Below are 72,089 nucleotides of genomic sequence, written 5' to 3'. Positions count from 1 at the left end.
GCTGCCGCTTTAAAACCTCAGCGTAACTAAGAGGCGCGGCGACAGGGTGCTGCTGAAAGGGCACCGGCGTGGCCTCGGAAATCTGTTCCTGAATGACGTGTCGAAGCACGGGAGCCAACGGGATTGGTTGCTGCAGTTGCTGCTGCTGTGGGAGCTCCTGACGCTGAGCAAATGGCATGAGAGACAACTGACGGGCCAACTCTTCACGCACAAAGTCTTTCATTTGTGTGAGAAGGTATGACTGGTCAGGCATGACGTCCAGTGTAGCGAGTGGTTGGTTGTACGTCTGAGATGAACGTCGGGTGAGAGCTCGCTGCCTTCTCAATTCGTCATAGCTGTGACACAGGGTTACCACTTCAGGCACAGTGCCAGGAGACTTCGCAAGAAGCACTTGAAAGACATCGTCGTCGACACCCTTCATAATGTGCTGTATTTTGGCACTTTCGCTTATTGATCGAGGCATCGACGCGCCTGCAGAGATCGATTATGTCCTCAATATAGGCGGTAAAAGTTTCATTAGGTTCCTGTGCCCGTGTGCTCAACCGTTGTTCGGCGCGTAACTTCTGCACGGCAGGGCGACCGAAAACGGCAGATATTGCCTCCCTGAAAGCAGACCAGTTCTCAAATTCAGATTCGTGGTTCGTATACCACAGCTTCGCCACGCCAGCCAGATAAAAGTTCGCGGTACTCAACTTAGCAGCGTCATCCCACTTGTTGGGTCCACTAACTTCTTCGTAGGACGACAGCCAGTCCTCGACGTCCTGGTCTTCCGTACCCGAAAATACCGGGGGGTCTCGCTGGCGAACCGGGCCGGGGCAAACGGCGGCCGGGAGAGGTGGCGGCGGTTGGGTAGCGTCAGCTGGCATGGTCGAGTGCAACGTGCGGGATCGGAGTTCCAGGGTGCCGGCGATCGGCACCTTTCTGCTATTTCTGAAGAATAAATACCGAGCAAGTTTGTCGATGCCTAAAACTGACGCGCAGGACTTGCAGACGCAAAGCCGCATTAAAGCACGGCAGTGTCAAGTCGACAATACGCAAGCGGCAGTCCAGCAAATTCAACACTTCAGGCATGATGTCCCAGCCCTGCAAAAGTGGGAGGCCGTGCACGCTGCTTGACAGAAGCCCGGGTGGCCAGCTGGCGCTGGTTCGTCGGGCACGGGATGTGGCAGCTATCCGTTCTAAGGCTTAAATAAATTAAAAAAAATTGGAGGACGGTTAAGCTTCGCCTTATAAGAGTCGAACGCAATAGCATTCAAAGGTCTCGGACTGTTTGTCAGGCTTCCCGGCAACTGCAGCTTTCTTTTTTCTGTGCCTTCGCCTAGGCGCGCCGCTGGCGTAAAGCCCCTCTATATAAAAAGTAGCGCCATTCTTAGATCTTGCCGCCACCGCGCTATAGTGAACTAGAATTCTAGTACACTGTAACCGCGCTCACCTCGGCGTTTCCTCCTTGCCGCCTCCTTTCGCCCCAGCCGCCTCCGCTCCCCCATTGGCCAATGCGTGTCACGTGGAAGCCCGCGTTGCGCTTTTGTATATTTTTTTTCTTTCCAGTGCGCTCCGACCGCCATTCTCGGGCCTGTGCGACGAAAATGCTGTACGCACAAACGGATGAAACGTGTTAGGGACAAGAACTTCGTTGTGATGGCATGCTGCTGCGCCTTAAGTTGCCGCAACCGACAAGGCGAGGGTGAAAGGCTTTTTTTTTTGTTTACCATCCGGCGAGCGCAAACGCTTGCTGCACACTTGGCATTTGCGCCGTCTCGCATGGCGTCGCGTTACTACTTCCAAAACGGCATTATTAAGGCCATTTACTGACTGAGGAAGCAAAATCGCGCCTGAAAAACTGCACCGCAAGGCGCGATCGAAGTTTTCCGCGGATTTCCTCTGGTAGCGCGTTAGCCATCGTCTGCTACGGCAGGGTCGACATGAGCGGCGCCACTGTCGAGATCGCGCCTCGATCGCGCTGGCCGCGCCGAGCGCGACAGTGGAACGGAGGAGGAGACAAGTGGTTGGCGCTATTTTTTATATAGAGGGGTTTTACGGATGGATGGATGAGGTGCCGAGGAGGCGAGCGCCATCTGGATGTTTTTTTTTTTTTTGCAAGGAACATCGACCGGGCGCGCCGCTGTATGAATGGTAGAAATGCTGGAAAAGGGGTTTGTGTTTGTGTTTCCGCGTAACAGAATTATGTTTTCTCGTATATTCAAATTACAAACCGACGCTATCATACCTGTAGGTTGGGGTTAAGTCGTACTTTACGATTTTTCTGACGCATTTTACTTTGAGAAATTCAGTTCACCAGCGCCTCTGCGCCACGCGGAGGGCCTGTGGGGTTGGGGTGGTTCGGAATGATTTTAAATCCGACGCTATCATATCTGTAGGTTGTGGTTAAGTCGTACTTCAGGATTTTAGGGGCGAAGCACCTTAGGGCCGAGCCTTGTCTCTCGTCATCCTCCGGTGTCCGTAGCTCTGGTTTGCATGGAGACAGCTAGGGGCGCTGTGGTGCGCAAAGGCTGTACGCATGACTATGTTAATAGTCATGGCTAGGTGGCGTATGCCACCGCCCGATTTAAAGGGTTCAGCCTCATCCATCCATCCATCCATCCATCCATCCATCCATCCATCCATCCGTCCGTCCGTCCGTATATATATATATATATATATATATATATATATATATATATATATATATATATATATATATATATATATATATATATATATATATATACGGCGCCTCCCTCAGCGTCGACGCTGAGCGGCGCCGGGTGACGAAACGCCAGGAAACGCCGGGAAAGCGCCGAATGTGGTCGGGCCTTAATGCAGCGAGCCCAAGTTCCCGGCGAAACATGCACGACGTACATCGAGGAAGTGCTGAAATTGTGCAAGGCCCTGGACCCTCAGATGACAGAAGAGGACAAAGTTGGTCATATATATATATATATATATATATATATATATATGACCAACTTTGTCCTCTTCTGTCATCTGAGGGTCCAGGGCCTTGCACAATTTCAGCACTTCCTCGATGTACGTCGTGCATGTTTCGCCGGGAACTTGGGCTCGCTGCATTAAGGCCCGACCACATTCGGCGCTTTCCCGGCGTTTCCTGGCGTTTCGTCACCCGGCGCCGCTCAGCGTCGACGCTGAGGGAGGCGCCAAGCCGAAACGTCGTACTCAAGGCACACCAGAAATCTCGGCGCCGGCGCCGCCGCCGGAAGCGGCTCGATGAACGCCGACGTGGCGCCGACCAATCAGCGCGTGGCCGCGGCCGCGCTGCTGGCAACTTTTGCAAGCGACTTCCGCAGCAACCATTTCGCTTGCGTGCCACCATGTGGCGCCAGTGTCTCGTCGGCGAGGCGGCGCCGTCTGAGAAAGCAGCCGCTCGTACCTTCGAGCGCGCTGCCGTGAATGTTTTTGTGTGTGTGTGCCGCAGAACTATAAACAGGGCTTAAAAACCTTAATCGGGAACATTACTCATAGTTCACTTGAATGACAATTGCACACTGCTTCTGGTTAAATCTGTCTGGTCGCATTGTGCGACGCTGGACTGGCGCTGTTTGCGTGCGTCTCATGTGGCTGGGTGACTTCTCCGGCGCCGTTAATGCAACGACGCCGAGAGACTCAACGGCAGGAAACGCCGGTGAAAACGCTGAATGTGGGCCGGGCTTAGGGTTTGTTCTGCACGCTTCTTTTTAGCTGCCGGATCTCCGAAGCACTTCTTGATTTCATCTACGAACCGTTCCCACGTCGTCATGCTTTCTTCGTGGTTTTCAAACCACACTGACGCGGTTCCCTCGAGGAAGAAGGCAACGTTGTTAAGCTGGGTGGTGGCATTCCAACCATTGAACCTACTTGCGCGTTGGTAAAAGCTGAGCCATCCGTCCACGTCTTCCTCGGCTTTTCCGGCGAAGGTTCGTGGTTCGATGTAGGGCTGCCATTGGGAGCTGGAAGAAGGCGGCGGGTTGTCACCGTCGGAAGCCATCTCTGGTGGCAGACCGGCAATTCGGCGACTTCGGCGAAGCTCCACGGATTGCGCTCCTGCGGGCGGTTCGTCGTCGTTGCTCGGGGACGCCGTTGTTCTACCCAGCACCTCCACCAAAACTGTTACGATGGGGTGTGTTTATTTAACAGATGAATTGATGAAAAGGGGCCGCGCCGACACCGAGCCGCTACCAAGACAAGTGCACTTCGTTCTCCACTTCTTCAGTCCTTTTCGTAGCTTTAGCGTAACACTATATATATATATATATATATATATATATATATATATATATATATATATATATAAATCTTCCGGAAGCCGGCTTTCGGAGAACGCTTCCGGCGTTTTGCCGCCGCTTCCCGCGCTCTCGCCGCCTCTGGGTCCGCTTGCCGGCGTCGCCGTGCTGCTGCACTGATCACAAGGCAGTCTTAATGAAGGAAAAACGAAGTCCGCACCTCAATACCATGTACGTCCAATAAAACAACATTCTATATACTGTACACATGTGTTGTCACTCATTTGCATGTTCGAGTGGGCAATGTACGGGGGATTCACGGTTACCCGAATGATCCCCCGGTGCTTCGCCCACTCATCATCATTCACTTCGTGGATAGGTGGTGTTTTTTCTGACGCATTTTACTTTGAGAAATTCAGTCAGTTCACTAGCGCCTCTGCGCCACGCGGAGGGCCTGTGGGGTTGGGGTGGTTCGGAATGATTTTCTTTGCCGCGGGCGCCGACGCTGAGACCGACGCCGGATTTTCTGCGACACGGGGCCCTTATAACGCTGTCGCGTTAAAAGATGTCTCTCTCTCAGCCATGATGCGACCTGCCGTGTGAGGCAATGACAGTGCTAACGTTCCCGCAGGCTATGGACAATGGCGCACAACAACGCCTCGAGCAAACACGTTTCGCTGTACCCTCTGTGTACTCTACGTAGAGAAACGCGGTAAAATTTAACGCCACATCACGACTGTCGTATGTCGTCAAAATCGCCGTCAAATATCGCCAATTAGCACAGACAGCACAGAAAGCTTCGCTTACATCGATTCCCAGTAGTGTGTGGGACCTTCATATATTTTTTTTAATTTTCTCACGGCTCTTGCACGGCACCCTACGTACCGCCGCTGGCCTTTTTCTTCTTTGTATGACCAAAGAACGCGTGCAATGACGTATCAGGCCTCTTGTTGCACGCCTGATATGCCAGCGTTTATAAATGCTTATACGATGCCGTACGTTGTTTGAAAAGCATATTCAGGAACTTCATCCGATGCCGTGCCACACTTCGCACACGTTTTGAAATGGTCACATTAAAAGATTACGTAACAATTTGTCGTGGTCTAGGGAAATCGAGGCTTCATGATTATACTGCAGGTCGACAACAGCCTTTAAGATAAAAACGAGAGAAAGAAGTATGTTTTGGTACTTAATAAAACTTGTCGTTGGACTAGTTGATACATGCTTCATACAACGAAAAAGACGCAGGAACACCAAGGAAAAGACAAGCGACGCCCTTTCCTTTCGCCTGTGTTTTCCTTGGTGTTTTGGGTCTTTTTCGTTGTATTAAGTCGGTACTTAAGCTTTCTTGCCGTGGCGCGCCGCGCTGGTGACACGCGATCGTGGCCCTTGTGTGCTACCGCCGTTTTCTCTTACGTATTTCGCCGTGTGCAATGTGCAAAACCTTCGCTTGTCAGCGAATCTGCTGCGTTCTCCTCGTCCTTCGTCAGTTGTCTGTGCGCGACATATGTAATCTGCCTTCTGTAGATTTCTACTGTTCTGATGATTGAGGATCTTAACTGAGAAAGTGTAAGAGTGGGGTTGAATATTATTATGCAGAAGACAAAGATAATGTTCAATAGCCTGGCAAGGGAACGAGAATTCAGCATCGCCAGTCAGCCTCTAGAGTCTGTAAAGGAGTACGTTTATCTAGGTCAATTACTTCATAGGGACCCTGATAATGAGAAAGAAATTTATAGAAGAATAAAATTGGGTTGGAGTGCATACGGCAGGCATTGCCAAATCCTGACTGGGAGATTACCACTGTCGTTGAAAAGAAAAGTGTACAATCATTGCATTCTACCGGTGCTAACATATGGGGCAGAAACTTGGAGGTTAACAAAGAAGCTCGAGAACAAGTTAAGGACCGCACAAAGAGCGACGGAACGAAAAATGTTCGGCCTAATGTTAAGAGACAGGAAGAGAGCGGTGTGGATCAGAGAACAAACGGGGATAGCTGATATTCTAGTTGACATTAAGCGGAAAAAGTGGAGCTGGGCAGGCCATGTAATGCGTAGGATGGATAACCGGTGGACCATTAGGGTTACTGAATGGATACCAAGAGAAGGGAAGCGCAGTCGAGGACGGCAGAAAACTAGGTGGAGTGATGAAGTTAGGAAATTCGCAGGCGCAAGTTGTAATCAGCTAGTGCAAGACAGGGGTAATTGGAGATTGCAGGGAGAGGCCTTCGTCCTACAGGGGGCATAAATATAGGCTGATGATGATGATGAAGGGAAAGTGAAATTCAGCAATAATGAAATATAGATCACTTTGGGGCGACAATAAATACGAGGTGGTGTGAGGAATTTGCAAAAGTCTAATGGTGCCAGCGCTAACGTTCACAAATTCAATTTTGTGTTATAAATCAGAACTCTTGTCGGCGTTGGAGATTGACTAGAAGGCGGTGGGCCGACAGGCTTTGGCGACCCACTGGAATGCCACAAATGAGGCAGGGTAAGGTGACATGGGTTGGGTCTCGTTTGAAGTCAGATAAGCGCAGAGCAAAATGAGTTTTGAAGAAAGACTCAGAAACATGGATCAAAATAAATGGGAAGGTGCAGAAGAATCTGTACCTGAAAAGAGCGGACACAGAATGGAGGAAGAGGTGAAGAAAGTTGGCAACTAAGTACAGGGTAATTGAAAGTGTAAATATACAACCAGGAGTCCAAATATACAAATGGAATGCCAAGATATTGACCTAGCGAGACTCGTAGGGAGCGTCCACCTTCCAGAAGCGTTGGCATTCAAAGATGGAAAGATTAACTGGTTAGCAATCGAGATAAGTAAGAGACGATTAGAGTATTGGTGCAAGAAAAGCCGGGAAGAGATTGATAGAAGCGGAGTCATTGCAAGTTTAGGTAATGGTACAGTATAGTGATAGAGGTTTTAAATACGAAAGTTAAACTCGAGACTAGATAGACAAAAAACTAGATAGCAATCGACATAGTAAAACCTGATTAAATCAAGCATGCTAGGGCACTATTCGCCCCCGCCCCGTTTAAAAGGGAATGACACTAAACATAATTATCATCATCATCGGACGCAGGAAAGCTATAGGTCGGATAAGCAGGGAGAGGGAGAGTCATCGGCCGCGTGAGTGCGTCGCATGAGCCTTGGGCCTGTGTTTCGAAGAAGCCGTAAAAGCTCGGGGCTTATAGGCCCTTTGCCTCGCGCTTGCGTGAAATAGCAACAACCCCGAGGTGTGGGGCGCATTCTAGAGTGTCAAACGCTGAAAAAAGAAAGGGCCAACCGGAGTGCAGACGCTATACAAGACAATTAAGGTCGACGTAATTGCGCGTGAAATAAGCTACGAAATGAGTGCATAATGAACATTGCTCTGCCAAGACCTGTAGCAAGCTCTGGAGTATTGTGTAAATAAATAAAATTTTAAAAGTGACTCAGTAGAGAGATAATCGATATTTAATCATAGAATTACTTGAACCACCATGTACGTCGACCTTGTCTTCTTAGCGTCGATACTTGATTGATTCTTTCTTTTTTTATCTTATAGTGGCAATAGACAACATGCGAAACACTTGTTCGCACGCACTATGAAAGTTGGCACCCATGAGTGCAAAATGCGTTCGAACAGCTCAGACTTCGCCTGCTGCGCGCAGTATGTTGCAATGGTAACTATGGGGGAATGTTTTATTGAGCATGCATACAGTTTTTTTTTTTATTTGCGTCGCAGGAAGGCACGGAATATTTGTTTTCAATAGCTTTAAAGAAAACCTCACGCACGCAATGTGGACAATTTCATCGTGCTTGTTCCGCGACTCGAATAAATTGTGCTAGAAATTGCGCACGCGCTTTTTGACCTCTGCAACCGGCCGATTAAGTATCTTCGCCAAGAGAACTATTGTGCCTTGTGGGTACGCTAGCGACCGTTGGCATAGCGTCAGTTATCGCGTATCGTCGTTCACAGCAGCTGCTCTGCCCGATACCCGCGGTGCAGGTGCATAAATTGAAAAGTATTTTAAATTTCTACACGCGTACATTTTGTGTACAGCGCATTTTACGATTCCGTCGTGCGCAGACTAAACTGCGCCGACCACGGGACGGCGCACAACTGACCGTGCGCAAGGCACCGGGTAAAAGGCCTTGCCGTTTTCCGTACGGTTTGTACAGTTGGATGCGCTACACCTCGTCATACTACACTATGGCACCAGTGGCGGCGTGCAACGGCCGCCCAGAGGCTACGGCAACTAAATGAGTAAAGCGGGCTTCTCCCCACAAGGACTCTTATGGCGGTGAAGCCCGTTTTGACGAAGGCATCTTTAACCAGATACGCTCTCACTCGCTCGCGCGCGCGCGCACGCACGCGCTGGGACAGATTTTGAGGTGCGTCGAACGCAGAATTTTCAGGTTGTCGCCTGTAAAAAAGAAGTGCCTCACGTTGTAACAATCGTTCTTCCGCCCATAAATGTCCATCAGACAGACACTTTTTTTTTATTCGCCTGTGTTACCACGAATCATAATGTCGGAATAAAATTAAGTTTATACTTTGATGCCCGTTTCATGCAGGCACTACAAAAGTGGCAATGCATTTATCAGACCTGTTAGCTCGTTTACGCCAAAAGAAGATTGTTCATTACCAAGCAGAACTGCTTTAATTTCTGGTAAATTCAGTTTCATCATGTCTATATAGACGGCGCAACAAAATATTTTATTATTGAAAGTTCCGTACCAAGCATTTCAGGTAACCAGGATGATGATGACGGCTACAGCCATTGGCTTGTAAACATTGATCATTTTAAGCAAAATATGCACACCCCGGTACAGATGGCTATAGTAAGGTGACTCGTTAAATGTGCGCTGTCTTGTCTTGAGCTATTCGGCAAGGCCATAGAATTTTCGCCAATATTTACTAGAGGGAACTCGTGGCACTGCAATCGTTCAGCCACCACGGGAATGATGGGTAGTACATGAATTTGTCTGTCGCTAGCAGATTCAGACGTTCATGTGGCTTTGTTTATTGGGCTTTATCTGCCTTAATTGTCCTAAATTTCAGAGCAATCTATACTTTTTGAGGTGCAGAAGGCTCTGTGAACACGCACAATCGCTACTAATTGCAGCGGTTCAGCCGTTGGAGGTGGCCAAATCGAAACGCGCCAAGCGTATAAACGCGCTGGCTTGCCCGCGAGAAATTCATAAGGGCGTTCTATGCCGCTTGTCGATGCATGCGTCCGTGTCGTAATGACGTGAATATCAGGGTTCTGTGCTAGATGTCATCGGTTCGAATCCTGTCGTCAGAAAATTTCAGTAGTGTTTATTTAATTATTTATTGCACAGTACTTTGTTGAAAACGAGGAGTTTACAAAGTCACGAAGCCAGAAGGACGAAGTTTATGCAAATCCATCATTCACATGCTGGCTGAACCGCCCCGCTTGCAACTCCCGTAAACACAAGCGCCAGAGTTCTTTCTAGTAATTATTGTGTAAAACTCTATGGGAAAGGCGGCGGCAGCAGCAGGGACAACAGCAGCAGCATTACTGCTACTACTGCTGCTACTTCTACTATTGGAAGTCTGGGCCAGCTTAATGTAGCGATTCCTTTCGCTCGATTCTACGACTTTCTTATCATCCGATGCTCACGACCGGCCGATCGTGGTGATAACGCAGGCAGCTCGGACCACTGACGAAGCGCGAAAAGAAAAATAATTGGAATAGAATCACTTGGTTACACCGATCCTGAACACGATAACGCTTCGTTTTTGGAATTCAAGTTTAGAAGAGAGAAGTCAGTAAATAAACAAATAATTGTTTAAAACCCTGCTGATCAGATAGAACTGACTGAATTAACGTGCCCAATGTTTCCCCACCCCCTGGCTACGCCCCTGAGTCCAGGGGGGCTATTCTGTAAGAGTCCACCTAGTGGACTTTCTATTTCGGCTGTCGCCAATTGGCTCGAGCTGTACGAGCGAGAAGGAGCCAGGCAGCCTCCTTCTCACTCGTGCAGCTGGAGCCAATCGCTGCAGCCGAAATGGACAGTCCACTAGGTGGACTCTTACAGAATACCCCCTCCCCCAGGACCCTAGTATATTTTCTTTCTGCTTAACAGCCTATCTTTAATGGGCCTAGGATTGCACACAGTAACCCTAGGCTGGTTGGACAGCTTCCCCTTTAGGCTCAGCTGCCCTAGGCTGTGTGCTACCCTGTGGGTAGCACACAGCTGAGACTGTCCTTGGTCAGCAAAATGGCAGTGTCAGAAGTTGTGTTCGGTGTCTCGTCGTAAGCGAAAAGTTTTGCACAAGGTATTGTCCATCGTGTCGATAAGAAAACAGTCATCGTTTTGCAAACGCGACGTTCAGCCACGCGCGGCATAGTGAAGCAAAGCTGCATCTCAACGAGATAGACCAGGCTGTAGTCGACGGCGCAGTGAAGGGTCGAGGGAGGGCTGATGGGCGATAAGAATAAAAGGGAAGGAAACCGATGGGCTTGATTTTTAATAAAGTAACAACCGTATGAAGCCAACAGATAATGAAGACAAGGAAAGCGCAGGGGAAAATGAACTATTTCAAGAACTACGGAATTAATTATAGATCGTTAAGTCTTCCGATAAACTCTATATTCATATTTGTTGGAAAAATGAAATTAAGATGCAAGAAACGACAACGCCAGCGGGGCAAACTACACTTACCTCCAGAGTAAGAACGCCTGACGCGTGCTTACTATAGCGCGCTAGTCTACCGATAAGCAGATAGCAAAAAATTTAGGAGCCGTTCCACTCTGTCAAGGTGGATGACCAGGGAAGCTGTAGCGTATCACACTGTGTTAGAGAAGAGCACATGTATTTATTTTCAACATTTGGTAATGGTAGTGACCATAGCTTTGCGATTACTGTGATATACACTGATTGGTTCGGTTACAACCTCAGATTTTTAGAAAGTTTAATTTATACATGACCGTTGTTAAGTAGTTGAGTGACTTGGATTGGTGTCGCACTTCAAACTAAACTCTTCTAGAACAAACTGAGTGAACCATTTCTTGTCGAGATTTGAAAGGTCCACATTGAAGTCTGTAACGAGGATCACATGGGTAGTGTCATCATGGCTGACCCATGCAAAGTGCGTGGTCATGAACTTCTCGATATCACATTTGGGTGTGCCTGGAGATATAAACACAGTGATATCAGGATATCACAATTCCGTCTTTCGTTTGTACGGCACAGACATCCCCACAGTCGGTGGCATTGTCCTCTTGCGAGTCAAGGGTGTATGGTTGTACAAACATTTTGTCCTTTGCGTATATAGCAACGCCTACTGCTCGTGGGCCCATGTGCTGCTCACAAACGATTCCAGTATACCTATCGACTTGACACAATGTATCTTGATTCATTTATTTAATTTATTGTTATTTATTATTGTTATTATTATTGGTGGCGGAGTGCTTGAAGCCTGCTTCACCTCCGCCGCGGGTCGGCCCGGTATCGCCCTATCTCCGGGATTGTCCCAGGCTCACCTCCTAGGTGTATTTTTATTGCTGACGCGCTAACACGAAAACTACATGCAACCCTAGCCATATACAGCTTGGCTGTAAAAGAGAATGTCTCAGTCGCAAACGAGTCTGAGGCACGTCGTGTTTTGCAGCTGCTCCGCAAGACAACAGGACCGTCAGGCCCGCGCACGTACGAGCGTATGCACAACTTTCTGTCCCCTATGCTCTTCTCATATCGAGTTCTTTTTTTCGTTTTTAGATCAAACAGAATTTAAAAAAAAGATAGCCTGTGGCAGACAGCGTAATTTTAGTAATTGAGCTGGATTACTCACAGGAGCGGACATTACTTGCACGAGAAATCGAAATGCACATTCGACCAATTAACCAAAATTCACAAATTAAGTTTTTAAGTAATTAGTTTATGCCACATATTCCAATTTACGAATTGTAGCCAGTGAGTTCGAAAAGCGTATCCACTCGGAACGAATTTTCAGGATGACACCTATTTCGAGATATTAATTCCCGAAATTGGCGACAAAATACATTGACACCCTGGTTACTTTTGCGCTTCAATCCATGAAACGACGTTTTATTTTAAAAAGTAAGTAGAACAACAGTGCGTTTTACCGTATGCTTGAAGGCGCATACCTCGAAACCGGTGTCATTCTCAGTACTCGCTCCATGTGGATATGCCTTGCAATCTCACAGGCTACAATTGGCCAATTGAAATATGTGCGTAAAGTAATGAATTTAAATGTAAATTAGTGATTTTTTTGTTAATTAGTCAATCATACATTTCGATTTCTCGTGCGAGTAGTGTCTGCCGCTTGGAGTAATCCAGCTCGAAGACTACAATTACGTTATCTGCCATAGGCGATTCTTAAAAGTTCTGCATGGTTTATAAAAAATATTTCCGTCTGGGGTTTCAGATTTCGGCAACAAAGAGTGCCACATCGGCATTTACACTAACTCTGATGACATGGTACTATAACAATTAATGGACAGGCTATACCATCTGTCACGCACCAAAAACTTCTAGGTGTGACCAGTGATCGTGACATACCATGGTTTCAATGCTGAGATGAAAGTTTGAAAACACTGTTCAGGTCATAAGGTGCATGGCTGGACGACCTTGGCTACCAACTGAATGGTTGTTTGTATGCTATACGTACGCTAGAAAGCACTCAGGCTCGAGCGTTATGAGTATGTCTGGGGCTAGTTCGCTGGACCTCTACGTGGGGACGTTCGCAGAAGCGTGAGCCTGCCCAGCACAAATATATGTTCGCCAATAACCACTTAGTGTGCCCATAAGACATGTAACTCGCCACGAGCATCACACCTTGGCCAACACCTGCAATTCACGACCGCAATCAACATACTCAAAGACAATTATGTCACAAAGACATCTGTCTCCATTTGACTACGTACCGCATCGCACGTAAGAGGTACCACGGTGGGTGCTACCAAGACCAATTATTAAACGTTTAATTCCTGGAATAGCGAAGAAATCTACAGTACCAACTATTGGCTTGAAACAACTGACTTTGTCATATCTATTTACGCACAGAGAAAAAAAAAACTACAGCAATAAACCGCCGGTAGTAGGCGCAAACGCCCAGAAAACGACGCACGGCCTTTTTATCAGATGGCGTCGGGAAATTAGCGACGGCAGCGATTTTATCAGGGTCAGGTCGAACACCTTCATGACTAACCACGTGACCGAGGAATTGAAGTTCCTCAAAACCAAAAGGGCACTTTTCCGGTTTCAAAGTTAGGCCTGCTGAGCGTATTGCCTCAAAGACCGTCTTCAGTCTCCGTAACTTGGTGTTCGTCGAACGTGGCGGAGAAAACAATCACGTCGTCGAGGTACACTAGGCAGGTTTGCCATTTGAGGCCTGAGAGTACCGTGTCCATTAGTCGTTGAAACGTTGCTGGCGCAGAACACAAACCGAAGGGAAGCACCTGAAGTTCATAAAGTCCATCGGGTGTCACAAAAGCGGTCTTTTCACGGTCTCTCTCATAAACTTTGATTTGCCAGTAGCCGCTTTTCAAGTCCATCGACGAAAAGTTACGTGTGTTTCGTAGCCGGTCCAGTGAATCATCGATACGCGGTAGCGGATAAACGTCTTTCTTTGTGATCTGGTTGAGTTTTTGATAGTCGACGCAGGAGCGCAGACTACCGTCCTTCTTTTATTGCGATAGCAATTATATGGACACTTAAACTGGATTTCTGCCGTCGGCGTCGCCGTCGTCGTCGCTGTCGCCGTCGCCGTGAGGTTCCGTATAGATAACATCATCGCCGCGCGCCGTATGCCCGAGCGGTAGCGTGCGGGGGACGCGCGCTATCACGGAGAGCGAACGCACGGCGGAAAGCAAACGCGACCGTCGCGCGTGGGGCTATGGGAGGGAGGGAGGGAGGGAGGGAGGCGGGGCGACGCTGCGCTCCGGCACCAAAGGCCTATCTTGCAATCGGGCGCAAGGGGAACTTCCCACTCAATCTCCCACGCGCAAGCAAGGAAGCGGGACGGCAGCGCCGGAGGGAGCGGGGGGGGGGGGGGGGGGCGCACTTCTACTTTGCCAACAACCGCGCTCGTCGCTCGCCGGCCGCACTGGGGGGGGGGGGGGGGGGGGCGCAATTCTACTTTGCCAACAACCGCGCTCGTCGCTCGCCGGCCGCACTGTATCTTATCTCCACACGGCTCTGACCTTTTCTATGCGCTGTGCATTCGCCGCTCAGTTTCCGTTGCAGCGATAGACCGCACGTACCTTCGCCCGCTGCGACGTATATGCGCTTGCTGCCAGCGTTTTGACAGTCGTTGTCTGTGGTCATTCAGTGTGATCTATTTATGTTTGCTTGTGCGCGCTCACACCACGCTTGTTCATTCAGTTAGTAATAGTCGGGCCACATTTTGCAACGCACGCTACACATGCAATGCTGCCCGGATCGGCAGTGCAGCGCTACAGGTGTGTCCCTTCGCACGCGCTGCCCACGGGAAGCGCTTCTCATCAACACCACCGTTTCACACGCGCCTTCTCGTGGTCATCGAGTCTCTCTTCATGTCGGTCTACTTACGCCGCAGCACACCTGCTTACTTAATCAGCTCATGTTTACTACAATTCATATTGCTAACAAAGCCGCTCACCTTACTTCGTATGGCATTGCTGTGTTGCTATCGCATTCATTGCTTCGCCCTTAGGGCGAAACTGTGACTTTTTTCACCAATACGACAGGCAATGCCCACGGACTCTTAGATGGCCGAATAACTCCGTCCTCAAGCATCGTCTTCACTTGTTTTTGTATTGCCTCCCGCTCTTTCGGTGCTACACGATAAGGATTCTGCCGAATGGGTCTTGCGTCGTCTTCGGTGATAATATGGTGCTTGGTGAGCGGCGTCTGGTGAACTCTTGACGTAGATGAGAAGCAGCTGTTAAACTCATTGATGAGCTCAAGAAGGCTGTTGCGTTCGATGGGCGATAAAGTTCGACTGACATCAACCACAGGTGCAGGCATAGGCACGGTGGATGCCGCGTGCTGCATTGAGAGTCAGTCTTGTATTGGGGCAATTTCGTCGAAGTAAGCAACAGCAGTGCCTTTAACAATCTGTCGACGTTCCCTGCTAAAATTCGTCAGCAGGAGTTGAGCATGTCCGTCGACTACATTAATTACGGCCCTGGCGGCGGAAACGCCCTGACTCAGTACTAGTGCATTGACGAGTTCAGCGACGCCAGGCCCGGTGTGCAAGTTATCGCAGATCACAGGCACGAGGGAACAACTTCGCGGCGGGAGCGTCACGTCGTCGTCGGCGATACGTAAACGCGGTCGCTGGTCATCCGCGGGGTCGACGTCCTCGGAGCTCGTAGAAAATGTCATCATGCGGTCGCGGAAATTAATAACTGCACCGTATTCCCTAAAGAAATCCATTCCCAAAATAAGTTCTTTACAGCACTCAAAGAGAATGACGAGGGTGGCGACGAAGGCTGAACCGGCGATTACGATTCTGGCTGTGCATTTTCCAATCGGCGTCATCAACTGGCCTCCGGCAGTTCTGATGTTGGGCCCGGTCCACGGCGTCTTCACTTTTCTTAGTCTGTCAGCTAGCTTTAGATTCATCGGAAAATGTGAACCAGCATCAACGAGAGCGGCCACTTGGTGGCCGTCAATGCGAACGACAAGATCGGCGCTGACGGCGTCTGGTACATGTGGTGTGGTTGGAAGCGTCGGAGTCGTAGAGTCGTCGATCGCCGGTGATGGGGGTTCTTGGGAAGCTGGACGGTTTGCAACCTACAGAAAAAAAAGGGGGGGGGGGGGGAGGGGGCCCGAGTCTCCCCCGAACTTTTCTTGAGGAGGGCAGAGCCCACCGGGAAGCTCTAATAATCAATGTATTACGGCGAAATAAACGAAACTAGTTATTAAAGAAGACTTGAAGCGCACTTGCAAGAAAAAAAAATTAATATGGACACAGAAAAAGTGAGGGCACACCCAAAGCGCAGAATTTTTTCAGTGCACATTTTTTTTTTTTTGCGTCCGTGTTTTCCAAGTGTGCTGATTATAACTAAGCTATATTTAGAGACAATGTGGGGAATGTGAGCAGTGATGAACAGAAAAATCTTAAAGTGTGTCGGGTAATTAGCGGCTAAATGACAATTAACAAACCTTCGTTTTTTGCCTGTGTAGAGGTGCTAGAACTCTCGCAAAGTTTCGCGCTGCCCGGAAAGAGCCAAAGGTGGTAGCAATTTTATATTTGCAGAAAAGCGAGGTCATGCTATGGGTGACGAGTACCGAAAGCTTCACAAGCGTATTTTGCGAACCGCGCAGCAAGTTCGCCCAATGTCACGAAAGAACTCAATGTGCCACAAAGTTGACATTCTGAGGGAATAAGGTGCGTATTATGCGTGATGCGCGGGCAAAGTTTTGACAGCGTCAGTTAATTACATCCTTTGCGAAAAACTTCTTAAGCAAGTGTTCGAAGGCGTTGTATGGTCGTTGTCAGCTGTGTTTCCCAGTGTCCTGAGAGAACTTTACGTACCACCGAGTTTATATTTGGTGAAAACAATGGGGCATGTTAAATATAATGTGTGGTGAAACGTTAGCACTTCTGGCATAATTATGAGCTTTGGAAATAAATACTCAACCCTAATTTTCTCCATATATTCAATTAAGTGTTATACGAAGTTCCTAGTCGGTTTCCCCGGTGTCTTGGGTGATTTAAACGATCGTATACCTCGTTTTTATTTTGTGAAAATAAGGAGAATGTTTATAAGTAATGCTAGGCGAAGTACAAAGTATGTGGTTTAATTACAGCATTTCCAATAAATTGCGTATCCAAGCTCTCCGGCGCGTTATAAGTGTGTTTTACGACTGGTGCAGAATTTAGCCCACTGTGCCAAGCGAACTGCATACAGTTGCCACCAAGATCGAATTTGGGGAAAGAGGGGGGGGGGGGGGGGACTTTATGGTCAATGAGCATGCAAAGAGAAATGTGTGTTGTTAAATTGCGGACATTGTAAAAATTACTTCAGCAGGTGCTTGAAAGCGTGAATATGCCGTTACTCGCTGTTTCCCAGTGTCCTAGGATAAATGTGCACAACGAAGTTGACATTCAGTGTAAATGGGAGACGAAATATGCGTGATGTCTTCTGAAAATAATGTTTGGCGCTTCTGACCTAATTACAGTCATTGCAAGTAATTACTGAATAGTCGGTCGCTTTCTGCCTATTTTCATGCGTTCCAAGAGACATTGATACGTTTAATTGATGACTTCCTTGTTTTGTATTTGGTGAAAATAAGGGGGGGGGGGTGTTAACAAAGTACAGAGTGTGTGGGTGAATTGCGGCTATATATATATATATATATATATATATATAGTTCAAAAATAGTTCAAAAGATAGAAGCACGCCAACTTCCCCAGTGCGACGGCCAGGTTTCAACGCGAGCTTCTCAACCGGAAAGTTTATGATAGACAAGTTCGGTTAGGTGATGCCCAACGACGATACGCCATTCTCATCGTGGGGGCAATATTCACTGCAGCAGACCCACCATAGTCACAGCTTCGCTGGCTTCCATCTGCACAGTAGTGGAATGGCTCTGAATTTTTTTTTATAAGAATATGAAGTTTATCGCAAAATTTAACCCACATGTATAATTAATAATGCGCACTCAGGAAAATAACCTCGCTGAGGGCGGATTGTTTTTCGAAACACCCCTTTTGCACCCTTACTTTCACCGAAATTTTCGAAAATTGGTGTACTCGTTAGCAGGACACCTTTAGTGCACCATTCGAATAATTTCAGGGTGCTAAACGGGTGTTTTGTGCGAAACCTACACCTTACAGAATTCAAGGGTGCTCCGGCACTTCAGCATTTCACGCAAGTAAAAACAGGTTTATTTCCCCAGCGGTTTGCGCCAAATCATTTTTCGAGCTCCTCATATGGGTAAGGAGGCTATGGATGCCATCCTGCTATTTCATGTATATGGCGTTCCCGCGGTGAAGTGGAGAGACTGAGCTGTTTCTTTTATTTGGTATCCTGCCTGTCGCTTTTTTACCACTGGCTTCGTTTAAATTGTTTATGGTCGGTGCTGTTAGATAGATCAGCTGTCAAGCGTCAGCGAACCCGTTCGTCAGCCAATCGTAGTTCTTCAGCAGCAAGTTCTTTCTGGTAAAGCATCGGCGCCCGCGCAATACCATGTGCAGTATCTCTTGCAATGTTTCATGCAGTATCAGTTGGAATAAACATTCGCAGGTACATGCCGAGCAATCTACTGCCGATAAGAACGCAGCTTTTATTGCGGAGGTGCCGCGCCCCGTTCGTGAAGTGGACGCAACTGCTCTGTCCTCTTTTCTCCTTCCTGCCTTTCACATCTTATTGCTAGCTTCGCTTGAATAGTTTCTCCTTAGTGCTGATTAATAGATAAATTTATGCTCTGAAGAGGGCGTGGCGTCCGCCTATCAGAGCAACTAGAGGCACTACTGCACTCTGAAGGGGCTGTATTATTCTGCGCGTTAGTTTCGGTGGAGTAGTCGAGAGGTAACACTTTCGACTGGCAATATGTAGGTCTGCAGTTCGAATCCAGGCTGAGCTGTTCTTTTTTTTCTTCGCTTATTTACACGCTTACGTGCTGTAGACAAGGGCCCGAATTCACAAAACCATCTTACACTAAAATTGTTAGTAAGAGAAAATTCCATCTAATCCCGATGCTTGACATATGCTTAGCTATTGGCGGCCGGCCAGGGGCAAAGAGCACTTACGAAAAAAAAAAATCTTTGTGAATGCGGCCCAAGGTGCGCTGTGGACAATACAACTTATTGTTTCATGCTGGGTATCGCAGAGTTTTCACTTGGCTTCCTTATTCTGCGGTTTTTCCTCCCCTCCAGTCCTTGCAGCACATTGCGTATTTACGAGGGTAATTCCATAAGTTTCCGGCCGGGCATGTATAACTCACAGAGATTTCAACATGGCCGCCTCAGGCACGCAGCGCCATGTATGAGGAGGCCAGCGTACGAGTTTAAGGTGGCTGTCCCACTCCGGCGGCACGACCCCCCCCCCCCCCCCCCCCCCCCCCCCCCGCTTTCAGTACTTTTGGAGCAACCGTGGCGGCTCTTCTACTTAGGATATAAAGTTGTCGTATATACCATAAAAAACCTTAATTCGTGTAGATTACAACTATATATAACATAAAGAAATTGATTAATGTGATTTGGAAATAAATGTTCAAGAACAAGCATGAGATACATGGTTTTTGCGAACTGTGTCTGAGTTGTGACCATATTTAGAAGAAACTACGGCATTTACTGCATTGCGGCTTGCTCTGTAGCTTTAGGACATATTTATCTATTTCATAGATGCAGCAAAACAATGTTGAAATTTTACTTTTTGGATAATTTGCTTTTGAATATTGCCAAATATAGCAATCTTCTGTTGTAAACAGCCCGGCAACTACACGCTCAAGGAAGCTAAATTTTGGATAAATTACAGTTCAAGGACGCAAAATTTCATTCATGTACCTGTATTAGTTTTAAACCGCAGCTTCGTAGCTTTAGTACCTCCCCTCAAAAATGGGCAAAAGTAGAACTAGAATTCTAAATATTGCTTAATTTCGGTCGCACTAGTAGGAAAACTAATAAAGGTACATGAATGAAATTTTGCCGCGAGATTCTCTTGATCGACTTCATGGAAAGAAATACCACCATGAACGCGCATTATTATGCTTCACTTTTAGACGAACTGCATGATGCAATAAACGAGAAGAGGCGAGGGATTTTCTATCATGGCGTCCGCCTGCTTCACGACAACGCTCCAGTTCACACGACGAGTGTTGCAATGGCTGCAACGAAGGACGGCGGTATAGATAGAGCACCCAACCCTATAGCCCAGACATGGCGCCCAGTGACTACTACTTCTTCTCAAAGCTGAAGAAAAGTCTTTGCGGCAAAAATTTGCTGCTGATGATGAAGTGAAGGATGCAGTCTGCGGACATCTTGAAATGTTAGTTAAGAGGTGTGAAACATGTGTTGAAATGAAGGGATATTACATTGACAAGTGACGCAGTTGTTTAATTTCTATCGCCATAAAAGGTTAGTCAGTCCGGAAACTTATGGAATTACCCTCTTACATCGTATACATTCGTGGGCTCAGCACGGCGCGTGCAACGCCCGCGATATTGGGCTAGTCATAGCAACTACACGCTGCACTTGTGTATGGGCACGTCCTTCCGATCCGTTTTAGCATCGGTAATGTCATGGCTGAATGCCGCCGTGGAAGCTGACACGCTATGGAAAATGAAATTCGTAACCGCTACAGGCCCCACCGTCAGAATCGCTGATTCGAAGCGCATGTCCTCGTCATCTGCCGTGGCTGCACTATAGCTGGCACGGCACTGCAGTGGGCTGTTACCGCTGTTACTGCTGCAGCACAAAATCCCTACTGCTTGAGAAATGTGTGTGCACAGCTAGGCACCTAACTCGGTGCACAGTCAATATATATAGCGTGTTGAGCCTACAGCTTACTTTATTTAATCTTTCACATCGTGATCTTAAGAGACAATTCACGCTTTGCCGCGTCTGTCCTCCATCCGTTTGATCTTCATTGTGTGCAGGAGCAATTTTCAATGAATCCGCACAGGCAGGCATGTCTAGGTACCGCGGTGGAAAGCTTATAGGACATAGAGCCTGCGTATATACTGGCGAATTCCTTAAAGTGTGTCAGGTAAAATCATTAAGTCAATAAATAACTTGAAAGTCTGGCGAAGAAATTTGGAAGCGCTGGTGGGTGCACTTGGATGAGCATAACTTTTGGTAACGTGTCACCCCAGGTGCCACGGGAAGCATTGTTTGTAAACGTATGTACTTACAAAGGACCTTCACAGGCAGATGAGTTTAGAATTATTGCGGTAAAGCTTTGCAGACCCTGCAGGTGCAGATTAAGGTTTAGTTAAATGCTGGAATTTTACGTGCCAAAGCCACGGTCTGCCAATGAAGCACGCCGTATAGTGGGGACTACGTATTAATGTTGACCTTTTGGGGCTTTTCAACGTGCGCTCAATGCACCGGTACACGAGCGTTCTTGCATTCCGCCTTCATCGGAATGCGGCCGCCGCGACCGGGATCGAACCCGCGACCTCGTGCTCAGCAGTGTGACGTCATAGCAACTGAGCTATCGCGACGGGTCACAGTTTCAGTCAGTAGCTTAAAATTGCGGGGTAAAATTAAAAACAAAACAAAACAAAACAACAGTGATTGATAAAATTTGGCAGAGCGGGCCGGCGCCATGGCAGCTGCCGCAGACGCTGTTCTTGATGTAGTCCGCCAATGAAAATGTACTGCTCTCCAGCGGAGAAAAGCGTGTCAACGCTATACGATAATTTTCATCTCTCAGCAGTCCTTACGCACCTCTGTGTGCACGGTGTCGAAATGTCAGGAGGAACCAAAAGGCAGGATCGAAAGGGCGAACACGTACATCGCCCTTTCGAGCATAGCCACAAACCCGCAATTTTTTTTCCCTATGAGCTGTGCTTCGAGTCATAGCCTCGGGTTGTATAGCTTAACAGGTCGACTGACTTATGGATGTCTTGAGGATCAACGAGATATGTATGAAGCGCTCCGTAACTCCAGGGCGCTGCCGCCGTTCTCATCATAATCATCACCATAAGACCTTTATTGTTTCCGGCAAATTGCTTGGTCGGCGCCCGCCTAGGAGCCAGCGGAGAGACCATGTATCCCGACGGCTTCCTCGGCCCGCTGGAGTGCCCAGAGTTGGTGATCCAGGCCAGAGCTGAGCAGTGCGGTCCGCCAACGCGCCCGGAGGTCTTCATTGGAGGCCACGTCCTCAGTATTGTTTATTAGTGCTGGACAGTCCCATAAGACATGCTCTAGTGTAGCTCTGTGTCCACGGTGTTTACATGCGTCTGTTGTGTATATGTCAGGGTATATATAGTGCATGATCACTGGGTTCGTGTGGCAGCGTGTTTTTAATTGTCGCCATTGGACGGACTGGGCCCGATTGAGTTTAGGATGAGGTGGTAGATATACACAACTTTGCTTGCGGTAGTGTTGGGTAATATCACTGAATTTAGTGAGCCGCTCTTCCCATTCCCACACATTCTCGACGGTGTCCGCTGAGGTCGCTGCAGTTGGTGTGGCTCGGCAAGTAAGACCTCGAGCCACATTGTGTGCCACCTCATTGGGGTTGGCCGCCGGGGAATCAACAGATGTGTGAGCAGGAATCCATAGAATTTGTGCGCGTTTCTCTAAAATTTATTTTTTATGACAAGATCTGCCGGCCGTGTAGCCGTTTAACTGACGAAGACTTAATTTATCTTCATTGCTAACCTGGCTACTTAGTGCCTACAATCACCGCTTTCATACCTCCCTGCTCGTGCCATCCCAAGACATAATAACCAAGCGTCCCGAACAACAAACGGCGAAGCGTACACCGCGAAAACAAGTCTGTTTAATGAACTGTATTAAAAACTGCGTATCCGGAAACCGTAGAGTTAGCACGTCACTTGCTTGCCGGTCAGCAGGAAGCCAGCACCGCTGACGGTGGGGTTTGTGTGGAACTGTATCTTCATCTCGTCGTCGAGGAACTCGATCGTCCCTGGGTAAGAAGTAGCAAGGAAGAAAATGAAGCTGAGGTGCCGGGAACATTGTAGCAAGTCGTATTTAGAACATGTACCGGATGTTTCAGCGAATTCGTAACTGTTAGTAAAATAAAAAGAACGGAAAAAAAAGAAGTTCGGTTCGAAGGTGATTCAACCTCTAGTTAACGTCCATGAAAGACATTCGCGAGTTGGGGGTGAGAATGCGGTGTATGAACCGTAATGTTTATTGTGAGCCACGCTGGAGCGACAACTTTGGTTCGATGTCAGCTAGAGATTGAATCGCCTTATAACTTTTTGTCATCAGTTACCATCATCGCCATCGCCGCCATCATCATCATCACCGTCATAGTCGCCGTCATCATCTTCCTCAATATCATCATCATAGTCATCGTCATCAGTTCTGTCACATTTTTAGACTACCCTTATGTTCGGGATCGGCCCACGAAATAAGCCAGATCTAGAAACAGACATACCCGATATGTAAAAGTGGCGGCAACTTGCCAAGGGAGACATTATCTTCAAAAAGAAAAAAAAAAAAAAAAAAACAGAAAAAACCTACGGTAGAGATAGAGATGACGTTACGTTGGTGCGACACACTATTTATGGCAACGGACTCCATAAGTTTTGTTAACACTTACAACTTACAACTATACTTACAACTATATTTCACTAACTAACATTTTTAATTTCTTTATGGTAGGAAGGTAGGAATCCCTATACTAAAATCCCATCTGAGTCGTTCATCTACAAAGTTTGCCATAAAGTAACTTGCTGTTTCACATAGTTTTGTCCCTCCGTGCGTAAGGAAGGCTTTCTGAGACACCAATAATTGGAACGCCAGTGCATGTCGGGACAAACTTGCGGACGTGTGTCGGTGCCGGAGCCGGGTGATTTTTGCGACCTGTATGCAGACTTAGTTCTGTAAAAGTACGATTACAAGCGATGTACCCTGCTTTGCCGGCTGTGGCTAAGAGTGGCCTTTACAGAATCTTGGCTTTCGGGCATTAGAATGGCGGACAAAGGAACATGTAATGATTGTGGTCACTAGTAGACCCTGGAACATGTCATTGTATGACGTCCTCGCTACAGTGAACAGAGACGATCGCTCACGGCTTCTCTAGCTAGCGTTGATCACACACCATTGTCAGAGCAAACCGTTTGGAGTCATACCGTCGCATCATAAACCGTCGCAGCAGAGGGCGACCAAGGCACTGCTGCAATTCTTAAGGAGAACAAACCTGCACAAACGGCTTTAGCATTCATGGCGTTCATTGTGCTGCATGCACCTGATCCTGTGCTACGATAGTGTGCGCTGATCGTGACCGGCTGAGATCGTGCGTGTATATGTGATCTGTCCCGTTCTCTACTGTTTAAGTGAAGCTTTATAGGGTCACAAAATTCGGCGGTGGCGGCGGCGGCGGTGGTGGTGGTGTCACGCTGAAAAGTGGGCCGATCCTGATGATAGTGCAGAAAGGGTCCAAGCTCAATGGCACATACCAGGGACAGAAAAGAAAGAGAGACAGAAGGAGAGAAAGAAAGGGAGAGAGAGAAAGAAAATCACCAGCCCTTCCCCTGTAGAGAAAATGGGGGTAAGCAAAGGTTGTGTCTGTACTTAACCTACTACTTTTCGTTCCCTTTCCTTGTACTTTTGTTTCCCTTACGTGCAACTTTCCTTCCGTTGCGTTGTACGTTTCCTTCCCTCGATGCATACATTTAATAAACGTTTATGTTTTATTACCGCGACATGTCGTGAACTTTACGTTACCCTGACGAAGGTCAGATACATACACGACAAGCTTCGCTTACCCCCATTTTCTCTACAGGGGAAGGGCTGGTGAATTTTTTTTTTATCTTTCTACCACCCACTTCCCAGTTCTCCGGTGACCAAAATTTTCATTCTGGTTAACCTCCCTGTATTTCTGTTTTCTTTCTTAACCGTGTTCTTGAGAGCGCTACATTTGAGATAGGCAAACGAGCAGAAGTCATTTTGTTCATATTTTTTTTTCAGGTGATGGTGGCTGTTGTGTTATTGCTACAGGCGATGTTAGCTAGCCTGACATTCAGTGCCGGCAACTTCTCCATCTGGGCACCGCTGTCCATAACAAAAAGCGCGCAGCTAGTCATCCATTAGTTCACAGTTGCCGGAAATGTGACAAAGAGACGCTCTACGTCCTTTCGCACTATGCGTGGTCCTTCCGGGAAAAAATTTAATGATGGACTCACGCATTACCAAATTTTCCTCTATTTCTTCAGAGCCGGTAAAACAGAGCCGCGTAATTAGTGGAAACAACCGCGTCAGGTATTGCTGGACACGCTCTGTAACTCTTTAAAATACAATTCATGCCCTAAAACCAATATAAAAAAATACGCAAGTGATCTTAAGTAAGCGCACTGCAAAAGTATTCTGAGCACCTCAAGACAACTATAGCAACAATATTGTTGCCGCATATCACTTTCTCTTATACAAAAATTAAAAAAAAATATTTTTTCTAGTTACGTGAGAACACCGTTCATATAAAATTTTCTACACGTTATGATTTGTAGCTCCTGCTTATTTTCCTCGTATCTTAACGAGCATATAAACCGCAACCACTGGACGAAAAATGCTAAGTTTGTCAATAGCACTGCCTGAAGTTCTGATTTCACATATAATTTATTTTATCGCTCTCTCCCTCTCTCTCTATTCATTTTGTCGCAGCGGTTGTATGCTTTTTTTGGCGACTGGCCATGGGCGCCGCCTTCTTATTCCCGTTTTTGTACAGTCGGAAGCGCCCCCGGGGCCCTCTTGTGCGACTCAGCCGACCACACTCAGTGTCACTCACGTGTGGCTCCGTACGCCTGCTTTCCGCAAAAGCGGAGCGTGCCGAACTGCAGGTAGTCCTTGGAGCAGCCGGGGTCCTGTTCCAGTTCGAAGGCGTCCATCTTGACCTCGAGCGCGCAGACGCGGAAGTCGTGCTTGCGCAGCGTGTAGATGCAGTGTATGCCCCCCGGGTATCCTCCGCGCCGGAAGCCCGGGCTCATCAGCTGGAACATCTCGGCCGTGATCACCTGGTCGCAGTCTGCTGGCAGAGAGAGAGGCGTGCTCCGGGTGTAGGCATACAGAGTTTATAGCTGAGAATACTTTATGGAGGGAAATTTGCCGCCTGCGCGCGGCCGCCATTGCCACGCTTCATCCAGCACGATAATGTTGGATGGATTTGTCAAAATATTGCTCTGTGGCTTCGAGCAACCTTCTCGGTCTTGATTCCGCAATGATTCTTTTCAGTTAACATTCTTATTTTTCTCTTCGTCATTGGCTCGGACGCCGCTGTTATCACCGGAATCGGCGATTCGGCGCGACGGATGATAAGAAGAATGGAAAACGAAATGAATCGTTACGAAATGTGGACCCTGGTTTCTTATTTTAATAATAATCTGCCGTCGCAAATTGTTTGTACGTGAAACAGTAGCCTCACGTAGACTAATTTCTACCGTCGTAGCGTTTCTACTGTCGTGCTGTTGTGAGCGTGGTGCGTCTCAACGCGACCAGGCTCGTCGCTCCCTCCTTAATTTTCTAGATGAAACTGACTTGACTTCTCGTTTGTACCGTATGTTGCTTCGTTTGCGAGCGACGAGACTTTGGACTGCCTTTTATTTTTGAGCATTCTTTTTTAATTAGTGCGACCTGCTGTGATTTGTTCTGTTCCTCTACTGCTGTGCGCTGTTATTTGTCATTGTTTGACTTTAGTCTTTATGATCTGTCATCTCGTTCTTTACTTTCCTTCTTCCATTTCTATGTTTCTGTCCCCTCCTTCGTGAAGAGGAGGCAGGCATTGTGCCCCTTTCGGTAGCAGTTGACAGCCTGCTCCTTCCCTTCATACTAACTCAGTCAAATGTACTATATATGGTTTCAAACCAAATAATAACAATAAGGATTAACTGACGGGCCGAATTAGCCGATGTAGAGTTAACGGTAGTCTACACTATACTAGCGAATCTTACATTTAAAGAAAGGCAACTATAGAAGCAAGCAATACAATAAATTGTTATGGTGTTTCGGTGCCACGTATGAAGGAATGGCGGGAGTCAATAGAAGCTCACGCTGCGCACTGTAGTGTGTGGTCGGGTGCACTATAGAGTTGTAGGAATGACGGCTGTCACCTTCTCCGGGCAGGGGAGACGCCACGCACCCGCTGGAGATCTGCTTGACGTCGATGCGGAACCCCGAGCGCTCGTACACGTCGTCCGTGTGCAGCTTCAGCTCGATGGAGTTGCGTCCCCGGGGGAAGTCCACGATGACTGCGCCGGCCGAGTATGTGCGTCACTTGTGGAATGAACTCTATGCGTACTGCACGTCTCACGGAACTCACTTCGAAGCATACCATAACGCACCTAAGTATTCCCGAGTATTCCATTCACAAGACGCCTGGTCAGCGGGTCACTTCTCTTGCTATCATCATACCATCATCATCATCGCATGTTTATGTCCGCTACAGGACGGAATGCGCGATCTCCAATTACCATTGTCTTGTGCTGGCTGATTCCAACTTGCGCCTGCAAATTTACTAATATCATCACCCCACCCATTTTTCTGCAGTCCTCGACTGCGCGTCCCTTTCCTTGACACCCATTTTGTAACTCTAATGGTCCAACGGTTATCTGCCCTACGCATTACATGGGCCTGCCCAGCTCCGTTCTTTTCTCTAAATGTCAACTAGAATATTGGCTATCCCGGTATCTCACGTAATACATATCATGCTTATTATGATGTAGGAGAGTAATATATATCATCCAGATGAATTTCCTACAGAATTGTTGCAGCTAAAATTTAACATTTTCTTCAAATAAACGTTCGTGGGAGCAATACGAACGCGGCCCATTAGGAGGTCTGTTATTGCACAGCTGTACTCGAGCATAGCTGCTCACCTGGCGGCCATGTAGTTTTTCTTCGAGCGTAAAGTACTCACTGGTCTGCCCATCGCGGCGGCCGCAGTAGCGGGTCCCCTGGATTTCCAAGTAGTCGGAAGGGCAGCGTCCGCTCCTCTGAACGCCCACGTCGAATCGGCCGAAGGTGAGTTGCGCGCGGCATACGCTCGGACTGGCACGATGGATCCAGTAGCGGCAGTCCAAGTTGGCCGGATACGCGAACGGATGCCGGGGGCTCTCCAGCACGCCGCCGTCGTAGTGTAGCCGGCCGCAGGTCGACGGCTGCGCAGGCGACGAAGAGCCGCCGCCAGGACGTCCCACGGCCGGCCCTGCGTCCATGAACGATTGGTACACGTTTCCGGGTGCTCGCTCCATGCTCTACAACTGAACCGCATCGTATTGGAACCGACAGTAATACAAAAGCGGTTATATAGGTGTAAACTGACGCGCGACCTGGTGGTATACCGTGGAAGCATGCTGTGCTCGTGCGTGAGCTTGTCGTGGCGCACTTGCAGATTCATTTGCACGCCATCGCTGGTTGATTTGAGCTAGGCAGTACGTCAGTGCAAGTGTTTACATCGCATTGTCCTTGTTCCGTTTACTTTTGGTTCAGCCCGTGCCTTCTCCGTAATACGATTGAAATTTTGCGTTGGCGAGAACTTGACACATTTGGCAACCACGCATGCCGCCGTGTACTAAGAGCGTCATTTATGTCGTCCTGTACTTTAACTCAGTAGATGATCATCTTTTCACCGCTGGAAGTACTCAGAACGGCTTTTCGTATAACGCTGCAAGCTCCCCGAAGGTCGGCTATTCTCATGTGGGTAAAACACCGAAATACTGCGGGTAAACACTGAACAAGTTCCTGATTGCGGCAAAAAATGCGCGTTTGAAATGGTTGCAGTAGTTTCACGTGGCCAGGCACGCGATCACAAAAAAAAAAAAAAAAAAAAAAATAGAAAGTGCAAATTTACCGTATATATTGCGTGCGTTAAAGATATTGTGTTATCGTCAAGTTATCGTCAAGCTTCGGCCGAAAATGGCAGCCCGACAAAAGAAACCACTGAAAGCGATGTGGGATGTCCGCCATGTGGAGGTCATGAATGCAAATGCTGGGTTGTCGAGACTCCAGCCATTCCAAAATGAGCGAGAATGTTTCAGTGGTCACGCCGGTGCATTTCATGCCAGTGGAGGAAAACTAGACACAAGTAAATGCAAGTGTATAAAGACGTGTGAGATAGGACTGACCGAATCATTATGAATATTCTGCCTGGTCCATTGTGACCTTAAAAAAAAAAAAAAACGTACGCGCGTTGCATGCAGGGCGCCCTGAAAGTGATTATGAGCGCAGGGCTCTCCTTGGTGGACCTGGAAAGCAGCGTACCCCCGAACAAGCAGGGGCGAAATATTTATCCCGCGGAAGTATTTGATTCTTTTGTGTCGTTTGTCTTCCTCTTGGATTACAACGCACCACAATTCTTTTCCGCTTTAGTCGTCACGAGGTGCTTTGTGCTCAACATAATCAACAAGCGGAGCTCGGACGGAGAAAGTGCGGCCGTGTCTTTGCGAGGTGAGCACCGCCTGGAGCAAACGACCTCTTAACGACGTACGACTCTGTTAGCTTCGGTATTGTAAACATTAACGAGTGGAATACATAGGGAAGACACATTAGACAAACAAAACTGTAGACAAAGGTTCGTGAGAACGTTTTTGCTGCCCTAAGGAACATAAAGAAAGATAGAAAACTTAGCGTTTAGCCTCACCGAGCGGCGCCCGTGTACAGCCGATGTCGCTCTGTGTCACCTTGATCTCGAACCCCTTGCGGGTGGTGGTCAGGTCGGAGGTAAACACCAGCCGCAACTCGTCCGCCTCGCGCGGGAAGTAAAGAACTGTGGTGGAACACGACTAATTAAGCATACAAATGCACACAGACGCAAAAAAAAAGCTAATAACATTTTCAGTTCCCATTGAAAAATCTCGTAAGCCTCATAGCTCTCACTTCTAATAATTCCATGCGATATATGGGAACCTTTTGGTTTCTATATGGGATCCCCATATGCTATGGGATTGTTGGATATGGGGGTTATGTTGCATATAGTTTTTTTTTCGATAGGGGTATAATTTACAAATGTTATATGAGTAACGCCAAGCTGTTGAGTTCAGCTTTTCAAAGTTATCTTTAGGAAGGAGCGAGCGAGTTTATTAATGTTAACTGGAAAGGCGCTACAGCCCTGAGCGGTACCCGAAACGTCCACGACGCTCCGCCATTCCTGCGTACCCACTTGCTCCCGTATATAGTATTCCTAGTTTTTTTTTTCTTTTCTCTTCCGTACAAAGGAAGGTGCCCTATGGTGGCGTTCATCATTGGAGAGGCATGCATCGGAATAATGAAGTAGCCTTAATGAAGCACATAAAAACGTGCAATAAATATCAGAGGTCGCGCCACAGTCGCCAAATAGGAAGGTTTTTCTTGTAGCGGTGGTTTCACATCTCTCGGGACAGCTATATCGTCGAGAGCTCATGTTCGTGTTTTCATAGATTCGTATTTACTATCTCGCATTTCAACTCCGTTCAAGTTACCCGCCGTGGTTGCTCAGTGGCTATGGTGTTGGGCTGCTGAGCACGAGGTCGCGGGATCGAATCCCGGCCACGGCGGCCGCATTTCGATGGGGGCGAAATGCGAAAACACCCGTGTACTTAGATTTAGGTGCACGTTAAAGAACCCCAGGTGGTCGAAATTTCCGGAGTCCCCACTACGGCGTGCCTCATAATCATATCGTGGTTTTGGCACGTAAAAATCCGATAATTTAATTAACTCCGTTCAAGTCGTGTCTCTTTCTCCGATCGCAAAAGATTGACGGAGCCCTGAAATGCACGCTTTGGTTTTTGGCTATTTCTCGTACACTAGAATTTTCATTTTTCTTAATAACGATGTTGTTGCTGTTATGGCGTATATTAGCAGTAGCGACATACAGTTGCCTTTATTCAGACCTCTGCCTGGCCCAAAATTTGCATCGGCATTCAAATTAAGAGTCGATTCCTGTCGCAGTTAAACAAGCAAGTGGAATCAAGCAAACAAGTTTGGCTGGTGTAAGCACCACTTTCTTTTAGGTCGCGCCTCAGGACGAGGAACTTGTTAAGCAGTATACGCATTTTACGATTTCACGTGCGAACTCACGTATGATCTATCGTACAAGCAAACTGCCACATCCCACCGTTCTCTAACGCGGTCCATCAGTCGGAGCAGTCATCTTTACGGCGTGCCGTGCGGCGTAACGGACGCCACATCGTGTCACGTTGAGGGCGCGGGCGTGTGTGCTGCGCAGGAGGGACACTCGCCTCGTGAGGTGGACGACCGGAAGCCGCAGAGTCGCTCGCCGGTACTCTCGATGAGCAAGGAATCGGCTACGCAGTCCGGGGCGTCCTCGACGTCGAAGTCGACCAGGTCTAGCCGCAGCTGACACACGCTGGGCCGCGACCGCCGCAGCCGGTACACGCAGCGCACCCCGCCCGGGTAGTCGCCCGGGAACGACGGCGACCGCACGATCTCCACGTCCCGGGACACGGTTCGGTCGCAGCTTCCCGGCGACGATGGTGGGGCTGCATGCGCCGCCGCCGCGCTGCATGCAGAGCTCGCCACGGCTCAAGTACAGCTGTGCGCGTCCGCCAGCTGCGCTCGCTTCGCGAGCGCTACGGCCGCGACCGTTAACCGTACCAGTCGCGAAACTTAGCTTCAGATTTTGACCACGTTGTTGGTGAGCGACCGACGAACTTTTGGCAGCATATTTGTAATGGTTTTGAAGAGCTCCATGATATAACTCAGCATGGTGCATCCCGAGCTTCTAGCCCGGGAAGCACCTTGACACGGGAGCTTGTGCTCGAATTTTTGTTGGATTTGTTTTATCTGCAAGGCATTGCACCAAAGGTTTTGTGGGTGCGTTCCTTGTGGCCACAAAAAGAAAGAAAGTGGATTTTGGGAGCTATGAGATATTGGTGAATGTCACGAGCAATGAGCTGACGGTCACCTGTCACAGCACTCGTCTCCATTTTGTAGCGCCTGCCAATATATCTGCCGCAAGTGGCATGGAAATTGGGAAAGCTCCAAATTAAAAAAAAAAAAACTGTCAGCGGGTTGGTTTTCGCGGGGCTTTCGCAGCTGGTATGGTTAAAGATACGTCCGATACACATCGCGGTTAAGGCACAATATCACAGGCACACGTCCCGCGCGCTGTTTCGCGTGCTGAAAGCATGGATAGCGGCGGGCATTCCTGTGGCATGGGTGAAATGCCCAGAGGAAATGCCTGCGCTCCGCTTTAAGATTCTCACTGACATATATTCATGCACTCTAAAGAACCCCAAAGTGTCGAGAGTGAATCCGCAGATAGCATTTTTCGTACTGCATGGGCTCACGAAGCCTTCTGTGCCGCCGTGCTCGTGCTTAGGAGGGCACTCATAGTGCATATAGCGTCCGATTATAACGCTGCTGTGATGATTCGTATACGCACCCCTGCTGAGCCTGGGCGTCTGTGAAGGTGAGCGTCATTCGCTGTCGACATCGCTTCCCAGCTTTGCGGCCTGTAGAAGGTCGGTCGTATGCTCCCGACCTGTGGCGCGTTGCACTCGCGACAACTGAAGAAGCGGCGTCACATTTTTGCTATTCTAGCACTACGTTTCTGATCTAAAACAATGTTTTCGATGGAGCACTCATATAGCACAACTCTGTCCTTAGTCAGATATCTCACGCAGACACAAATTTCAGCTGAAGTTTCATGATGAGCCATAGCGTAAGCGTCCATGAGAAAATGGCGCGCATGAAACTGCGATGTCAAAGCGGTATAGAAACACTGAACTTATTCTGTCATCATTTATAACGGTAAGAAGAGCCTTCGTTTTAAAGGGTATCCGTTGCAACTAAAACCTTGTAAATAAGTATACAAAACATGACGTGGGATAACTGAATATACGCATACAATGATTAGCAATTGCGGCGATGAGGCAGGAACAGCTAGCAGTATTCGTTCTGCAGCATTGCCGGCTGCCGTAAATTGTGCAGGATGTTTTTTCTGAGAATTAAATACATTTATGATAAAAAGCGGGGTTGTATACATTCCTTCGCAGTCGATTCTGCCGTCCTTTAAATATTGTGCTGGTTTCCTCGCATCCGCAGACATCACATGCAGGACTGTCAGCCATTCCAATGAGTGCTGAATAAGCTTTCGTAAAGGCAACTTCCAACCACAACCGACACAAAAGAGGCGTCTCGCGTCAGTGAAGTCCGGCCGGAGATCCGAGTTGCAACGAAGGGTTTAGTCTGTGCAGTCTGGTGCGCCTTGTATGCTTTGTTGAGTTCTACAAAGCGAAAGTGATGACGGCCTTTACTGCAGAAGCTACTACTTCTTTGTAGAGCCTTATGCCACTCCTGAGAACAAACTACAGACTCACACACACACACACACACAAAAGAGAAAAAGGGGAAGCAAACCAAGAAGCGCGGCATGCTCCGATATCTTATGTATATTGGTGGAGCAATCACGCGCCCGCGGTCATCCACGGCCGAAGAATCACTTCGCAAACGATCGAGTTTTTAGGCCATGCAATTGGGTCAGCTTGTTGCAGCAACCGTCTCTCGGCATCTAATGCTTGGCAAAAAAAAAAAAAAAGTGACACCTACAGAGCTTTAGGTGCGTGACGTAGCTCATTACGACGGTGCTGTATAGCTCATGAGTGTGAAAACTGGATAACTAGCCATGTGTGCGCTGTGCACAATGTTTGTGCGTGTTGAGTGATTGGTGAATTAAAGCCGCTGCACTTAACTGTTACAATTAGTGTGAAATACGGGCGAACGGTCAACATTACCACGCAGCGGCCGAGTTCACAGGTGAAGTCGGTGCATTGAACGCCATATTCAATTTTGCGCACTTATGTACCTTGCGGCCAGAACTGTACACGTAGATATATTGCGTGCATAGCTGCATAGTGGCACGCAGCTGTAGGTCGGTATGTAGAATTTCAATGAAGGAATGCTGGAGAAACATCACAAAACATACACGAACGCGGTAGGGCGGGCGACCGGCTTCCGGAGCCGGCCCGTATCTATCGCTCACAATGGCGGCGGAAAGTCAGCGTCGCCTGGCTGCAGCACAGTGTTGTCGAAATTATGCAAGTCACCTAACTCTGTCGAGTGGTAACTGCCACCGTGGAGTTACAAGTAATGCATGGCGGTGCACCTGTGACCTGATTGAGAGACATTCTTTAACGAGTGCTGGAGATGTTTGCCTGGACTTATGGCAGGCACGCTATATACTCCATATGAGTCTAGAGATGCACGAAATGACCCACTCATACACAATGCCCAACATGCACAAGTAACAAGCACAAGCATACACAGTAACAAGAGTCCAGTGTGTCTGGTTCAAGGCAGTGTCTCGGAGGTAGACTAAATGCGCATTCGTTCTGCGCAGAGCAGTAGCGGTGCTGTTCCAAGGTCCAAGAATATCGTGCAACTCCTGAAGAGTCGCCACGTAACTTTAAAGCAGATTTTTAGGACCGCTCGTGAGGACGCAAGGTGCGTGCCGACGCACAAACACATGGCGTAAGTTAACAGTGTTGATAGCTGGGCTAGTTGGAACGGATGCATTGATACAAACTGCAAGACAATACGGGACACAAGGAAAGAAGGGGACAGACGAGCGCAGACTTACAACAGAGTTTATTAAAAAAGAAAACGACAACCTTATATGCGTGTGCAGCCAGAGTGTCTGGTCATCATCACGGTTACAAAGATGAAAAACATATGAAGCAAGCATGAGTAGACACCAGCATGATTCAAGTGTAACACATGGAGCGTAAATAATCGTACTCCTTGTTTGACAGATCAATTGAAGGAGGACGAACACCGCCCTCTCCCCCCCTTATGATATGGAATGCCTCAATGATTCTGGTAATCTGGCTATGGTAATCCGGCTATGGTGTAAGTATTCGTGCGCATTGCACACACTATATACACAGTGGCGTTCACATCAATGCACTTTGTGGAAAAAGTTGTTGGTATATAGGCGACGTTTAAACGAATGCGGTGTAGACATGTTACGGTCACGCATTAAAAGGCCACTCGGCATGTGAAAATCGCATTTTGGGTCTATAATTTGATTGAATCCGTACTGTTGTGGCGCTTGACACCAAAGTTCATGTAGAGAGCGCCATGCAACGGCACTCACGAGGGCTGAGTAGAGAATGACACGGATTAGAGAAAGACCCTATTAGAGAATGACACGGGTATCCGTTGCGATGAGTCGCCATATGCGCCACTCCAGTGGCCCGGTTAGCTTCAACGTTGCCCACTATGACGCAGAGTGCGGGGAACTACTGAATCATGATGTTGTGGTTCAGCCAAGAAGTATCTGTATTGTTGCGTCCTGAATCGGCAGTGCGCATCCTTTGAGTGTTTCCCCCTTCATCAGCGGCCGCCTACTTGGCGACAGTGCCCGTCACCGACCATGACAAGCTGACCGTCGCGGAGATGCCACTGATTGATGGGAGGGGCCAACTTCGTGGAATTATACTACCACGGGAAAGGCGATGATCTCGGTTTCCCAGATGGCCACGCAGTTGCGGCAAATGCGAGGGCGAGGATGCAACATTAGAGGCGCAGTTCTGTGAACAATACGACCCCTCTGATTGGCCGCACCAAGGTCATCAGATTCCCTAGTGGGGTCAACTAGGGAAGACGACTGTTTTACAAGCGGACACCATGGGTGCAGTGGTGCGTCCTGACGTGTTTTGATATGTGCTCAGAGATGTAGTGAGCTGAGACATTCAAAGTGCTCCCTCATGGAGTGGGCTTCCATATTTGGAGCCACTGTAAACATATACAATAAACCTTTTTTTTCCTCTCGCTCTTAAGCCCGGTCGTACTTATCCCTTTGGCTGAAGGATCATCGGCCTAAACGCTACCACGAGTCCCAACAGTGTGTAGACGACTGATGTCTCGAACAAGTTGATGTTTTGCTTGTGGCACCCTCAGGGAGAAAAGGGCCGCCTGAGAATCTGTGAAGATCACCCACCGATTTGCTGGCTGGTTCAAAACGTGAGCAAAAGCAGCGCACACTGCAGCGAGCTCCATGGCAGTGGTGGACGTCCTATGGCTGAGCCTGGCCGAAATTATTGTTTTAGTGGATGGAGTCCAGACGCCTATTGTAGAAGAATCAGATGTCACTGAGCCATTAGTATAAATGTTGCGGCGGCCTTCATATCATCTTGAGATGTGCTTAAGTGCAAAGTATCTTAAAGCCGGCAAAGGTGCGTTAGCTATTCCCTTTATACTTGACACTGTCACAGTGATCGTCGGTGGAGAACACTTCTACGCTGGTAAAAGAGGCGCTGAAGGGCTCTCATAGTGAGGAGGGAGCATGTCGCGTACCGCAGAAATACTAGAAGCTGCAAGGGGATGATCTGGTGCTCTTGCGACGTATCGAATATGAGCGCGAAGTAGCTCTTGCGTTTTGAGAAATTGGAACGAGAGAGAGAGAGAGAGAGAGAGAGAGAGAGAGAGAGAGAGAGAGAGAGGTTTATTGAAGAAAGGCAGAGAGGTCGGCTGAAATTGGAACGAAAAACGTATGCTCTCTATCAGCTTGCAGTGTTCCGGGGAAGTCCCAGACAAGTCCGTAATATTTTGGCAAAAATTTTAGCACGCGTTGCGAGAGGCTCCGTAGGGCCGGCAGACTGTACCAAAGGATTCTTTCGCAAAGCGCTGCGTCTATATATAGGTGCAGTAGAGACTTAACAGGCGGCAACCGTTCACTCCACCGCAAAGCATGCGAAAGAAGTTTGCGAAGGATTCGAGCTCCTCCTTCAATTGTTTGACGTGCAGCGTCCACGTCAGGAATTTGTCAAATGTAACTCCCAGAAACTTGTGGCTGGCGACGTTTTATACGGGCGTGCCTGCAACCTTTAGGACATAGTGTGAGACGTCGCGCCTCATAAAGGCAATGACAGAAAACTTCTCAGGATACATTTCAAGGCCGTGGAGCATGAGGAACTTCTCTACTGAGTTGACGACCTTCTGCAGCCTTGCACACAGCACGCACATTTTACGTCGTGATGACCATATACAAATATCATCTGCGCATGGCGAAATGTCTACTGAATTCGGCGTGGATTTCTCGAGGTCAGTGGGGGAGATATTAAATAAAGCTGGGCTTAAAACCCCACCCTGGCGAACACCACCCAATGCTTTGTTCGCCGTGGTGTCTCCGTCACAGGTCACCATATAGGCTGTTCTGTATTCAGGACGCTAACAGATGCAATTGTACATGCTACCACTTACGCCTACGGATTTCATTGCCGTAAGAATAGCCTCATATGCCACATCACCGAAAGCTCCTTTTATGTCAAGGAGGACCGCTATACTAATATGTGCTGCTTTGTTCTCCTAATAACGTAGCAATAACGTTGTCTGTACTGCTGTGGTCTTTTCTAAAACCAGACATTTGCGACGGATAAATGTTTCAGTCAAGGCGCCCAAGGACCATCTTCTTCACAAGCTTTCCAATACAACTAAAGAGTGCGATTGGTTGATAAGAATTGAAAGTTTTACCTGGCACGCTTCCAGCTGGGTTCGAGACGGCAGTTCTGCCACGAACTAGCTGTTGTAGATGTTGAGGAGCTTCTGCTTAGCCTTGTCGCCTAGATGTGCGAGCGTGGTTTAACTTATGCCATCTGGTCGCGGCGATGAAGACCTCTTCACTAATGCCAACGCATTTAGTAGCTCTGCCATGGTAAATGGCTCGTCGGGTAGATGTGAGTTGGCACTGATGATGTAATTGCGGCTGTTGGTGCAGTTACTATTGTGCAAAAAACCTACGCTGCTCCAAGTTGCTGTTGTTATGGTGGATAGTTACAGAGCTGAAAGAATGGAGTTGCATCAGTTGTTTCCTCAGTCCGCGCACGATGTTCCATACTCTAGTCAGTGGCTTCCTTGGGTCAAGCTTTTACCAGAATGATCTTCATTCTATCCTTGCCAGCTTATCAGGATAACGTTGAATGTGCTTTAACGTCTGTCTTGATATGCGTATTCTCTCCTCGGCAGATTATCAGGATAACGTTGAATGTGCTTCAACGTCTGTCTTGCTATGCGTATGTCTTCCACAGATAGCGTCCTGCGCGCACGCCTCTCAGACCTGCGACGTATAACGCGGAGCCTTGCATACTCGGCGTCGGCTGCGGAACACGACTTCGGCAACTCGAGGAGTTTTGAACTGTTCTTTCTAGCGCCGTATATTATTTTTATAAACTTCTCCTACTTCTTGTCAGTGTCGTCAGAGTCCTCAGCCATTGCTGTGAGCACTTCTCCGTCTGTGCAATGAATTTCACGCTTTAGTGGGCCTCTTCCGAAGCCATTAACAACAATGTAGGCCGGAAGGTTATCGCTCCCATTGTACTCAATGTCGATAAACCAGGTAACAGGCAAGAATAGACTTGAAGAGACCATGGATATGTCCAAGGTACTGGATCTTTAGCTCCCTGTAGGACGTTGGTTGGCCGTTATTGGGATGACCCAAGACATTTCGATGAGCTAATAAGTCTAGCAGGCGCTGGCCTCGAATGGTTGTTTTCACGCCACCTCAAGCTGCGTGATGCACATTGAAATGATTAGTGATTATGCGAGGTGGAGGCATTGCTCGAAGTATGTCCTGTAGCCAGTCAGCGTCAAAATGTGCCCAAGTTTGGATGCATGCAGTGATCACAGTGTTGAATGGAATAAAGAAAAACGCGAGCTTCAAAAAAGGACGGAAAGAAAGACAGAGACAGAGGACAGGCGCTCTTTCCGTCCTGTTTGAAGTTTGCGCTTCCATTTATCCAATTCAATAATGAACCAACTAGTCCAGCAAGGCATTTTGTTAAGCGATCACCCTGTAACAGAACTTATTGCGCTTCACCGTTGCTGCAACGTACTCGTTGGTCGAATCAGCTGGTATGACATGACATATAAGTGTAAGGTCGTTCCGGATTACTAATAGCACTTTGCTGAGAGCTGCGCCTGTCTTGGTTTGCGCGATCGTGTAGCCGGAGAGGCGCAAGTCTGAGCGCACAAGACATTTTGAGATGACGATGATTTAAAAACGGTGCTTATGTATAAAAAACTGTCTGAAATCTGAGAGGCGGCGATTTAAACTGCAGGCATTCCACTGGAATAGTTATTGTGTAGTATTTGTGGCTTTGTTCCTAGACGAGCTTTATGGTGCTGGTGGGGATTGCCATTTGGCCATTTGGTGCTTGCAGACGTAAAAGAAATGGAATGAGAAAACCATTAGTGCATGAAGTTGAGCCAAGCCACAACGGCTATGATGATAATGCTCCTGCAGTCTCCCGTATTCGCTTCCATGTTGCACATCTCGTGGACGTTGCTTGTATACTGCAATATTAAAGCAAACCGCTCCAGTAACGGACGCACCTCGATTATCTGTCCTTGATTGTAATCGTTTTTGACAAATAGAAATAAAAAGAGAAGCGGAGTTATATGTTATGCGACCTTGATGTTATCATTGTGACAAATGCTCTCCGATGTATCAGGTGTGGCTTTTTTTTTCTTCTTACGGCTTTCTCAGAGTGTAAACGAAATTCATAATTGCTACAGCACAGAAGACGAAGGGAAGACACAAAACGCATGGTCCTGTTATTTCGTACCTCCCCTTCGTCTGCGTTAACGAAATGTTTACGCTTTGAAGTCGCTAACAAATTTAGCAGGAACCAGGTTTGGTTGACGCTGGCGTAGCAGCAGAGGCGATAAACGTTCTCCACCAGGCATAGCAAAAAGCTTGCCTTCTTGAGGAAGCCTGCTAAGGTCAAGGGCGATAAATATCTTACATCCTTGTGCATTTTCGCGTACCATTTCGCGTACCATTTTCGCGTACTGGTTTCGTTTGTAGCAGGAGATACGCGAACAGCAAGGTTTCACTGGAATTTCGAACACCGAGAAGAACAACTCACGTTTGCGCTCCGAATGATATGTACTCACGTTCTGCCACCGGGTTGAGACATGAATTCTGCAGTTGGCGAATTTCGATCTCGAAGCCCGAGTCCGTCCGGAATCCGTCCGTGGTGAAATACAAGTTCACAGAGTCCTGGTTGAAGTCGTACGTTCCTGTGCAAGATATCATATCGCACCTCGCATACACAGTTATATACCCATACATGCTGCTCAGCGTACCGTTAAACTTGATGGCCGCATTCATATGTCATCATTGTATTATTATTATTATTATTTGATATTCAAACACAAACAATGGAAAGAGAAGGAAATAGGGAGGGAGCAGGTTGGCAACTGCCACCGACAGGGGCACAACGCCTGCCTACTCTTTAGGAAGGAGGGGATAGAAACAGACGTAGAAGATATGAAAAAGGGAAGAGGAAAGAAACAGTAAGATGACAGGGCACAAAAGACTAAAGTAAAGCTAACGACAAAGGATGGAGTGCGCCAGTAGGAACAGAACGTATACGCAGGAACAGGAAAATAAGAAGGACGTGCAGGTCTCACTAATTTCAAGAGAATGCACATTTTTCAGCCGCGTGAACACCACACACACAAAAAAAAGAGAGAGAAAGAGAGAGAGGTTGTCGCGCTAAGCGTGACTGACAAGCACCACTGAGAAGCGTATGGGGTTCCGGCCATTCCAGCGCTTGATGTTACGGCTCAAAGCGTGCAGGCCTCTGGTGGATAATTAACACTGGTGGATAATTCTTTCAATTTATATAGAAAGATCCAGCAGAGCTTCTCCCGTTTACTGACATTACGTCAAACGCAGACACCTTGTCTAAATAACGCCAATTGATCAGCGCTAGGCGGCGGAATTGATCACGAGTCATCGTTCGACACAAGAGGCACTTTATAGTTGGCGTTCAATAACGAAAGTTATGTCGCATACATTCTGATGTGTTGTTTTGGTTGCACGTAATCATTTGTCCAACTGGACGATAAGGGCGTTACGAAACATCGTTCTTTATATGTAACTGTCAATCACTTAAGTATGTCTTAAAACGGCGAGAATAATTATAGTTTTGTATACAGCGTCGTTTATCTTCAGGGGAGACATTAGTATTCAAGCGCTCGTGGCAGCTCAAAGTTTGTGTGAACAGTCCTGCAAGTGAACGTTTCATTAATACACATTTTCGTTAGGTGCACCGACGTCAGCCCGAGTTGCTCTAACAGGGCTGGCGTGTTAAAAAAAAAAAAAAACACATTCGGGATTAAATGAAAAACTGTAGTCATTGTCAGTTGCCTTCTCCGTGCCTGTGCGGACAGATTTTCTTCCTACCATATCTGCTTTTCTCATCATTTTTTCTACCCTTTCCCCTTCGCCTATGCGCAGAGTAGCAAACCGGACAGGCTAACAGGTTAGAGCCTCGTTAAGTTCTTTGCCTGTAATCTCGTATTTTCTCCTTTTCTATCTCTTTCCTCCTTAAGTGCCATATTTTTGGCCACCTTTCCCCCCATAAATTTAAAAGAAATGTTTAAGTGATATAGTACATCGGTCTGAATACCAGTGAGGTGTTTCTCTTTATAGTGCACGGCCATGTTCAGTGTGGTCCACTGCTAAAGGAAACACATGAGTTCAGAGCGCGTGCAAAACTTTCCCTGTGGCAAGTGTACAATCGTACGGTTTTATACAGGAGATGGATTTGTCGTTGGTACACCGCTGGCACCTTTCTGGAACTCTATGCAGCGCACCGAGACAGCTTCAGCCGGTACTTGTAGCTACAGCGCCAGCAAAGTGAGAGCCGCACATTGGAGTGCTCCCTTTAATACTTGACCACACTGTACTTCCCTAGAACCCGTCATGTGCTTAAGCAAAGACAAATGCGTAACAGAATGCCGAAATACAACAGTTAGGGGAAATGTTCCGCATGTATTCAGCATGTTATGACAACTTGCCTACTTATACCCGTAATTCCGGACTTTTTCCCTCTGAAAGCGAAGCGTAGAAGGTGCGCGATCGATTGTTTGGACGGGCCACAGCATTCATGATATATATATATATATATATATATATATATATATATATAGTGGGCGTTTTGAGAGAGGCGCACTCACGGCTGCCAGCGTAGCGTCCGCAGATCCTACTCCTGTCGGGCATCTCGAGGTAGTCCTTCCGGCAGCCGAAGCTGTTCTCGAGGTTGAAGCGCCTGAAGAGCACCTGAAGCCGGCACACGTTGCGGTTGAGCCGAAGCACCGTGTAGCGGCAGCGCAGGTTGGCCGGGTAGCCGCGTGGGTAGCCAGGAGAGCGGACCAGGGAAGACACTGCCGCCAGCCTCTGGTCGCACACGCCTGCCGCGGGGAACCAGCGCAAAGTTGGCATCAATGGCGTTTCTTCGGCACGCCCGGCAGAGCAAGGCCCGTATCCACAAAACTGCTGTCGCGCAAGTGCGCGCCGCGACTGCCGCGTCGATCGCCTCGCGTTTTCACGTCGATCGTAATCGCGATTGGTGGGCGCCCGAACGCCGGCCAAACACGAAGCGCTCTTGCGCATTAGTGAATACGGGCCCACAAGTTGAAACGCGAAACATAGCAATACCTCGTATACCGCTACGTTGAAAGCGGCCCACGACTTCTAGAATAAATAGCAACATATATATATATATATATAAGAATATTTATTTCATTTTATTTATTTTGTCGTATTTTACTTCATCTGTACAATAAAAATAATAAAAAATAATAGTCAATGAAAATAAACGATTAGAGAAAAGATCGAGGGACGCACGACGTGCCACAGTTTTTCCTTTTTTTTTCGCGTTTAGCCTCGGGGAGTCTTGAGCGAGGTCTCATGAGAACGTATGAGACCGTTGGCGGAGAAAAGAATATCACACCGTGTTGGATCGCGAAGTTTCCAATCACTTTCGTTTGGGCTACTTGTGACACGTAGCCTCGAGGTTCTTTCGCTGCTCAAAACATTTGTAAAACTTTGTTGAAACAGCGTCCAGAGCTGTCTCTTCCGGCTCCGGTCAGTTTTTTTTCTCCGTTTTCAAAGCCGAAGCCTTTAAAGAAAATTATGTTATATAATATTATTGAAGATTATAGATGTTATAATAGAAGATTACAAGAAGAGTTTATGTTTGATGATTTATATAGCCTGGCCTTCGGTGGCCTATTTTTCACAATCTCATCATTAAATAAACGTCAACAACATAGACTAGCCACCAACGGACACGCTGATATCTGTAAAAACGGCAAACTGATCAGCAGCAAGGAATAAATATGAAACAAGTGCGATGCAGCTGCTATTGGCGAAGCGAAGTGGCGAAGCACCTCTTTCGAGGAGCTAAATCTCAACGACAGGAAGAGCTTTTCAAGATGAATTTTTATGGATTGATGGTCTACCCAGCGCGCGTTTATGATGCACAATGCCACAGTAATAAGAAATAAAAGAAATCGCTCGTCTTTAGTGAACTTGAGGCGTAATCGGTATGTATACGTATATCGCTGCTATATATGCCTCCCGTCATCTCAAACTGTGGCGAGCTCGTCTTACATTCCTTTACAGGCTTGCTGCCAAGCTGCGAAGCTATGAATATGCCCTCGACAACAGCCATTCACGTGCATTAAGGCTGCTTCAAGCAGTGCGCGCTATTCCCTCGCCGCGCCTCTATGCTTCGCACGGCACGAAAGGGGTAAAATAATGGGGCTGTTATTTAATGTGTCAATGACTGTTTGCGCAATGAACGCGGCTTTCCGTCGCACAGCCATTTACTGTACCCGTCCGGCCTTACGTTGGGTACAGGAAATAGAAACGTTCTGGGAGCGAAAAAAAAAAAGTGACACCGTACAAATATGCATGTAATACAATGAATGCGCCAGGTATACATTAATGTGCAAGCCGTTACGGTTGTAAGATTGCGACTTGCAAGAGTTTTTCCTGCTCCAAACATGTTCTTGAGCCGGATTTCTCCATTGTCATTCCGCAAATATGAGCATGCTCCCCAAATTGTCTGTATCGCATGCTTTCACGCGGAAAACATGCGCGCGTTGTCCGTTTCCATATTTGTATACACATGTACAGAATACAATGCACTCGACGTAGCAACAATTAGTTCACGACAGCTTGAAGATGTAAAGAGCGCAGAAGGCTCAGAAACAACGCAGTGATCAAATGAAACGTATATACGTATAGAGATGCACCATTATTCAAGGAACATGGACCCGTATTCACAAAGCTTTACGTTCGTAAGCGATATTTGCCATTGTCCGGCGGCCTTCGGTAACAGTATCATCAGCATCCCTGGGTCACACAAAACAACGCGCACCGAGCGCTAGCCCTTGTCACCCTGTCGATCTGCGTTGCTTCTGCGCCGTTCCAAACCCTCAAGCTGCCGTGAGGTACAACTTGTACGCAAACATTTTTTTTCGCTTTCTCATGGTCGTGCATTCTTTGCAAAAAGCGGGACACGTCTGTCAAATGCGCATGCGCTTTGTCCACTTAGGTTGCGGAGCCATCAAAAGCAAGCGGCCGTGCGGATAGCGGTGTCTTTCTGCTGCAGAATAATGCAACTGCCACAGAAGACAACCAGCGAGCGAGCAAGCGAAATGACTTCTGTGCTTGGTGTGCAAGCGTTCTCTCGCATTTCTGAGTCTGTTCCACAAACTGCCACGATTTATGTCACTTCTCGCACAGATCGCCTTTGTGCACATCTGTGTGTGCACATTTGCCCATATGGGCGCTGCATAACTTTGCAATGATAAAGCGCTCATATCGTGTCATATGACCGCGGGAGCGCGTGTTGTGCTCGTATACACACCGTACATTGCAGAAACATCCGAACCTATTTTTTTTTAGTATTGAATCATCGCCTCATTTTTTTTCTCATCTTCCTTTCCCTGTACCTCCCAAAACATTTACCCCTGCGTGGGGTCGCAAGGCCAGAGGTATCCTCTTCAGGCCGATCTCTCCACCTTTCCTGTAATCAAAATCTCCTCTCTCTCTAATAATGCGCATGAGACATCGTTCCAGTGCTTCGATCCACAAAGTTACGAGCAATTCCGCTGAGGGAGCGATTCTTATAGCTCACTTTTATGCTAAATACAGTAACCAGTTTGGGGAAGAACCTGTAGTCTCTGGGAGCGACACATGTTTAGACACTTGGCCCCTACGCGTGTTACGGCTTCTGTGTACACCGGTTACTTCTGGCCGTCTTCAGTAATGTGGCAAAAAAATTGGTGAATGACAATTAAGTGAAAAGGACTATGCGTGCTATATTTGTCTTTCTTTTTTTTTTTCGACGCAGGGAGGCTAAACGGATCATTTTCTACTCTAGCAGCGTGCCATGGTATATGCGTTGGTCATGAAGATAACCTTGGAACATGCTTTTGAGTGCAACAGTCCAGTTATACTTTGACACACAGTTACTTTGACACTCCATATGCACGAAAAAGCTCCTTATTTCACTGGTGCATTATTCAAGAAAAAAAACACACACAAACAGGAGCTCTACCTTCTTGTAATTTGTACTGACTATCGCAAATCGCCAACATCAACGCTCATTTGATAGTCCCGTCAGATAGTCCCGTTATAGCAGTGCTATAACTTATAACTTTTTACGACCCCTCGAGTCCAGAGCTTTCTACAGCTTTCTGTTTTTTTATTGCGGCATGTGAAGGCATTTGGTAAATTAACTAAACAAAAGAAAGAAAAATGTACAGATTGTAGTGATCCCCCGCACTGTGGGAATCGATGTTATGCGAAGCATTTAGCAGGTAATTGGCTACCCAGCATTGTTTGGGGTTCCGCAAAGCGCTACCAGGTGGACCAACTTGTTTGTATAAATCGAGTAGTTCTGTGTGTGTGACGCGAGCGTATACGGGCGTGTGACGACAGTAGCAAAACGACGATGACGGTGACAGACGACGACGGTGGTGACGTCGATCGTAAAACGGCAACGACATCATTCCTACTGCGGTCGTTCGACGCGAATTTATTGACATACCGATTGTTGTGTTCTGCATAGGTGCTGCAGGGGCGTAAGCGAGAGAAACACGGATTGTGACGTGATCTGCGATTAAGTGTTATACGATCGTGCGTACCTATGTCTATGACATGTTGTTTATGTTAAAACGGCGATCACATTTTTACTCCAGGATCATGTAGGCGGTGCAACGTCGCACAGTTTTTACGTGTTAGCTGCTATGAGGAGAGGACTGGGGAATGTGGGCCGATTCCGAAAATGTGGAGGACGGTTAAGCTTCGCCTTCAAGAGTGGAAGGCGATAGCATTCAAAGGTCCTTGACTGTTTCTCACACTTCCCGGCAACTGCAGCTTATGTAACCGTAATGTTTACGGGGAAACGCTGGCGGTGAACGCTATGCACGAAGGCGCGCTTTCTGGTAGAAACGCGGCCTCTTTCGTGGGCCGGCCTTCTTTTATTGTTTGCACCTTTAATATTTCAGCCTGAGAAGGTTTAGCATAAAAGGCACGCGCTGTCGGTGTTTTGTTTCATGAAAATTGTTTGTGGGCTGTCACTCTCACTATTCCGAGGAATAACTTTGTAAAGAATGCAAGACAAAGTAAGTGTGAGCAACTTTAGTGGTAAAATATATTTGGAGCACCTGCGTGGTTGGGGATGATTTTCTCGGCCGCGGGCGGCATTGCCGACGCCGGATGTTCTGCGACACGGGGCCCTAAACGCTGTCGCGTTAAAACGGTGGGTGCAGACAAAGACGTCTCAAAGTGCGAATTGTCACGAGGGAAGAATGGCTAAAAATGTCGCGTGACGCACGCGCCAAACGTCTCAAAGAGCTAGTCGACTTGGGCACGAGGCAAGTATGCGTGCGATTGTGGCCCACTGGTTTGAGCATAGTTCTGCTGTGCTGCAAATAAGACGTTCGATCCCACCGTCGGCCACACATTTCTTTATTACAGATGTCCGAAACGAGGAGATACAGGAACCTACCTACCGCAATGTGCCTTGAATGAGGCAAAGAATACTTTGCATTAAAAGTAGCTTCACTCGACATGCCAAGCAGTGCGCAGCTACGACAGAGGGTTTACATAATGCACATCACCCTTCGTACAAAGCAAGCCAGAACCTGTTTACGGCAAGTGTATTTTGGTGATTAGTGGTAGAAACTAGCTTTTCCACTACCACTTAATGCGGTTAGCTGTAGCATTGCGTAAGACGGCTTACCCCACCTCGATCTACCGTCGCCTGGCGCATATATGCGACTCGCCTTCCTAGCATGTTACCGCCGTTTACATGAGTGCGCTGTGCGGGAAATGCGATGCGCCACTGTCGTATTCTTGCAAATGCAGCTATTGATGGGCTAACTAGCATCCTGTGTGCAACAGAGGCAGCAAAAGATTACAAAGGAATGGTACACCAAGAAATTGCTTACAGGAGACTTGCATAGCCCAATTAGATGCTTCTATGTCGGTTTTCATTTTGAGATGCCTGCCTTTTTGCCTCCGAACAAAACTGCTCGGCATAATCACTCTGGAAGATGTCACCGAAGAGCGAGCGAGCAAGAATACCACGGATGTTTCATATCAGTGGTCGCTTTGACACATTATGCGGTCATTCAGTTAAAAAAAAAGGAGAGACAGAGAGGATATCAAAATATTGTGTGTTTTAGTGTAGCGCAGAAATCACGTACACGTATGCGACTAGCTTAAACAAATAATGCACTGCTTAGGGAACAACGACAGATAACAGGGAAGTACCGCCACATCCAGTGAAATAAGAGGCATCTGCTTGCGCTCTTCTGGCGGAACTCGGTGATAACGTCGGCGGAGTGCCGTTAGAGCAACTGACGAAGCTCCAAAACGTAAATTATTGGAACGGAATCGTCACATTGTTCCGGCCTCGTACCCTATGATAATGTACTGAAGATACGCTCGATTGTTACGAAATAATTAATAGAATTTTACAAACGTTTAGATAGGCTAATAAATGTGCCGCTAAAATGACAGATTAATATTGCCTAAGCGTGCCGAACTGCATGATTAAGAATTACTGCGACCGTCCAACGGCACTATAATGTCGCCGAAGTCATAATGCTCATAGCAACAAGCTAAAAAAAAAAAAAACTGATAAAATTGAGGGGAACTGGGGTATCCGGGTAAGTTACGCTACTCAGGTTACTGGAAACGAGTCGAATGGAAGAGAGAACAAGACAATGAACGAAATTAGATTTTTTTTATCAATGCATAAGTTTCTCTTAGGAAATTATTCTGCTGTTTAGCAAGCGATACCGAAGGCTTCGTTCGCACTTGGTTTGTGTCTTGCTCTCCCCTTTATTCGTCTTGTTTCCAGTAACCTGTGTAGAACAACCTATTTGGATATCAACAGCGTACTAGCCCCACAACAAAACTTGTGAAACTGCGATGAATGATGTGAATGCGTGCGGCTGCGGTGAAAGCAGTGAACGTGTGTGTCTACAAAAAAAAAAAAAAAAAAAGCGGCGAATTCAGCATGCAAGATGAAACTCATGCAGGACACTCGGTTGGCCAGCATGGGATACAGCATAGCAGGGCGCCTACGGCAACAGACATGACCTCACCGGGTGCATACTCCAACGCTGTAAAGTCAGCCGCAGGAGTGACGTTGCAGTGGACGCAAAGGAACGCTGGGGGCGGGAGGAAGGAAGTGTGCGGCGGGGATTGGCACGTGGAGAGGCCGAGCGGGCTTCAAAGCTGCACAGCTGTCCTTCGCGGTGGTGCACGAAGGTGTTTGCTCGAGTCCAGCGCCAGAGACTGTCGTGAACGCTGTCATGCATGTTATTTTTCGGCCATGCCGGCTCCGGTCGCGGTTATTCGCTTCGTGGGCTGGCTCAGACCACCAGCCCGCGACGAACGGAAGACCCGTGGCGACCAATGAGGAATAGACGCGAGGTCCTGCGACCGGGTGCCACGGATGTCCCGAAAGCGTCGCGAATGTGGCGCTCTGAGAAAAAAACATTTCTCTTGCACTTCGCGCGGGAGCTGGAGCTCGCGCCACACGCACCGAGGGGTACCTGTCCCAGTCCCCTGCAGGAGTTGGGCCTCTGGCGCAAGAATATGTTGAAGCCCTTGCCAGAGCCGTACGCGTCGCTGACGAACTTGAGCCTCAGCGTCTCCGAGCCAGGGGTGAATTCCAGCAGCTCTAGAGGGCAGCAGTGGAAAAGGAGGTTGGCGCGCACACCACAAGGCGTTCAAATCTGTCACTTCCCTAGCTACACCCACTGTAGATACAGCTCCTCCACCTACAGTTCACATGCAAGTCCTGTGCACTTACGTCCGTGTATTTAGACTGTCTATCCTCAAGACGATTCCGCCAGTTCTTGCTATCGTTTTACTCTTCATATCATTTCCCCTCCCACAACCCCTAGCCACTTGGTAAGTTAACGAAAGAATTCATTCCAGATGTGCTGAAGAGCCAGCAACAAAACGTGGAGGTAGAGTGGCATTTCAGTAATTTTTTTTCCTGCCAAACACTCGTGCTCATTTGGCCCTATTTAGTTACGACGGGCGCGCGTTATCTAAATAGCACTGAAATAAGTTTCCTTCTAGCAGCATTTGACATTGCCTAAACAAACCATAATGCGACAGACTAAGGCTTCCAGCGTTCTTAACTCTCGATAATTCGCGCTGGTCGGCGTTACTAGCTTGAAGGTGCGCCGGATGCAGCTGTGGACAGAGGATCTTGACGAATATAGGGCGCCACGCAAAGGGCAACGCGAGATGCAGTGCATTGCTTTAGTTAACTTGTGTGTACTTGCCCTTCGTGTACTTGCACAGCGTCGATGTAATTTTGTACTTGCCGAATTTTTAGGAGATGAAGGTTGGCATTCTATACGATGTATTTATTAGTTTTACCAGCTCATATCGCTCTGGAAACGCAGTGAATGAGGTGTTCAGTTAAGAAATTATCAACGCAAAGTTCAGTCTGGTAAGTTGTTATTCGAATAGATGGAAACTTAGCTGACACAGTTACATTGCTTCTATAGTTTACTCCCGTCTACCCTCCATTTGGTTCCTTCCTTTCCATCACTTCACTGTATTTGAGGCTCCTGCAGCTTGCAATGGTATTGTCCTGTCCGCATTCTGCAGTGTGACTTGTTTTCAGAGAATGTATGCTTGTTTTGTAAGAGAACTTATAACTTGAATGGTTCGTGTAGTTTGACAATATTAACCTAGGAACGTCTCGCTGAAAACTACAAGCGTACATCCGAGTCCGTCGGCTACATCAGCTCTGTAACAATTAACTCGGTAACGCGGAGCTTCTCCGGTCATATGTGGCCTCTTATTGGAACACAGCTAAGATTTGCGGTCTGAGGTTATTTTCACGACGAAACATTATTGGTGGCAATATTAAAGATGTGCCGTCTTGGCTAGTGAGGAACACAAATGCCTTATGTGCGGGCTAACAAATATGGGCTGGATAGAAATTCACAATCATTTGACGAGCCCCATCGCACACAAAAAGGGGCCATCAGGCGCCTGTCTGTCGACACCATAAAGAAGCGCCACGCTTCGATTCCTGTCACTGCTAGCTGTTTCCGCAGGCCCTGCGCCAAGACCTCCTGCCTACGTTTCGCTGCCCGACGCTGCCTCCTTGCCTTAGGATATGCAGGAACGGGCTATCGAGTCCCCTGGTCAAGTGCAGGACATATACACTCTCTGCTGCGCGCATGCAATCTGGCACACTGCATCATAGCACTTGGGATAGCGCTCTCACTGGTTCCCGACACTTGGCCGCAGAACTGTCTCCCGTCCGGCAGGTCGAGATAGTCCCTGAAGCAGTCGCGCTGGTTCAGCTCGAAGTCTCGCACGTCAAGTTCAAGCAGGCAGACGGAGCTGTCGGCGCGCCACACCCGGTACAGGCAGTACTGGTTCGGAGGGTAGCCGTACGGGTAGCCGGGCGACGACAGCACATGCGTGTAGCCCAGCACGTCCCGGTCGCACCCACCTGCTGGGGGCGCCCGTCGCACATGAGAAGCGCTCTCTCGCGGCGTATACCCGCAGGGTATACTACGCACTCTTTCGACACCGCAGATGTTGTGCTGCAGGACTTATGAAAATTTGAGCGAACAGCTTCAGGAAACAACACGGTGCAGTCACAGTAGAGACAGAAAAAGGTTTGCATCTTCAGCACATCGAGTGATATGTACCTCCCCAGACCACAGAAGGCCCCGAACGAGTCCTCACAGAAGGGCTCCGGATTACTCTACAGACAACCTGGGGTTCTTTAGAGTGCATGGGTGTACCTGTGGACGTCTTTGTATTCCACCCACCGATGAAATGCTGCCGTCCCGGCAGCATAATGTACCCGTGGCTGTTGGAGTAGCGATATAACACAAAACATTTGGTGTAACACGACAACTTTGAAACATACTGGATACGCCATTTGCAGCAGACAAACAAACACGTACATGCGCATGACATAGTGGGGATTCCATTAAAGCACGCTTTTCTCCAAACTTTCTTTCTCTGTGTGGCTAAATAGAAACACAAGGTCTTTGTGCTGACATTCGTTGTGCTGCACATGATCCTGTGCTGTGATAGTCCACGGTTACAGTGACCGGCTGTGAACGTGTGTCTATGCTCCCTGTCTCTCTACTTTCTTCTTATCTTTCTACTTCCCCCTTCCTCGTGTAGGCTGGCAAACCAGATTTTTCCTTCTGGTTAACGTCCCTGTCTTTCCCCTTTCTTTCTCTCTCTTGTGGTGACATACAAACCGCCTTTATGAACGTACTTTGAGTGTCATTGTAGCGCTACATTTTCCATTACTCGGGTTGATGAAGGTCAATGTAAAACCAGCAAAGTTCTGTGAAATTACGTTTTCATTGGTCGCATATTTCGACTTTACAGTTACGCCACGAATCGGTGCCTTCATCTGGCGATTGACAGTGAGACGGATTGATATTTTTTACCTTTAAAGACACGGGCATCAATGCGACCAAAACTTCGGCCTCAAGTCTTATTTCTTGTAGACATTTTAGTACTTGGCCACACCGGCAAGGCTATAAAGACAAAGCCAAACACGTTTTTGGGCATTTTGGACATACAAGATTGCTGTCCGTTTTGTTTTATCAAATATCCCGTTACAATATGAGCGTGCCGATTCCAGAAAACAACAGATTTGCAGTTGACATCAGAGCGTAAAAACGTGCATAAAGCGAGTGATATATTATAGAATTGTGCAACGGGCGTTTGCTAATGTTTTTGCGTCTCCGATGCGTTGAAATAGAGATATTCCGTCAAGGAAATCCTAACACCACTCGCCGGAGACGGAACGAGGTACTCCTCTCCAAGCGTTGATAGCATTTTCGTTAAAGTAAAAGGGACGTTTTGTTGGTTTATCCGGTGTCATTGCGGGGGATTACAGAAAGAAAAAAAAATGTTTAAAGTTTTTGCAGTGCACCTTTCACAAATCAGTGTCAGTGTGATCGCACAAGGCTGCAAGCAGGCGCTACAAGGGTGCCGCCAACGCGAAGACGAGGAAGAATGGATAAGCAAACACCTAGAAGGCGACGTTATTGGCAAGAAGCGAGTGCTGAAAGAAACGGGACAAGGCAGGAAGAAGCACAACGCAGCGTTGACTATCTCCATGGATGCACTATACGTAGGAAGGAAGTCAACAGAGCTTTCCTATCGTGTACTTGATTGCGTTGTTTTTTTTTACGTTTTTTTTGTTATGTTAGAAAGCAGATCGTGGTAAGAAATCCACACAGTTATCCACACAGTTTGCGCAGTAGCCGCGTGCTTCTTTCAGACTTGTCCGGTCTTTTAGTGCCGTTTCTTTTCTTTTTTCATCACAGGTAATGAGTTAATTATTGCCGACATTATACTGGTCAGCTGATTAATTGTGAAAATTTTAGCCATCACTTCAGTGGCATGCTCTATTTCCGTTGTCGTCCCGGTAAACGCCCGTGGAAGATGCTGTTTCTTACTCAAGAAAGTTTCACATCGCATGCTTACGTTTACCGCTGCTCTCACCATTTCCGAACTGCGGCTGCGGCCTGCCAAGCGGGGTGAAGTCTTCCGGCTGCGAGTCAGTGGGGAAGAGCGGGCTGTCCGGCAGGTCATCGGTGCACGAGTCACGCACTTGCTCCACCCGGATCATGAAGCCCCGAGACGTCTTGGCCTCATTGCTTGAGAAGATGAACGTGAAGCTGCTGTGGCGCCGCGATATGCTCACCGTCTCTGCGAGGGAAGCGAGGGGCGTTCTTCACCGCCAGGAGCGAGCTTCCACGCACTCGCATTCACAGTCACTTCCAAAGCTGCGGAGCAAAGAAGTCTGCTCCGCCGGATGTCTGCAATCTGTTAGACTAGAGACAATTGCAAGCCGATACGTCACTGTACAGCGCATGCAAGACGTTTGTGCCGCACACAGAACACTGGTAGGAATGAGCGTGAACGTTACGTCCTCGTTGCCATTTCTGAACGTTTGCATGAAAAATTAGGTTCAAGAAGCATTGTGCACATGTGCACAGTCTTAAAGTAGTGTCCATTCATACTCCCCGTGAGAGTGATTCTCAACACATGCTTTGTTGCCACATGTACCACTGCCGCGTATTGTATATGTCGTTGTACTATTGCATCGTCGCTTTCCATCTACCTCTCCCTGTCTCTCCCCTTACCCCGGTGAGGAGTAGCAGGCTAGCGACACGCTCTACCGGCCGACCTCGGCTCCTTTCTCTTCACTGAAACCTCCTTCCTCCTCCTGTACCACTGTGAGTCGCAGCAACCCGTCTATTTCGAACCTGTCTTTGGTCGCTCACTAAACACGCGCATTGCTGTGACACAGTGAAACATGACCGAAGCTGGGGCGTCTCAGTTGAGGTAATGACGCCGCTTGTCGTAAGACACAGAACTAGTGCACAAGACCGGGGAAGTACACACGGTTCGATTGATCAAGGTTACTTATGTCTGGTGCTAGGCTTTTGGCGGGTTAAAAGACTTCAGCGCTGTGACCAACTGGTGGCAACTCTCGCAAACACATTTTCTAATGTAACTTGAAATCATGTATAATTCACTTCGCGAAATTCAGTATTTTAACATTAGTACTTAAAGGGAAACCAAAGCAGAATATCAGATTGAGCTGCAAGAGTAAAATACTCTTCTACAACAGCAAAACCGCCACTGCTACCATGAAAAGTGGCAACGCCCCCCTGAAGTTCCCGCACCAGCTTGTCATGACGTCATGGATTTTAACAGCATATACTCTGGTCTAGGTAATTGTTTATCGCCAAGGAATGACAACATTACATTCTAAAGGAACTTAACACTCGACATGGCAACTATCGATAACATTTCCTGCGCCAAAACAGCTCACATACGAGAATATACTTTGAAATCCATGACGCCATAGTGGCGAACCGTCGTCAAGGTTTCCGCGCAGAATTAAAAAAAAATTCTACCTAGCTTTCCCTAATAAATTAGTATGACAAGAGATAAAAATAAGAATGAGCCATTGCAACGATGAAAATACAAGCGCGCGGTGGCGAAAGTTGCAGTTGGCGCTCCCTTCTAGGTTATCTTGAAAACAATTACGCTGCATGCCGGCGTTATTCCTTCTTCTTGTTGGAATTTTACGTGCCAAAACCGGTTCTGATTATGAGGCACGCCGTAGTGGAGGGATCCGGATTAATTTTGACCACGTGGGGTTCTTTAAAGTGCACTACAACGCAAGCACACGGGCGTTTTTTAATTTCTCCGCCATCAAAATGCGGCCGCCGCGGCCGGGATTTGATCCTGCGACCTCGTGCTCAGCAGCGCAACGCCTTAGCTAACTAAAGGTATGTTCAGACTGCGGTCGTAACGTTAGCAAAGCGCGCATCTGTCATAAAGACCGTTTCGTGCGTTACAAGCGTTAAGATCGTTAACAATGCTGGTCGTTTACATTGTCAGTTGCATACGTTACACATATTAAGGCCGGCCAATCAAAAAGTGAGCTGGCCAATTGCGTCTCAGTGGATTTCAGCATGGCGCCTGTAAACAGACTACGCACACAACTACGCACACTACTCGAACTACGCACACAAGCTACTACGAACACACACAGCCATGTCCGTTGGGTCGTTGCTCTAAATGGGGATGCCACTAGTCGCGTCACCGAAAATTTAAAACTGAAACGGCGGCGCTTACTGGCCACGCCGTAACTGTCGTATCTGTATGAAACGTAAAAGTAGCGGGCCTTCCAACAATTACGCTCGCGTGCGTGACGACTGTTGTGCTCTAACCGCTTCATACGATTGTAGTCTGAACAATTTAGTTGCGCTTTTTGCGTTTGCGTTTCCGTTTCTTGCGAAATATGTGCACATTACGTACGTAGTCTGAACGTACCTAAAGTCATCGCGGCGGGTCAATTATTTCTATTTCTATTTCTATTTTCCTGTGTAGGCTCGCGAACCACAATATTTCTCGCGTTACCTCTTATTCTTCCACCAACAAAGGCACACACTCTTCTTTTTGCTATTTGCTCCATCCATATGACGTGCCCGATACTTCTGTAGAAGCCGCCTAACGTTAAACGACATGGGGGTGGTGCACACAATCTTTAGGGCTGATCATGCTGCTTGGTACTGTGTCGTTTTTTGTCGTTGTTATTAATAGGCAATTGCTATGTGACACTTTGATTTGTTAGGTGTTTATTTAGCTCAAAAGAAAGTTCCCGTCCTCAGTAAAACTTGACAAGCACTAAAAGACTGAGCTCAACTGTGAATATAATTTGCGTGCGCGGCGACCGTCGTACAAGGTCGTCAAATGAAAGCGAACAATTACACCTTTCCAATCTGTGGAAAGCTGGAATTTAGTGCACGACTAGCTCAGCTTACAGAACAGGGTGAACGATAAGTTACCTTATTACACAACAGCTGGTTCGGCAGCGACAAGGCTATTTGCAAGGTTATTTGGTAACCTACACGTATGTGAGATAAAGGTATCGCAGCCTTAGCAAAGACCACCCGAGAGCAGCGTTCTCTGCAACAATATGCGGGGAAGCCTGACACCAGAAATATGACGGGTCAACTATGATTTGAGCAAGAGCTCACACTTCCTTATTATTCAGATCATTAAAAAAAATGTCTCAATGCGTTTTCGAAAGTTTTCTTCACGGAAGTTTTTATTGGCGAAAATAAACAAATACTGCATAGACTCGCCCTCGGGGTCTTCGCTGGCAAAGAACAGGCCGAAATTTACTATTTTGGCAGCGGTTGCGGCAACTAGAACCTGTGCTGACTGATTCATACTTGCTCTGCAGTTACCAGTCAGGGCGTACCAGTCACTCAGGGAGAGGACTGTGGGGCCATTGTGAAGCGGTTGGGTGAAGCTATTCAATGTCCTGTCACGCCCAGCGACTTTGATACAATTCATCGCGTCTCAACTAAAACAGATGAAAAGAACATGGTCGCGATGTTTTGTGGCCGGGACAAAAAAAAAAAAAAACGACTTCGTCCGTAAAGCGCGTAAGGTCTGTCCGAGCACTTCTGATGTTGGCTTCTCTGGTAGCTCTGATAGGGCAATTTATGTGAATGATCACCTGTCACCCGAGAACAAAAGGTTGTTTGCTAGGGCCCTTACACTGAAAAAAGCGCACAAATGTCAATTTCTGTGGACAGAAAATTGCTATATCAAGGCTCGCAAATCTAGTGAAAGTAGGGTATATCGTATTGTCAAAGAATGTGACCTAAGCATCTTTGCTTAGCCACTAGATTCTGTGTTCTTTCTTTGTTCCTAGCACTTTTTTTCCACTTCCTTCCTTTCATCATGGCCCTGCTATCTCCTGAAGAGGCGAAGCACATACTAACTGAATGTAATCGTTCCTTGGTTCATTTTAACGCACGAAGCCTCCGCAAAAATTCAGATAATATCTATAACTTCATAAGTTAACTTGCGCATTCCTTCGATATTGTTTGCGTCTCTGAAACTTGGCTCTGCACGTACGACAGGAACCTTTTCGGCCTGTCATCGTACGAAGCTGAGTGCTGTCACCGTTCATCAGGTAGTTATGGTGGCTCAGCAATCTTTATTGACTCTGATATACCCTACACACGCCGACAAGATATTTTGTTTGACGTCATACATTGTGAATCCGTGTGGATTGAATTAGATCATTCTTTTTTAATGATAATAACAACGTTATCCTGGGGTGCATTTACCGCTCTCCTTCCTCGAACGTGAGGGATTTCATTTCTAGCCTGGACACCATTCTGCATAAGTTATCATCAGAAAACAAGCGTGTTCTCTTAATTGGAGACATCAACATTAACTTGCTTAATATATAAAATACCACATGCACAGAATATTCTGATTGTTTCAGTGGCTATGGTTTTGAGTCTCTCATATCATCTCCCACTAGATGTCCTCTTCTTGGTGGTGCTTCATTGCTGGATCATGCACTTTGTAATTTCTCGCCTTCTCTCTATGCTGGAGTAATAGATGTCAACGTTACTGATCACTATTCCATATTTCTTGAATTCAACGTGGTCAAGCCCTTTAGAACACTTACTCATGTTACTTCCATATTTGACCAGGAATCATTCCTTAATTCGATAACTTCAACTGATTGGTCTAGCGTTACGTCGTTATGTGATGCAGATCAAGCCTTCAACAAGTTTTTTTGTCTTTTTCTCAAAGCCTTGCACGAGTGTACAACAACAATAAAATGTAAAAAAAAGATACAAATATCCCCAGAATCCTTGGTTATCGCAGGGATTGCTAAAAAGTATGCGGAAGAAAGATAACCTTTACAGAAAAGTTAAAAGGCAACCATTTAACGCTGCTTTAGCTTCGCGCTATAAGAAGTATTCCAACACTCTTTCATGCCTGCTAAAAACTGCGAAGACAAAATATTACTAAACTCAATTATCTAATGACACAAACAGTTCTAAGAAACAATGGCAGCTCTTGAACGACTTCTTAAATCGATCACCACATAGTTCTACTTTACAGAAAGTAATATATAATGGCATTACACATGACAGCCCTGACAGTGTTGCTGACACGTTTAGTAACTATTTTCTCGAAATTTTCAGTCAAGAACATAGCACTTCGCATGGTAACCTAATTCGTTCTGACCACTCCTTCTTTCTTTTTCCCGTGACACCTGCTGGTGTGTCTACAGCAATCGTAAATCTTAAAGAGACCAGCCCCGGTATAGATCAAATTTCAGCCCGGCACTTAAAACTTGTAGTTGATGTTATTTGTGAACCATTTTCTGTAATTATAAATCTTGCGTTCAAGAATGGAATATTTCATTACTAGCTGAAAGTAGCTAAAGTTATTCCGGTATATAAAAAGGGTGACCGACTGTCAGTTTCCAACTACCGCCCCATCTGTATTTTTTCATCCCTTAGTAAAGTTATCGAAAAAATTATTTATAATTCGCCTAAGCAAATACCTGCAAAAATTTAATCTAATGAAGCCATGCCAATTCGGTTTTCGAGAAGGAAGTTCCACTAACCTTGCCCTGCTTTCCCTGACTGACTATATCAAGCGCTCTATTGATTCGGGATGCGTAGTTGGCTCAGTTTTTTTGGACTTCACAAAAGCATTTGACACCATTAATCATCTCGTCCTGTCTAACAAACTCGAAACATACGGTATTTCAGGTCCGGCCCTCAAGTTCTTAAAAAAGTTATCTACTAAACAGAAAGCACACGGTATACATATCGGGCTGTTTCTCCGCTACTAAAACAATTAACCAAGGGGTGCCTCAAGGCTCATTACTTGGTCCATTACCTTTTTTACTTTACTCAATGATCTTCCTGACAGCATGCACATGGCTCGCTGCCTTTTATATGCCGACGATACATGTATTAATGCTGTCGCTGCCAAATTAAATGATGTCCTATGTAGCGTGTCCAAGTGGTGTCACAAAAATTATTTACTTATTAATCCAAATAAATCTAAATTTCTTATTTTTAAATCACCTCAACGTAAGTTAACCTCATTACCAGGCATCAGAATTGACTCGCATTTCATAAGTGTCAGTGATAGTGCATCATTCCTTGGCGTTCAACTCGATACTAACCTTAAGTTCGTTAACCATATTGCTCACATTAGAAAGATGGCAGCATTCGGCATTCGTGCATTGCTTAAAGCACGCTCATATTTCTCCCATCAGACCCTGCTTTGTCTTTACTTCGCTTTTATTCATTCTCATATCACTTATGGCATCGCATCATGGGGAAATACTTATCGGTATCATCTTTCATCCCTTCAGCATTTACAAAATCGAGCCATTCGCATTATTTTTCACTGTCCTCGCGACGTCAGCGCCACTGCTCTTCTTCGTTGCAACATCTTATCTATTAATAACTTGTTTCGGTTTAGTCTAATTTTGTTGTTATATAAGCAATTAACAAATCAACTTGCCATCAATTTCATTGATTCAGATCTTTTAATAAATTACAACTGTACTAGGTTTGCTGCTAACAATAATTTTTTGTTACCAAAGGTTTCTACCAATTACGGTAAATCATCTTCATCCTTCTGTGCGATCACATTGTGGAATCATTTACCCATGTCTGTTAAATCCAAAGTTTCTGTAATTTCATTCAAGAATTCATTAAAAGATTATTTGTAGAATTTTCGATGTTGATGCTTGTTAAGTTGTACTAGATTTGTGTTTTTATATACAGTATTTATTTCTCAATTTCCTCTTCTTTTGTGTTCATGCATTTTGATGTCTTGTACTCCTTTATGCTTACTGTTGTTTTTTGCGTTCATGCATTTTGATGTTTTCCATTCCTTTATGCCTAATGTTATCTTTTACTTCATATATTTGGTCCATTGGTTCGCACTGCTGCTAATCCTTGTATTATTTATTTGTAACCTTCATCGAGGGTCCCGTTGCAGTCTTGTACTTTGGGACCCTCGTCTGTATATTTTATATGCTGTCATTAACATACGATGTAATAATAATACTAAACTGATTTGATTTGATTTGCCTCTGCCGTTCTTGCTGTTTCGCAGTGAGCGACTTTATTAGGAAGAATCTCTATCCATCTGCAGGTTCAGAGGAAGTACAGTGATCAAGTATCAAAATTAAATAGCTCATTGACTCATGACGTGAAGCCTATGCCGTGACAGTGCGCGGCAGTACGCCAGGTAGTGCCGGCACGTGTCTCAAGAAATAAGTAAGCGATGCTATGCAGACGCAGAACTTCTTACAAAAAGGACGAAGGATTGGATAACAAGAACCTATGCACACGCGATCACTTCCTTGTCCCTCGTTATTTTAGGACGTCAAGCGAATCTACAGACTGCCGTCCCGATCTAGTTCAAAACCCGATAAACCAAAGAAGCCATTTCTTCTAGATTACTATGTTGTAAAGTTCGCTTGAGAGCACTGCGGAAATATAAGCCATTTCTGTTGCCCGCCGCGTGCGCCCGGAAAGCAAAATTCGTCGCGAGTGCGCAGGAAGCAACGAAGGCGAATTGAGAGGCGATGCGGCATCCGAGATAACCACCCACCGGTCCAACAGACCCTTTTCGGTCGCCTCTTGCGGCGTGGTATTTTGAAAACAAGCGGCTCAGACCAGAAGCGTGCCCTGAATTATCTAAAAACAAGGTGTATAAATACACACATGCTCATGGACAAAAGAGATAGAGACCGAAGAAATGAGAAAGGCAGGGAGGTTAACCAGAGGCGAAGATCTGGTTTGCTACCCTGCGCTGTGACAAGTGACAAGAAAGTAGAGAGGGAGAAAGAAAAATGTCACAGTTTCGCCCTAAGGGCGAAGCAATGAATGCGATAGCAACACAGCAATGTCATACGAAGTAAGGTGAGCGGCTTTGGTAGCAATATGAATTGTAGTAAACATGAGCTGATTAAGTAAGCAGGTGTGCTGCGGCGTAAGTAGACCGACATGAAGAGAGACTCGATGACCACGAGAAGGCGCGTGTGAAACGGTGGTGTTGATGAGAAGTGCTTCCCGTGGGCAGCGCGTGCGAAGGGACACACCTGTAGCGCTGCACTGCCGATCCGGGCAGCATTACATGTGTAGCGTGCGTTGGAAAATGTGGCCCGACTATTACTAACTGAATGAACAAGCGTGGTGTGAGCGCGCACAAACAAACATGAATAGATCACACTGAATGACTGCAGACAACGACTGTCAAAACGCTGGCAGCAAGCCCATACGCTGCAGCGGGCGAAGGTACGTGCGGTCTATCGCTTTTACAGAAACTGAGCGGCGAATGCACAGTGCATAAAGGTCAGAGCCTTGTGGAGATAAGAGACGGTGCGGTCGAGCGACGAGCGCGGTTGTTGGCAGAGAGGAAGTGCGCCCCCCCCCCCCCCCCCCCCCGCTCCCTCCGGCGCTGGCTTCCCGCTTCCTTGCTTGCGCGTGGGAGATTGAGTGCGTTCGCTCTCCGTGATAGCGCGCGTCCCCGCACGTACGCTTCCGCTCGGGCATACGGCGCGCCGCGAAGATTTTATCTATACGGAACCTCACGGCGACGGCGACGCCGACGGCAGAAATCCGGTTGAAGTGTCCATATAATTGCTATCGCAATAAAAGTATGGGGCGCACAACATGCACGAGCAGAGAAAAAAATTGTAAAGAAAAAAGCGAAAAGCAATGCTGCTGAGAGCAGGGCACCTTGAGGTCCTTAATAAATATGAATTCATAGAATGTGGAAGGACACCATGGCACAGGGTCTCACGTTTGCAAAGGAAATAGTGGGCCAGGGATCAGACAATCATTCTACTCTTCAACTACAATATTCTACAACACATTTTATTCAAATTGATCCAGCGGTTGTCTCATGAAAGTATTTCTACGTTTTACATGTATTTGATGAGTGACATCGGAGTCGGCCCCGACCTAAAGCTTCCTCTTAAAAACAATAGTAATCTATAAATGTTCGAAGGAGGCAGTGCAGCACTCACTGACAGTGTCCGGCGGGAGGGGGCCGCACAGCTTCTGTCCATCGGGCAGCAGCAGGTAGTCGTTGAAACAGTCGGCGCTCTCCTCCAGCTCGAAGTCGTCCAGCGTCAGCCGCAGCGTGCACACGTCGCTGCCCAGCTTACGCACCGTGAACTTGCACGTGCCGAAGTTTGCGTAGTCGCTCGGGTAGTTTGGGCTCAGGATCCAGCCTTCGGCGCTGTCCACTGTCGAGTCGCACGCACCCGCTGCGCGGTGTGCGACGTACGAGCTCATCTTTTAGCGCAGCGCGATTAGCGTGCCACGGAATCGAGAACTCCCGCCTGTCGAGCTTAAGCGGCATTCTCGACTGCCGAGCTCGGCGGCGGTTGTTCTCGTTTCCTCACGCGATGTGCCGACGCGCCTCACGGGATCACATTTATTTATTGGCCCCCTTTTCACTGGGAATGCTATAGTTCGTGTCACGTTTCAGCCAACCGCTATGCAGATATACAAAGGATATTCTACAGGAGCATTAGAATGTCAGATTGGGTAAGTTCGTACCGGAACTTTTATAAATCACATGCAGATGAAGACAAATAGAAAAAGGAAAAGGACACGAGAAAGAAATGTGCTGACAAGTTTTCTTGGTTTTTTACCTTGTTTTTCACATTTACTCATCGCTATTATAAGTTCTTTGTCCCCGTGTTATCGATATAAGGTTCTTCGGGTGTTTCAACTCCCAGCCGAAGTGCGTTCCATCTGCATTTGGCCACTGACTAAAGCGGATACCTCATGGCACGCACTTTGGCCGTGATCGGTAACAATGCGATTATTGTGCGGTGTAGGAGGGGCCCATGTAATGGAGAAGGTATACGCTGAGGATACGTCGAAAATGCGTTAATTCTGCTTGCAGCTTTCAGAGGAGAAAGCACAACTTGCGCGCTTGATTTCTGCACTCCCCTCGATTTAGCAACTAGCCATGCTCGCTCTCAGTTTAGCATGACAGCAGCAACCTGTCATGGGTTTATGTAAAAGCCAGTTTTCATGCTGTCATGGTGTTTTGAAATTCTTTGTGGTACCAATATGTCCGCTAAACTGGCCTCGACTCATGAGGTTAGGAAAACTGAAAGTTCCGTGAGAACGTGCCTCGACGAGCGCCGTTCTTTCGAGTTCAGAGTGGCCGTACAGTCTCGACTGCAAACGCCTTCATACCACCTCATGGACGCAGTCTGAGTATAGATGAACGGACATATTGTATCGCTAAAACGCACAAGACCTGTGCAAAACATGTGATGATTTGAACAGAGAAGGTGTAGATGAAGGCGAGTATAGTTGTAGAACGGTCAGAGGTATGATTTATTCTTTATGCGATTATCAAATTTAATGCAATGACTTTAATTTCTGTGGCGCATTTGTTGTGTTGAGTTTTCAGAATGTACTGAGTCTTCCAGAATTAATCTAGAACACCTCGTAATTACGGCGTGCAGCTGGGAAGTAGGAACTTGGCGGGGATATTATAACTATTGTATGCCTATGCCATTCCTTTTCGCGCTTCTTCAGTGGTCAGAGCGGTGCTCCGGCCACGTTATCAGTGGGATCAGCCAGCCGTGAACGGTGGATGATAACAGCGGCACATCATCGAGCGGAAACAATCGTTACAATATACCAGTCCTGGTATTGCATGTCGGTCGCGATATCGACCATTTACGTTCATGAGTATGTGTATTGCTGTAATGCGCGTTATGGCGCCTCACCATCACACTTTGTCCCTTCATCTTTGCTTGACAGCGTTTGAGTTTAAATCAAAACTTCTGCTGAAAGATTGGTAATGTTGTATCAGTAGTTGTAACAGCTCTGATGATGATATATACTCTGTCTCAGAATTTCTCGGCAACGCAGCCTAGGCTGCCCAGGCTATACGAGTCTCTGCATGGCGTTCGGTACTGCGCGCTAAAACGTAGTTCCGATAGTGCAACCTCCGTGGTACAGCATGTTCTTCGTTCTGACAATATTTATGCGCTGAGCCTGACGTATCTTACGCCCTTATCTTAAACAACCTCGGTCGTTATTACGTATTTTTTGTCCAGTGCTTACGGGTAGTTCACGCAGTGCATAGCAACATATCAGAGACGAACCAAAACAAAACAAAACAAACAGAAAAATAAAACGGGGAAGTACCTTTTTTCATAGAGTATCCTAGAAGGAATGTGGCAGGAACGTGTTTCTTTATATATATATCCGCAGCGTTTTACGAACGCCGCCACGAACGCTAAAAGCGTTCGTTTTACGACCATCCACATAAACTGCGAATACCGCGGCGCCAAGTGCAGCGTGCACTTTACAAGGCTTCCTATTCACTTGTATAAAGCAGCAAGACAAGCAGCAAGACCGCGAAGCTGAATGTTTCAGAATTTTCGCTAGAGAAAACAGAAAGTACGCCTACATCACCGGCTGATGCCGCAAGGTTTACATAGCACTGGTATAACTGACGGTTCGGAAAGTTACCAAACGCCATCTCCCCCCCCATGTCCCGTTGACTGGACGCAAACACATATTTTAGCCGTCCTTGCATTGAATCGGTCGAGACGATGGTAAAGGTGCATGTCGGCAACGCAGTTTGAAGCCGCGTTTGTGCGTTTTCAGGAGGAGACGACGCTTCGCGGCGGAGGGATGCAGTGCGTTCGCGTATCGCGCTCCTGATTGGATGACGTCAGCTGTAGCTTCCACTGCGCTGCCAATACATTGTGAGACAGCATATAAAACGACTTAAATCCTAAGTCTTAAATCACCAACTATGCGCCTATAATTCTTTACTTTCTATTGCACTCTTCGCACTCTTCACGATTAGCAGCCACTGGATTTGCGGACGATCGCCGGGCTGTTACGCATAAAGTGAGCTGAAGTGCATATGCTACGTATTATGTATACGTATTACTCACTTGTTATTCGTACATGCGTAATTAACAAACGTGCGAGCTGGGCATCCAATGGTACATCATTCGGTAGAAAACTTTACCATGGCGTAATACATGACTTGACTACAGAAAGAGCCCCACGCCGCCATTCATACATGACTCTATGACGCATCGCACGGGAGCGATGCGCTTAGAAGTGTTGTCTTGCGTTGTCAACCGTAGGCAGCTGGTTAAAGACAACTTGCCCAGCCGTTCGCAACTTGCCGTGCAATTTGCTTTGAGAGTGCGTTGCCAGATAGGCTGGTCATCGATACTCGTGCCTTATCGCTGTACCATTGACTTTAACTGCTCATTTTTAACGAGCAGCGCCCTGCTCCAGACGAGCTTCAGCAGTGGCTGGGATGCACAACGGTGGCCTATCGCTCACGGCGTCTTCGTTATACAGAGGACAGCGCTGTGGCCTGCCAATAAGGCACCGCGGTTGCTGAGAAGAACATTCTCTCGACCCAGCCACCTTCGCTAGACGGTGCAAGCGCACGCTGCTTGCACACTGCTATACCGCCCAGTGGCACAACACCCAAGCAGAAAACTCGGCTGAAGAGAGAGAGAGCGCGCGCACAGCAGCGGCGAAAGAGAAGGAGGGCAGTGTTGCTCCGTCGCTCACCTGTCTTGTACCTGTCAAGGTCCCCGGCGGCCTGCAAGAGTGGACGAGAAAGAATGACCCATGAGTGAACAGGCGGCGGACGACGACGTCTCGATGCCCACGGCTGCACTCGAAGTCGCGCCCCGGCGCGGCCATCACTTTTCCTCCACGCATTCGAGAAAAAGTGGGCGAAGAAAGTGTGCTTGCTCGCCGCGGCGACGCTTTTGCGAAATCATTGTCCGCGCGCGCCTCTTTCCGCGGTGAACACACATGTGCCCAGGGGTCTCAGTGGCCCAAGGTCGGTGTGCGCGGACGTGTGGAACGGCGCGCGGATGGCACGCACCTTCGTCGCGCGCCACGGGCCCGGACATTTCGTGAGCCGCTGCGTGCCTCTCGCGGCAAGGAGCTCGTGAAGTATGCGCCCACTTTCGGTGCAGCTTCAGTGCGCTTATTTACCTGGTAGAACTCGTTTAACCTCTTTTATGATCTGGCATCGCTTCCCAAACACGATCTACGCACTTGTTTCAACTCAGAAAAGCGTCGTGCAAGATGCCGTGCACCAGCCACGGAGGTCTCGATAGGTGCGGGTCCTCCCATTCTACCTGGTCCCAGAAAAAAAAAACAATGAAAAAAGAACAGGTAAAAAAAGAGTATAAGTCTACAAGCCGTCGACAAGCTGACTGCCGTCATTGTTGCGATGGCGATATCGGGATGAGGGTCGTGTACTAGCTTTCAGTAACTGCATATCTTTTCGGAAAGCGAGCGTTGTTTGACATACTAAATGCGCACATGGCACCAATAGTCTCCGGTGGTGTCAACAGCAGAATCTGCATTTTGTGATGAACTACTAAAGCTAGCGACCACATGCCCTTTCTCAGTGTGTTTTTTCGATCAAGCACCACAGCATGACTAAAACCTCTGGAGCAGCATTATACACGTGTTTCTATACATCTCTGCGCTGAAAAGCTATTGACAACGCTGCTTGCAACTATAGGTCGAATCTTTTTACTCCCTGAACGTTGCGGGCCTCACTAGGCTACAACTACGATTGTAGGAAACTTAGTAAAAGAAAACAAAAATCCGTTTGGACGGACCAGTGAAGGAAACAGGTTGCGCCGAAACAATAGAAGCTAGCGGCGGCATCACGAAGCAAGTTTTTGTTTAGCTTGTTTCGCGCATGAAACTCCGAGTATGTTTCGTGCAGCTCTCGGGCCTACATGACAGCAGCTTTATGTAATGGGGGTTGACCCATTTTCCTGGTTGCTGGTAAATATTCTGTCGAGGTGTCATAACTCGTCTGTTTTGAACGTTTGAAGCACAGGAGATCATGTAGAGTTTTTGCAGCTGCTTTGCGCAGATGAGAGCATGCAGCTATAGCAGGCGTTCTCGATATTGCGTTCTGAGCGTACCGAATGAAGGAGGCGAAAGGGAACAAACATTAACGGGAATTGGGCAAGAAAGGCGCGAACCTATTCAATAGCTGCATTTCGCATGTGCACCACAGGATGATAATAATAATAATAATATTAATAATGATAATAATAATGAAAGAGGGGCGCGGATCATGATAAGTACGGTTTATCCCCCCCTCCCCCCTCCTCCACCCGCACACACACATACACACACATACACGCACACACACGCTATGGAGAAGAGGAAAAGCGATAACTGTAGGTTTCATAGAAATGACAGTAAAAAGAGGGACCGACGATAGCTGATTTCGACGACTTCTTTTGTGGTCCGCAGAGGTTGAACTCGCCTTGACCTCACGGCGAAGCGATACCGCCAAACCCTGACAACGTGAAATCGTCGAGGGCAAAATAACGAGCATTCACTGCTTAGGGCAGAGGGTACCAGTGCATCCTGTGTGAGTGGTCAATGATTTCGATGTGATCAAAATGATGGAAAGTAGCGTCCATAACAGATCACTCTTTACCCCTTTCTTCTTCCACCTTTCACGTTTGCATTGCAATGCTCCCCTCTGATTTTTCGTCGTCGGCTTCGACAGTAACGCTGCGTCTGATTGTAATGAAATAAGCAAAACATTTTTTTGAAAAAGCATAACTGTACTCTCAAATGCAGAAAGAATTCCAAGAGCACACACCCATAGAAATTCAAGAGGCACTGCCGCCAATTTTCATTACGTGACCCAAATAGTACTTTCGGATCAGTCCCGGCGCGGTTCTCCGGCGTTCGTTTTCCCATCCAACTTGCCCGACTTCGAACTTTTTAGCTTCAACGTTTCTTCGTTTTACATATATTTTTTTCGTGACTGATGGAAAGACGGAAATCATCCAGTGCTAGCCATGGTTTCTCATGCGCAACCCTGAACCTCTAAAATTCCCGTAGAATAAACACCAGCATTAAAGAAATGCTCTGAGCTCTAAGTTGTGCTCGATAGCCGGTCGCTCGGCTGGCCAGCACAGTCTAACCATACCAGAGTCGTTTAATGAAGGACTCTGACGTAGGTGTACTCAAGCCGCCACTACCAATGCCTGCCACTTCAGCTGCAGCGTATAGGTTGAGACAGCGAATATGTAACAACGACAGTATTTTTTAACACAAAGCGTCTACTGTAAGAGGATTCTGGTGCCCCTAGGAGGCCCAAGGCTATAGATCCGCTTCGACAAGCGTGAAAAAAAATATAAACGATGAAAGAGAATGACACAAAGATTGTAGACTGAATGACAGGCGCAGACTACAAAAGAGGCAACAAAATTTTGACCATTATTTGAATTAGCGACAGCACGACTGGATGCTTTGTGCGTGTTAATGTTCTTTTAACGGGCCGAAAGACGTCGGCGCTAAGCGCGCGCATACGCTGTCATTTTTTGGCGACTTTAAGCGCCACCGCCCTTGAAGTCCTTTTCAGCAGACCCATACGCTTGCCGAGCAAGTATCACTGTAACCGAATGCCATCTGTCATCCTCCCGAAGCCTTGACGAGACTGGATTAATTATACCACTCAAACACCGAATATTCCGATTCTTTTGCTAATGTTCAATCAGTGTGCATGTGAAACGCCTGACGATAAGTCCATCTCGACAGTTCGACACTGCTATTGAATAACGAATTTTATCTCTGTCTCTCGAAGCGTTCCAGCCAAGCTCGATGTTTTAGTTTGCTAGTTCATATGGGTTGTATTTAGTGGTGGTGCTGAGGGCTTCGATATTTCCTTCAGGTATTAATCTCAAAGACGAGAAGGGCGGCGTAGATATGGCGCAATTCTCGCTTGCGTTGTAGGTTTTCCCATGGACATGTGCGTAACAAATTATGGCGCGTGTGTTCAAGGGACCTGATAAACAAAGGCGTCAACATAGGCCTAAATATATATTCAGCGTCAACCACGCTCACTCTTTCCCGTTGTTTAACCTTTTCTTGACACTATAGGCAGCAACGGTGCTCATTCAGTTTACGTACAGAGACGGAATTCAGAGGCGATAGTTGCGTTGTGTGCCATTACGTGACGAAACAATTTAAAATGTCATAGAAGATCATAACAATATATTTTAAAAAATGTCTCATATTATGTACATCTTTCCAAGCCTATCGATCTAGGTTGCGGTTAGGTCTGTAGGCGGCGAGGTGATAAAATATTGTAGCAATATTATTGGCATTTTAATCTGCGCAATCCATCGCAGTTATGTTCCTTAGCACCGATTTCTTTTAACTTCTTGAATAGATTTTACTGTAGACAACTGAATGGGGAATCGTTGCGGCGAGTAAATGCATTTTGTAACGCACGTACACTGTAATTAACGTGGAAACGTCTCCGCATGGAATTGGCTTCGTTTCAGAGCTCCTAGGTGACCCAGTAAACAAGAACCGCTTGATTGGAACGACGTGCAGGTATTTGCAGCACGCGCCTATCTTTACTGTGAACAGAAGCGTTTTTTTTTGTCACTGAAAAAAAGAAGGAATCGTTTTCTCTAAGAATATTGCAATTAATTGAAAATTTAGACTCTGACAACTATTCGTGGGAGACACTGCAATGTGCTGCGCTTAATAGGCGAATTTCCACATCGCAATGTCAATAAAGAGCACAAAACACTTGGGGCTGAATATGTTCTTGCTTCGTTTGCCCATATTGGCGGGACATGCAAACAGTAATCATCGTTCACATAAATAAGTCCCCCCAAGAGGAAGAACACGCATAAAAGCCAACTGCTACTAAACAGGCTACAATTTGCACCGTATATGCAATTGAAACCCCACTACAACCAGAGCCCACGTATGATAAACTTTTACATAGTCACCTGGCGTCAGCGACAACTCAATAATTCGAAACTAGCATTAAGTGAGACTAAAGACGAGTGCACTGAGACAACACTCCAGCATATCCGATAGCCCGGTCTGCAAGCGACCAATAAGCTATGTACAAGTGACAATACAAAAGGGGGCAGGTGTGGCATGGGAATAGCGAATGCGCTCGAAAGTGTATTGGAAAGCAGCGTCATGCCTTGCTAAGACTTACTATGCGTTTAACAGACTCGTCAAGGAGGCTCGTATTTAGAGTGGGTTAGCTTTTTTCATACGTTTCGACGAGAGGCTTGGTTCACAGACAGAAGCGACTGCCTTGTTAATCTTTGCCGAATGGAGAACAAGCGAAGCGAACTATTTAATTAACAAGCAGTTGTTGAATAAAAGCAAATGTCATAATTTCGTTTCGTATCTCTTCATTAGTGAGTGAAAGGAAGTTTCCTTACGCAATTAACACTCTGCAATGTACACAAGCTTTCTTCACAAGTTGGCGTCGTTGAGAACCTCTGTACCCTGCAACTCCAAAAATTTAGAAATGTTCGCTAAAGACATGAAGCTGGCATTTTTATATTTCCTGATTAGGTATATTGGATTCATTCTCTTGACTTCTTGTTACTGAAGGTGACATGACTATATCGCAAGCCTCTTTCCAGAAAGATATAGAGAGCAGTCGGTCGCCTGGAGACAACTGCAGACTAATACATACCCCAATCTGAGTTTACTCAGCAAAATCTATCAGGCAACATATGACAATAAATGCCCGCTATGCGGGGAACACGCGACGCTTTACCACGTTACATGGGCTTGCCAAAAACCAAATGTAGTGTCAGTACACAAAACACCAACACCGGAGCAGTGGGAGGCTGCGCTATCCTGCTCGAAGCCTGAAGAACAGCTCGAGCTGATCGACAGAGCTCGCAAGATGGCAAAGGCCACAGGGGCCCTGGACTGAGGGCTCCACCTACGCCAGGAAACCTCCTTTGTGAAAATAAAGTTTTTCATTCATTGAAGACGAGTTCGATTTGAGCATATCGGCCTTACGGTAAAATACATGTTATGACGTCGCTGTTGAGGCTTCTGAGTTGGCACTTCAGTCTACAATAGTACACAGACGGTTGGCCAAGTAGCCATAATCATATTCTGGTTCGCAAGCGGAACTTTGATTTTCTCTACCTTTTTGATGGATAAAGGAGCAATACTGCTATGGTCGTCTAAAATTCATGCGAGGACGAGTAAGGGAATTGATCCTAATACGACGGCAACGCATAGCATGCTGACTCCTTGCTCGCGTGCAAAGGTGGACAAGAGAAAACGAGCACCGCGTTCTAGGTATACAAGGACCGACGTGTTCCTCTTAAGTATAAGTATGTCAAACTGCCAAAGCGCGACAGTCGTAAGATTTGTCTCGATAGAGAAACGTTCAAGCCGCATTGTTATCGGGACCGACCTCGTCGACTCGTCAACCGAGGTGTACGACAAAGGGAACAGCTTTCTTAGCCTCACGCTTACCGCTTAACCTACGTAGCCGGTCACTCATACAGACACTGTGGCGCAAGCAAGGGCACGTGCTACACACAGGTACGCCTACCATTGCCACTTGAAGTGCGCAAGAACCATCAGCCCGATGTTTAGCGCGCAGAAGAGAGAGCACCGGCCGCGGGTGCCACGGCATGCGCCCGTGGCTTCAGGCATGACACCCGCGCCGCGTGCGCCAAGAGCCGCTTAACGGGCGCGTTGTAACAAGTACTCAGGCCAGCCGAGCGGCAGGAGTGTTTCCTCCGCCGCCGACTAGAGGAACGACTCACCGCAGAGTGCAGGGAGCCGCGTAGCTCGATGCCGGTGGCGTTGAGTGCGGCCGCGGCGAACCGCACGAGCAGCAGCGCTAGCCAGGCCGTCTTCGCACGTGCCGCCAGCATGTCCGGTGAGCGTCTGTGGTCCGTCCTGGACGAGGCCCCGTGTCGGGCATGAGCGCGCCGAGAGCTGCGGCCGCTTTCCGGCGCCTATTCATCGCCGCGCATTGCGGGTGGGGGGAGGGGGGGCAGGCCCCTCGCTCGACGGTCGCGCGCTCGTCGTCACCAGCCAACTGGTTCTCCTTTGTCTCGCGCGCCTGAGGCGGCAAACGGGCGCTTCCAAGACGCGCGCGCGCGCGCACGCTGCTTCAGGGCGCCTCCGTATAAAACGCCTCACATGACGGCGGCCGGCCACGCCGCGCTTGTTGACGCGCGCGATTCGCGCCGGCTGCGTCACGCTCCATTGCTAATGGCTGCTGCGCGCAAACAGGCGCCGCCGGCGACCACGGACGCACTCTGCGACCACGGCAGGAACGCCATAGGCGTGGCTTAAGCGACCGGAGTCTCGAAAGCGAGACACGAGTCAGCGCCCGTTGAGCCTGACAGTTACGCTCTCACGCCCAGAAGCAGAGGGGCGTGACGCACGACGAGTGGCGACGGTTTCGCTATTATGTAATGTAATGCTGCCGCAAGTAGCTCGATCTTCTTCTAGACGCCGGAGGCAACTTGTAACTGTTAGTTGGAGGGGGGGGGGGGGGGGGGGCTGGCTGGGACCCTCGTCTTCGACGTCAGCGCACAAAGAACGGATGTCTTCGTTGACGTGTGGCTCGAAATCTTAGATAATAAAGGAGCTGACAATACACTAACCAGGAAATTTAAACCTGTTATTCTAGCGTGGTACATGATGTACTCGTTATCAGTCCTGAACGTACCACCTAATTTGAT

The 72,089-nt window shown here is 47.4% G+C and overlaps 1 protein-coding gene across 3 annotated transcripts; it reads right to left on the bottom strand.

The window, feature by feature from the left end:
• Positions 1 to 22,617: 22,617 nt before the first annotated feature.
• Positions 22,618 to 71,443, bottom strand: LOC119436641 (cubilin). Of its 3 annotated transcripts, none has more exons than XM_037703571.2 (14): positions 71,160 to 71,443; positions 65,116 to 65,146; positions 61,560 to 61,802; positions 52,658 to 52,864; positions 50,397 to 50,630; positions 48,684 to 48,821; positions 41,785 to 42,018; positions 39,712 to 39,837; positions 31,035 to 31,295; positions 29,459 to 29,584; positions 27,737 to 28,024; positions 26,931 to 27,068; positions 25,613 to 25,849; positions 22,618 to 22,786 (listed from the first exon to the last, which is right to left on the bottom strand). In XM_037703571.2, exons 1-14 carry the CDS (start codon positions 71,268 to 71,270, stop codon positions 22,683 to 22,685), a joined length of 2,478 nt encoding a protein of 825 aa, XP_037559499.1. In that variant the 5' UTR covers positions 71,271 to 71,443; the 3' UTR covers positions 22,618 to 22,682. The 3 variants fall into 3 exon arrangements, with proteins under 3 accessions (XP_037559499.1, XP_037559500.1, XP_037559501.1); XM_037703572.2 differs by having other exon boundaries at positions 50,397 to 50,627; XM_037703573.2 differs by lacking the exons at positions 48,684 to 48,821; positions 50,397 to 50,630 and having other exon boundaries at positions 71,160 to 71,440.
• Between the last annotated feature and the right edge of the window lie 646 nt (positions 71,444 to 72,089).

The sequence above is a fragment of the Dermacentor silvarum genome, chromosome 1 (assembly GCF_013339745.2).
Source record: "Dermacentor silvarum isolate Dsil-2018 chromosome 1, BIME_Dsil_1.4, whole genome shotgun sequence".
NCBI classification, from domain to species: Eukaryota; Metazoa; Arthropoda; class Arachnida; order Ixodida; family Ixodidae; genus Dermacentor; species Dermacentor silvarum.
This window is presented reverse-complemented; position numbering and strand designations above follow the sequence as displayed.

What these genes read in the sequence shown, in the direction of transcription:
- LOC119436641 (XM_037703571.2), bottom strand. Translation starts at nt 71,270, where the DNA reads ATGCTGGCGGCACGTGCGAAGACGGCCTGGCTAGCGCTGCTGCTCGTG. An exon ending in GCAGCCGCAGTTCGGAAATG is followed by an intron (nt 50,631 to 52,657) that starts GTGAGAGCAGCG and finishes GGGCGCCCCCAG; the next exon opens with CAGGTGGGTGCGACCGGGAC. An exon ending in CGGACGCTACGCTGGCAGCC is followed by an intron (nt 39,838 to 41,784) that starts GTGAGTGCGCCT and finishes TATCTTGCACAG; the next exon opens with GAACGTACGACTTCAACCAG.